Consider the following 72,089-nt stretch of genomic DNA (forward strand, 5'->3'; position numbering starts at 1 on the left):
GATTGGAATCCCCTTATTCCTTGAGCTGTGGGCACGCAGAGGAAAACATCACAAGATGGGATCAGCTGCAATTCTGACACTAAAATTCTTTTAAAATAATAAAATTAATATGTAGAGAAAATTCATTTAAATTGGATTTTTACAGCTGGATTTTGTGTTGTCACAAAAAAAAAAAAAAATGCAGAGAAAATTCCTTTAAATTGGATTTTTACAGCTGGATTATGTGCTATTACCACAAAAATAAATAATTAAAAAAAATTAAAATGCAGAGAAAATTCTTAATTGGCTCTTTTTTTCTTTTTTTTTTTTTTCCCCAAAACCAGACTTTGGCAGTTGTCATTCTTTCTGAGCACCAACTGATCCCACGACACACCCATCAGCCATCCAGAGGGTTGGGATGCCGCTTATCAAGGATAGGGAACAGCTCCTTGGCCTCAGGAATTCTGTCACTGTCACTACAAAGTAAAATTTTCCCTTGGTGTATCCCAAAATTGACTTTTCCATGATTTCTCGCAGAAAACAGATTTCAACCATGAACAAATAATGATTTCTGTGATTCCTGAGAAATTTTCTGGGAGTTTCTCCATGGGGATTCTCCAATCTGACAAATCCCAGCGTGTCTTTTCCCAAAGTCCCCATTCCAGGCAGGATCCATTTCAGATAAAACCAACGTTAAACAGGAAAGATCTCATTAAAGCTCTGCTTTCTCCTGGAGGCTGCTCCCTTAACCTTCTGACAGGGAATTACCCAGGAAAATTAAAGGAATCTGACAGGGATATTGTTGAAAACCAATTGTATCTGAATCTGGAGCCAACTCCAACAGGCTCCTTTTATCCTGGGGAAAAAACCGAGGTGTTGATGGCTCTGGATTTGATCCACCTGGAAAACCTGCACCTTCCAGGAATCTTTCAATAATATTATAAAAAATGCCCTTGGATGTAAAGGGACAAACAAGAAAGAGGGAGAAACACTTGGAACGTTCCCCCAGAGAGGCAAAGGCTCCAGGGAGAGCTCAGAGCCCCTGCCAGGGCCTAAAGGGGCTGCAGGAGAGCTGGAGAGGGACTGGGGACAAGGGATGGAGGGACAGGACACAGGGAATGGCTTCCCACTGCCAGAGGGCACGGACAGATGGGATATTGGGGATTCCTGGCTGGGAGGGTGGTGAAGGGCTGTGCTGGAATTCCCAGATTTGCTGTGGCTGCCCCTGGATCCCTGGCAGGGCCCAAGGCCAGCTTGGACATTGCGGCTTGGAGCAGCCTGGGACAGTGGGAGGTGTCCCTGCCCATGGCAGGGGCTGGAGTGGGATGGGATTTAAGGTCCCTTCTATTCCAAACCATTCCAGGATTCTGTAATCCCTTGGTGAAATATCAAGAGTGAACTATATATATACATATTAAAACAAAAGCAAAACCAAAAACAAACAAACAAAGAAACAAACAAACAAACTAGTAAATCCAGTAAATTTTCCCTGAACTTCACCAGGAAGTTGCTGCTCCCTGAATTAATCAGCTCCTTGTTGGTAGAACTTCCAGAGAATATCCTGGAGATGGAAAGGGACCCACAAGGACCATTCAAGGTGGGATAGCTCAGGCTGGAGAAGTACCCAAAATCAGAGATTCTTTGGGATGGCAGTGAGGGAAACAAGAATTTCCTGGACAAGCTCCTTCCCCCAAGGCTCTGCTTTCCATCTGCTGCTCTGGATCCCAGAGACAATGGAATGCACATTCCCCTTGGAAAAGCGCTGGTGCGTTGAGGGCATCCATCGAGTTTTGCTTCATCCTGACATGTTTTAGGACAAAACCCTTCCAATTGCAGTGCCCAGCAGGGTCCAGGTCACAGAATATTTTTAATGCATTTTTACGGATGTACCTGAAATCCAGCTCCAAATAGGAATCCATAACTGCTGCATCCTCAAGGACCAGGAGCTCCTGAGCTTCCTCAAATCCATTTTTTCCACAAACACCTTAATCCCTAAAATAATATTAAGAGCCTTTTATATTTTATTCTGAGTTGTAGTGTTCCATTTCCTTCAGATCAAATATCTGGATTTTTTTTTCCCTGACATCCATGTTTGGATCCAGAAAACCCTGGCCAAGCACTCAAGACATAGCCAAGACATCACTGATGTCCAGATGGGAATTTTTGGCTGCTGCTCCTGGCATTTTCGTTTCCAATACAATTTGATGGACTAGACCATGGATAAGGCTGGAATTTATTTTTTTTTAAGGCAAATTATTCAGCAGTTAAAATTCCATCAGGGAATATCAGGCAGAACTCACACAATTACAGGAGAATTCCTGTCAGAAATCCTGCCAAATTATGCCAAACAGATTTTACGCTGCTTAAAGAATTAATTAGGAATTGTTGCTTAATTTTTAATATTTGTGATGGTTATATTCATTAATGCAACTAAAATAAATAACATAAAATGCCCAGATTCTGCAAAAAAATCAAGGATTGGGCAAATTGCAAGGAAAAAAATGGGAAAAAGTGGGTGAATCTTTAAACACAATTCCGAATGTTTCTCCTACAAGGACCTTGCAAGGACTCTGATCCATTTGTCCCAAATTTTACCTCTGGAATGCCAAACGGGATTGGTCACCTTAGCTTATGTGGGATATGGGAACAGATGATGGGGAGGGATATCTCCTCAAAGAAAAACCTGTTTCAGTGTTTCCTGTGGCTCTTCCTTCTTTTTTTTTCACGGAGTTTGGGAGGCAGGAAAGTGGGAATGGACTTTGGAATGTCCTTCTGGAGTACCAAGGTTTGCAGCCTGTGGGGTTTGGAAAGGACTTTCTGAGGATCTTACTGGATGAGATATGAGATATGAGATGCCCGCTCCCAGCTCACCTGAAAGCACCAGAGAAAAAATTCCATGGCCTTGAGTGTCCTTTCCCAATTCCTGCCACAGGCGGTGCCTGAATCTGTTGTGGAACTTGCAAATGGAAAGGAGCTGCAAAAAAACATCCCATGGATCCAAGCTGTACTTGAGGAATATCAACTAAGAAATTTAAGGTTTTTATTAACCTCATTTCTTTAAAATTACTGTCTTTCCTAAACCTTGTCTTCCCTTGATGTGGGAATTATGGAGAGATTGGCTTAAAAGGACCTGGAAGGGGCTGGAAAGACCTGGAAAAAAGGAGCCAAATTTGTCCTCTTGGTTTTCCCCCCTCTGCTTTTCTTCCTGCGTCACTCCCAAGGCTCCAAATGTGCTCCAGGCAGCAGGAGCTGACCTTGGGAATTATTCATTTCTTCTTAATTTAATTAAAACGGAGATATCTTTGCATGTCCCACTCTTTCATGGTGGCACTTACTGGCAAAATCCAAATTTTCTGTGCCATTTTCATCCCTTTTTCCTGTAAACCATTTGCAACTCAGGGGTCACCATTTCCTCTCAAAGGAGAGAAAAAAAAAAAAAAAAAAGAGAGAGAGAGAGAATTAAAGAGAAAATACAAAAAAAGAAAGGACATTCACATAGGGGAAGACATACCTTGTAAATTTATTAAAGATCTTCCCCTCTGTAGCTCGTTCAACATCTCTCTGTTGTCCTTCGTCACCTCAGATTTTTCCACTAGGAGAAAGTTCTTTGGAAGCTGTGGATAAAGAAGTCTTGGACTACCTGCAAATCAGCTTTATTGATCCACACGTCCTGAAAACTTAAAATAATTGGGAAAAAACCCAAACCTAGAGTTCAAATGGAGGTGAAAAATCTTTGTTTTCTTCATCACCTGCACTGGAAAATCTTCTCCTGAAAGGTAAAGCTTTGAATTCAGCATTTTTCCAGGAAATTTGCCATGATTAAATATCCGTATGACCCCATCCTGAGCAGCAATATAAATTGGTATATAAAGAGCATCAGGATAATTTTAGTAAATGAATTAAATTCCTTATTTGTGGTGTAATTCAGAGAATCACAGAATAATTAAGGTTGAAAAAGACCTTAAAGATCAAGTCCAACCCAGTCCCACGGCCAATTCCAAATTTCCTTGGAATTAAAATCTGTGTCCAGCTGCAAACATTTTAGACAAATATTAAAAGCCACTTTTTTCATCAAAATGAGCTAAAAGAAATCAAATTTATTTTCAAATAAATTTTTATAATATTTAATTTCTTCATCTCTTTGTTCTTGCCCTGTGCAGGAATAATTTCTCTACTTGTTAGCACCACAACAGGATGAAGAAAAAAATGGGGCTAAAACTGATTCCATGGAGAGAAAATTTTCTCTTTTTTAGAAGAGCTGCTGATGAGGAAATGTAGGGGTTTGAGGATATAATGATAAAATCTATCAATAAAATGAATCCAAAATTTAATAAATTAATAAGCAAGAAGTTGATATCAAACTATGATTACACCTGAACCTTCCCTCCATGCTTTGTCCCTCAAGCTGCGCAATCAAATTAAATTAACATTAAATTCGTATTTTCTGAGTCCTCCTGCTCACCTGTGAACTGAATAATCCTGTGAAATATTCCAGATTCCTGACATGATTTCAACACCAAAATATGACACCACAAATCCTGGATTTGTAACAGAGGTCCTCACATCCCAGGGATAATTCCCATCCACTGGGGATCCACCTCAATTATCCCAAGGATAATTTGCAGCCAGGAGCTGGGAAATTCCAAGACTGGAACAGAGCCCAGCTCCTTGGAGAAGTTTTAGGAGAGAGGAACTCCCTGGAGAAGGGAGGAGGTGAAACAGCACAAAGAGGTGAAATAATCTTCTCCTGACAATGAGTTTCCAGCTAATCCTGAAAGGTGGAGATTGGTTTTAGTGCCATGAAAGGGGATTCCCTTTCACCCTTTAATTAGGGGAACTGGGATTATTTTAATTAGCCAGCACTGGGTAACACTGATCCTGGCTTTAGCTGCATTTTGGGTCCACAGGCTGAGGATGAACTGCAGAAAAGGGATTACTGGGGTTTTTTTTTTCCCTCTCAGCACTTCTTGCCTCTCATTCCCATGGAATTTCCTTGCTTGGACACTAGGGATGGATACTGTGGAAACTCTCCCCTTGCACCTTGTGGGAAAACAAAAGTTCTTTTTCCAGCTGCTCTTCCCACCAGAACTTTGCTTTTCTCAACCTTTCCCATTTTCCTGCTCTTCCCACCCCTCTCTGCTTGGGCAAGATGCTTTTAACAGCCACCTCCCAGGGCTCCCAGTGAAGCTGCAGCTTTGATTTCAAATATTTGAGAGTTTGACCCTCAAGGTTTCTCTCCCAGCCCTTTCCTAACTCACTTCCTTTGATTTTTTAACCAACTCCATTAAATTGTCCTGATACCAAACCAGGAAAACCCTAAAATCCCACAGATTTTTCCAGCTTTGCTGAATTTCAAGCCTCACTTCCCACAAGTTGTCCCAGAGTCCTTGGATCCCTTCTCTGTCCCACCAGTCTTTAGTCAACATGTCCTGAAAAAGAAGCCAAACCCACTTTGGTCCCTTTACTTTTTCTCTTTCCAATTATTATTATTATTATTATTACTATTACTATTACTATTATTATTCATTAACACTTTCCTTGGTGTTTTGGGGGAGGATTTCCAGGAAATGGATTCTAACACAAATCCCTTTGGATAGAACATTGCAGCTCCTCTGGAATCCTTCGGCCTTGTCCTTCTCATCCTTTTTTTCTGTCCCTGGCTGGGATATTCCTGAGAAGTCAAAGCAAACTGGAGCCAGAATCTCGTTGTGCCCTCACTCTGTTCCCATTCCCTTTCCTCTCTGGGAAAAGGTCTGGGAAAGCTCCTCGGTGCTGTGTGTCCTCTTCAGCTTAAATTACCTTTATTTTTGGAGGAAAGGACAGATCTTGTCTCACTACTGCAGCAGGAATAGCGCTGGAAAAACAGGAATTGAAAGCGGTGGAGAGTCACATTTATTTCCCTTAATTTTTTTCAAATGATTTATCATTAAGTCATGGAATGGCTGAGGCTGGAAAAGACCTTCAAGACCAAGTCTTACCATTAAATCATGTCCTTAAGTGTCATATCCACCTTTCCAGGGATGGGGACTCCTTCTAGCCCTGGTGGCCTTTTCCAGGGCTGGACAGCCTTTCCCATGAAGGAATTTTTCCTAATGTCCAATGTAAACCTCCTCTGGCCCAGGCTGAGGCCATTTCCTCTTGTCCTGAGTAGACAGAGGAAAATCCCCTCCTCCTGAGGCTTCTTTGGTTTGCAGAGTTTCCAAGGTGAATTCCATTAAGGATTGCTGCAAATTCCAAAGCCGGAAGTTTTTGAACACAAAAGAGATGGTGGGGGGAAAGAATTAATTTGGAGATTCCAGTTTAATCCAAGCTTGGACATGGATCAGAGCAACCTGGAATGGTGCAAGGTGTCCCTGCCCATGGGATGGGGTGGAATGGGATGATCTCCACAATCTTTTCCAACCCAAACCATTCCACGATGATTTTATTCCATGATTATACGTTCGGACCATGTTTCTGACATTTCTCAGCAAATCATTGGGAATTTTGGAGGAACAACATCTTCTCTCTCCCCACAATACTGTCTTGAGACTAATTATTTCCTCCTATTAACATCAAGAAATCTTTTATTTTAATTAACAAAGGCCCATCGCTCAGATCAGCCCCTTTTAAACAAGACTAATTTTCCAACTTTTTTTTAAAGGAATTCTATCCCTCTGATTTAAACTTGCCATTTCCTAATGCAAGGCTCTCAGATATTCACTCCTTAATGGCAGACTCAGCTCTCTTCATCTCTTCAAAACCAATATCATCATCTTCCCTTTTTTTTTTTTTTTTCGGGCATCATGGAAAAGAATTCCAATGCTCCATGATAAAAAACTTCAGAAGGTTTGAAATACGGGCAGACAATAATTGCAGCTTAATATGCTAATAGGGACTGGGAAGAATAGGATTAAATTGCCCAAATATTCCTAAATTCTCCGTGGCAGGGTAATATGGGAGCACGGACATCACTTATTAACTGGAAACTTTTACCAGAATTTATTTTACATGGCCACTAAATGGAAACATTGCTTAGGGATGGGCACAAAGGGGTTTATTTGCTCGAATCCTTCCTTCAAAACGACTTCAAGTGCTCAAAAGTGCACCTGAAAATGCTGTCAGTTAGAAGTGCATAATTTATTGGGCACCTTGAATCTTCTAAGGTGGGAGAGATGGAAATTAACCTCAAAACATCCCTAAAAAACTGCTGAGATCCCCTGAACATCCCCAGACAAGAGGGAGATGTCTTTCCTGAGGATTTCATCTCTCCCTAAATTATTCTGTTCATCCATCACCCGGTGCCTGATCCCTCCACAAGCTTCTCAGTTTATGAAGTGGTGCTGCTTTAATTTCAGGGGTTTTAATTTTTAAACCAGTTTCCCTAAGCTTGCACAAGACTCCCCAGGGATAATCCCCTATTAGCTCATCCCAAATGTTTTATTTAGCTCCTGCTGCTTGGGAAGAGCTTTAAGTCCAAGGAAAGTGGCCACTTTTAGCTGGGATAAATCTTCCTGCTGAAAGGTGAGGGAGGTGGTTTGGCCAAACTGATGGGATTTTCCATGGGAATGAGCAAATCTCAGCTTGGGAGCTGCTGCTGCTGGCTGAGTTTGTCCTCAAAACTCATCCACTTGTTAATTGGGCATCAGGAACATGGAGCAGGATGCTTTCCCTGGAATGTGATCCAGGAGCTTGGACAACGCCCCGTTTGGAAAGGTGGTGGGATGAGAGGGGCAGCATGAGCTGGATTTGGTGTGGAATTGGGGTAAAACCAGTCTGGCTCAGCAACCCCAAAGTTAAAAACCCTGACTAGTGGAGGGTTTGTCATATTCCTTCCTGGGATGTGTAGGCAATTGTCCTTTGGGAAGGGGGACACTCTCCAAGGATCCTCCTCAATGTTAAGAGAAAAAGCCCTGCCCAGGAATTTTGGTACTGGGAGAGTTTTATCAATCTCGACTTAATAATTGTTTCTTTTATGCTGCCTTCAATAAAATCACTTGAATGGAATTGTTTTATTATATTGCACTGAAGAGGATTGCACACTCAATAATTCCAATTAAGATCTTTCCTCTAATCATTTGTCGCGATAAATAATTCATGTTTATATAAATGGATCTGATTTTCCATCCTTAAAACCCGTGGGATGAAGAGGCAAAACTTAAACCCTTGGCTGGGGTTGGATCCAGCCAAGCTAGGTGACCCCAAGGAGTTTAGGAAGCAAAAGGATCCTCTCTGCACCTCCTGGCTGGATGGGAGCTTCTCCAAAAACCTCTGGATCTCCCTCTCCACCCATGACAGGACCAGAGAGATTTCCCCCTAGTCTTGCCCAACTCTAAATCCATCATCCCTTATTCCCACGGAGCGTTGTCCCAAATCCATAGAATCACAGAATCCAATCATAGAATTATTAAGGCTGGAAAAGCCCTCTAAGATGGAGTCAAACTATTCCCAGCACTGCCAAGGCCACCACAGATCCCTATACCCAAGTGCCACATCCAGATGGCTTTGAAATCCCTCCAGGCATAGGGGCACTTCCAGGGATGAGGATATTCCTCAAGTTTATGTTTGTGCTGGAGCAGGGAATTAGGGTCAGGTGTCCCCTGAGGTCCTTTCCAGCCTGACCCATCCTGGGATTCAGTTTTGGGTAATAATCCCAGGAGTCCACAGACAGGAGAAAATCCCGTTCTTCCCTCTGCTCCCTCACTTTGAGATTCCCTGTCAAGCGAATCCTCATCAGCTCTGGGTCAGGACCTGGAAAAAATCAACACCCTCAACAGCCTTTATTCTATACCAGGATAACCCTAAATAAATTCCCAGTACTGGGAGAGAACTGAAAGAATAGGATTCAAACAATGGGATATGGAACAGCCAATTCCATCAGCAAATCCAAACTTGTTGGAATTTTTTGGAAGCAAATCCATGGGATTTTTCCTTTGAGCAACATCCAATCAGAGCTTGGTTTGAAAAGTCTGCCTTGGGTGGTTTTTTTTCCAAGTCATCATTCCCTTTAAGCCCAGGAATTGCAGAGAATCACTGGCTGGATGTGGGATCAATCAACTCAGTGCTGATCCAGCACAAATGTCTGGGAAAGAAGCCCAAAACGAGAGCTTGGGAATGCAGCCTTCAGGGAGACGCCCTCTCTGGGCAGAGGGCAGGAGGGAGCTGAAGGAACAGTGGGATTGAGGCTCTTCATTTTTCCCAGCTTTATTTTCCCTAAGTTTCCTTAATTCTGGTCCTTCCAAGTGTATCACTGTTGGGACATTTTCTACAGTTCTGCTCCTCATGGAATGGGAGGACAACTGAACTTCCAACACCACAAGTTGATCATTCCCAATAATTTTTCCCACACAAAAAACAAAAAGATAGAAAAATCCAATAATCCAAAAGTATTTCTGACATCCTCCTACCTGGACAAAGTTGGGATTCGTATGTGGAATTATAGAAATGTTCCCCTGTGTGACAATTAAATTTAAAATATTATGAGTGGCTTTGGGGTTTTCCTGCTCCCGCAAAACCAGAAGAATTTAAGTGAAAGGTACATTTCTTAATCTTTATTCCATTTTGCACCTAAATTTAGGATTTTAATTCCTATTGAGGGAATAATTTCAGAGTATTTTAGGGCATCTCAGCTCCTCCAGGAATTAAGAATACATCTCTGAGAGCCCAGATTTCCCGGAGAAACCGTGGATATCCCGTCCCTGGATAATTCAGTGCCAGGTTGGAGAGAGCTCAGAGCACCCTGGAAAGTGGAAAGTGTCCTTTCCCTTCTCCAGGAAAGAATTCCTGTAGGAAACCCATGTCTGAAATTCCAGGATTTCCCAGATATTCCTGAAGTATAGAGCAAAATTAACCCCAGTGACAGGAACTTCTCCTCCCTTCCTTCCCAAAATGGACCAAAAAGGAGGAGTCCTCTGAACTGTGAGGAGGTAAAGAGGGAAAAAAACAAGATATAAAGGAAAAAGCTCCCTCTGTACTCATGGGAAGGTTTGGATTTGGGATTTTTTTACCCTGTTTTTAAATTAAAGCTGGATTTTCTCCCCTCTGCAAGTGAGAATTATTTCCAGGTAATCACATCTAGGTTTGTCCTAATGCACAGGAACCACAACAAACACAATCTGCATTCTTCCCACTGCCCAAGGATGCTGGATAATTCCCTAAATTACAGCTCTGGAAATTTGTATGGCTTTCTTATACCTTTCAGGGAGATTTTCTTTACAATCCATGCACAAAACAAGAATGGCATTCCCAAAATTACAGACACTCTGCAGGAACCATGAGAAAGGATGAAATCCAGGACTGGCTCAGGAAAAAAAAAAAAATTAATTTGGAGCAAGGCTGGGAGAGCTGGGAATGTTCCCCTGGAGAGGAGAAGGCTCCAGGGAGAGCTCAGAGCCCCTGCCAGGGCCTAAAGGGGCTCCAGGAGAGCTGGAGAGGGACTGGGGACAAGGGATGGAGGGACAGGACACAGGAAATGGCTTTAGGCTGGAAAAGGATGAATTTAGTTGGGATATTGGGAAGGAATCCCTGGCTGAGATGGAATTCCCAGAGCAGCTGTGGCTGCCCCTGGAACCCTGGCAGTGCCCAAGGCCAGGTTGGACATTGGGGCTTGGAGCAGCCTGGGACAGTGGGAGGTGTCCCTGCCATGGCAGGGGTGGGATGCAATTTAAGGTCCTATCCAACCCAAATTATCCTGGAATACTTAAACCGGAACAAGGACCTTGGAAGGGTCATCAACTCATATTTTAACCCAAACCCAAATTTTCCAGCACCTTTTCACCGTCAGCCAAGATAAGCCCCCCTGAGGCCACTCCCTTTGTAAAAATGATGAGCTTTGTGTCTCCAAAACAATTCTTCTTTCATCATCCCAGGAGAGGCAGAACGAGCTGATCAAGCCACTTCTTTTCAAAGAGATTTTATTTTTCCCTTTGCTTTTGTGGTGGTGCTACCCTGAAAATCTCCAAGTTTCACTCAACGAGAGGCAAGAAAAGCAAAAGCAGCTGAATTTGCTTACGGAGACACTCCGAGCAGCAGAGTCAGCAAGTTCTTGGCAGCAAAGATGGCTTGACCGCCGTGTGTTTGAAGACAGGTAAAAAAAAAAAAAAGAGAGAGAGAGAGAGAATATTTTGAGTTGTTCTAAATGCATGTGGAAAAAAAAATCTCTTCATGTTTAATCTTCTCACAGGAGAAAAGAATTAGAAGGTGGAAAGGAACAAAAAGTGGGAAAGGTTTTATGCTATAAGCTCTGAATTGCTTATCTTATCCCTGGGACAATGATGGAACTATGGAAAATGAAGGGTGAGCAGGGAGTTAAAAGGATTTTAAATCCATATGCAGCGCTTGTGGGAAGGTGGGAGCTGGAATTTGCTCCCAGGGAACAGGGACAGGAGAGAGGGAACAGCCTCAGGCCATGCCAGGGGAGGCTCAGGGTGGATTTTGGGAAAATTCCTTCATGGAAAGGGGTGCCCAGAATGTCCACAACCTTTCAATGCTAGAGAGATTTTTAAATTGTGTGGATGTGGTCTTGGCAGTGCTGGGAATTATTGGACTCAAAGATCTTAAAAGTCTTTTCCTGCTTTAGCACCTCTCTGGCAAATAGAGAAGACAAAACACGTGTTCTAGATAAAATGAACACTTGGACACTTCCAGGGATCCAGGGCAGCCACAGTGTCTCTGGGAATTCTATTTTGAGGCCTTCCCACCCTCACAGCCAAGAATTCCTTCCCAATATCTAATTTAAATGTATTTTCTAATTCCCATTGATTCCTCTCTCAGCACTTTCTGTCCATGTAAAAAATCGTTCCCCCTCTTTTATGAGCTCATTTGAAGGAGTAGAAAGCTGCAAATGAGTGTTTGGATTTGCTGTGGGAACCTCCTGCAGCTTCCTGGGAATGTTTGCAGAGCAGGGATGAGATTGGGGCTGATCTCAGGCACGTGGAGTCATCCCACAAGGAATGTTTGCACACTGAGTCTCCAGACCTGAGCTCGGAATTAGCCAAATTTTGGGGAATTTCCACCACTCTGAGATGGCCTGGCTGAGAACAGGGAATATTATTTTGGGAACAATGCCATGGAAACCAGGCAGTGCTGCTGGAAAAATCCCTCCCAGCTCTACCTGGTGTCTCACAGATTTGTGCTTTGGGGCTTGTGCAGAGGCTGAGGCTCCAAACAAATAATTTCCCTCATCCCTCCTTTCCAGATTTGCTGCCTAAAATTACTCTTCCTTAACTTCTTGCTCTCGTGGGACTCTATTTGCAAAAAAGCTGGATTTTTTACCAGCCTCTGCAGCAGCTTTTTGATATCCCCCTGCTTTTTCCACTGTTTCATCTTCAGACGAAGGCTGGTTGGGCTTTAGGACTCCATAATTCTGGGACCCCCCTGAATTCTTTTTTTCCATAGTGAGTCTTCCATCTTTTATTTTCCATAGCCCTTTATCTTCCATTTTCCAGACTCCTCTGCATTTCATTTTCCAGAATCCTTCATGGCATGGCTATAATATGAAAAAAAGGTGGATCAGGCATTATGTTCCTGTTTAAATAGCTGCTGTTCTCCGAGGAAAACCCATATTGTTCTCCAACCAATCCATTCCTATGGATTTCCTATCTATTGGAAAGCTGGTGGTATCCAAGGACCCTTTATGGATTTCTGCTGTCACTGGTGGTTCCTTAATGTCAATTGTGACTCTTCATGTTTGCTTAGCAACGTTTTTTTCTTCCAGCAAAAGAAAAGATGGAAAAATTGGAATATTTCAGTTGGAAGGGACCTACAGTGATCATTTAGTCAAACTTCTTGAGCACATTAAGGCTGATAAAGGGTTAAAAAAAACATTTTAAGGCCATTTTCCAACAGATTTGAGAGAGGCCTCTCTGGAGAGCCTATTCCAGAGTTTTTTCATCCTGTCCATAAAGGAATATTTCCCCATCCCAGGCATAACAGTGGAAGACACATTTTCCTACAGCAGGCTTTGATTTTGAAGACGATTATCTGGGATTCCAACCAAAATAATTCAATTGTACCCCAACAAAAGGAATGGTTGGTTGTCCAGCATGGACCAGGCTGTATCCCAGATCCTGGCAGCCAGCAAGAAGGAGAAAATAAGAGGATTTGAGAAGTACCAGAGCCATAAATTCACCTTCACCTTGTGCTGTGGTGGCAACTGAGTGACTGTCTTGGTTTGGAAAGTCAGGCGTCAGCTAAGGAAGGCAGGAGCCTCCCTTGGAATGGAGAATGTAAACTCCCTCCCTCCAAATTATTATTATTTGGAAATTAAAAGGGCTCTTCAGCAAAGATATGGGAATAGGAATAACAGTTCTTTACTAGGAATATTAAAAGAATAAAAATGCAGTAGTACAAAAAAAAAAAGCAAACAAGCAAAAAAAGCAAACCCTACCAGAGTAAGAACACAGGCTGACTCCCTGTTGGTCAGGGTGTTGGTGTCAGCCCAATCCAGTCCTCCTGCAGTGACAGATGTGGTTTTGTTGGAGCAGAGATGATCCTGGAGAAGGGTCCAGTGGGGCTGAGATGGGTCCAGTCTCCCTCTGGGAATCCAGTGCAAACAGGCTGTGCTGGTGTTCTGAATGCCAGGTTTGATCCAGGCAGGAATGCTGGGCTCCTCCCCCTGGCTGGAGCCTCTCCCAATGGGATGCTGGAATTGTATCAGTCATGCAGTGAGCCTGGATGGCCCATGAACAGCAGATATCCCCTGGAGGGAGGGTGGGTCCTGGAAGGGATAAAGAACATGGCCCCACCTGGTTTAACAGCTGCTGACAGAACACACACTGCTGGGGACAGCCTGCACTGAGAGCCAAGACAGTGACAGATCATTGCTGCCATCCCAAGCTGCCCGGAGAATTATTCATCCATAAATAAACCAGTAAATCAGTCAAGTAAATCAGGGCAGTTCATCTACAGTCTTCGGAATTTGGGAAGCTGGAGGTGACACTCAGAGGTTTCTGACACTCGCTGGCTGCTGCAGGCACTGAGCATTTTCTCCGTGTCCTTCCAATCCCAGGACATTCCCCCTCTCCGGTACTTTTCCAGACACACCTGCTTGCTCATTCCATGGGATTGATGCATTTTCCAACAGCCCATGACAGCTGCACCCTTTGGATCCTGATTGGTTGGGAAAGGTGAGGAGTTCCAGGGAAATGCAGTTGGAAAGTCAGACCTGTGGCCTGGGGTTTAACCTTCAGAGTGCTGGGAGCAGGAAAACAGGATTTTAGGCCCTGAACACCCTCACAAAGCTCTCAAGGAGAGGGATCTGTGTATGCCAGGGTTGGAGCTGGAGGCAGAGTGCTGGATCCAAGTGGTTCCAAGGTTCCAGATATGCTGGGAATGCTGCAGATTTGCCCAGGGTGTTTCACACCTTGGATTTGCAGGTGGAAATGTTCAGACTTGGTTTTCAATCTTTTTTGAAGGATTTCCTCCCTCAGCATGGCTTTGAGGTGATTAAAGTTTGCTTTTCCATATTATCTCCCCCCATCCAGTTTTGGCCAGTTTGAAAGATGCCCACCACTAGGAGCAGGACAAGGAAATGCCAGCAGGAGAATTTCCAGGCAGGAAAAGTCAGGGGGTTTGGAACAAATGTGTCACTGAACTGAAATAGTGCACAGAAAACACACCAAGTGTTTTTCCATGAGGTTTCCGTGTGGGAACTGCTGAAGGAAGCAGAAATTCCCCTGGTTTTCCACACGAGCAGCTTCACAGAATGCTTGGAAAATCCCTCCAGGATCATGAAGTCAAAGCTGTGCCCGATGCCCACTCTGTCTCCCGCCCAGAGCTCTGAGTGCCACCTCCAGGAATTCCTTGGACGCCTCCAGGGATGGGCACTCCAAACTTCCCTGCACACTTCCAAGCCTCATCACCCTTTCCATGAGGAAATTCCTGCTGCTGTCCACCCTGAGCCTCCCCTGGCCCAGCCTGAGGCCGTTCCCTCTCCTCCTGTCCCTGTTCCCTAGGAGCAGAGCCCGACCCCCCCGGCTGTCCCCTCCTGTCAGGGACTTGTGCAGAGCCACGAGGTCCCCCCTGAGCCTCCTTTTCTCCAGGCTCAGCCCCTTTCCCAGCTCCCTCAGGAATTCTCCAGACCCTTCCCCGCTCCCTGTTCCCTTCCCCGGACATGCTCCAACCCCTGATTTTTCTGTTTTTGAACGATCTGAAGAGAAACGATGAAGCTGTGCCACAAAAACAACAAACAGAAAATCCAGACTCAGCACAGGCAGAGCTGTGGCTCCAGCCCTGGGAAAAAAAGATTCCCTCTTCCAAATCTGTGGGAAAGCAAAGATTTAGGAGGAGGGAAATGCAGACAGCAAAGGGAAGACCTCCAGGGAGCACCTGAGAGCTCAGCCAGGGGACGCAGCAAACCTGCGAATGCTATGAGGATGGAGCTGGGACCACTAGCACCAGGCACATCCCACCAAACCAGGGCCAGGGGGAAAGCACAGCCAGAAAATCCCATGGTTTATCCTGTCTGCCCCATGCCAGGTCCCAGCAGGTCCCTGCAGAATTCCAGGAGCAACCAAGGTTCCCTGTGCCAGAACCAACACCAACGTCTTCTCCCTGGGAAGGTGTGCAGGGAAGGCCCCAGGTGCCAAAAAAATTGGTGCCAGCACAGCGTGAAGAAGCCAGGATTTGGACTTCCTGATGTTTGTGACCCTTCCCACTCAGGATATTCCAGGAAAGATTCATTTTCCAGGATCTCAGGTTGGATCTCAGCAACATCTGCCCCACCCAGTTGCTGGCACTTCCAGAAAAAATTCCAAGCTCCTGCTCCAATCTGGGAGACAAGAATTAAATTTTTTGAGGGCTTTGATGGGATCTGAGAGTGTCCCAGACGTGATCCATCAGCTCCCTGCAGGAGCTGTCCAGGTGCCTCAGCTCAGGCCAGAACTGTGCAAGCTAAAGGTGTTTAATCCATGTTTTCCCATTGTGGGGCAGGGAAAGATGAATTCCCAATGTTTCCCACAGCTTGGGGCACAGACAAGAGCTGGAGGTGTCAGATTTGGCTAAACTGCCAAATCTGACACTTCCATCCTGTTTCAGATCCTACCAGATAATGGAAAAGGCTGCAGGTAAATAAAAGTGCTCTCTCTGCTGAAAATAAACCCCTTGAAGGATTCCCACAGGACCCAAATTCTGCAGAAATAAAAAAGAGAAATCCTTCCTCCAGGACCTCAAAATAGTCAAGCATTCCCTTAGAAAACACAGAGGGCCTGCGAAAACGAGAATGATCAGGAATGCCCAGACTCAGGGAGTCAAAGAGCAATGTAAAAACAGGATTATTCTGCTAAATTCTGGGCATCACTGGCACTGTATGGAGGTGAAATGTGTTTGACATAAATATCTGCAAAATCCTGGCTCCGGGTGTCGGAGCCACTGTATTCCTGCAGAATTTGGGGGAGATCAGCTCGAATTCACTCCCTGTGCTGTGCAAGCTCTTGCCTGGTCCCTGGGGTGTGAGAGCTGAGTCAGGAGTTTTCCTCCTGAGCTCAGGATTAAAAGCTTTAACTTCAGGAGTCAACAAAAAAGGCCAAGGAAGAAGCTGTGAGCCAATTTCAATCCTAGCAGGAGGGAAAACCAGGAATCCACAAGTCATTCCTCGTGCCAGGTCCTGACTCAGGTTAGAGATGCAATAATTGCATTTCTGTTCTCCTGCCAGTCCCCAAGCTGAATTCCCCCAATAAATTACACCATCCAGAAAGATTGTTTGCATCCCACGGTCTTTCCAAAGGATGTCCATGGATACCAGGACAGCAAAACCTTCAGGAGTCATCCCAATCCCATCATCCTGTCCGTGAATTTGAAAATATCAAGGAATTCACAGGCCAAGTATTTAAATGTTTTTTTATCCTGAGGAATTGAGCTGCCAAGATCATTCCGGTCGTTAACACAGAGACAAAACAAGGGTACACAAAAGTCACGCCTGGATCCATGGCTGCCCCTGGTTGGCAGATCAAAAGGAACGACTCAGCCTTTGAAAAGCCAGCACGGGTTTGGCCTTTTGAAATCCATCACCTTGGCAACACAAGGCACGGGGAACAGGGAATTATAATGGACAAACCTTGGGATCGGACGTGGCTGGAGTTTGCTGGACCACCCAGCATCAAAGGCAAGGAATGTGGTCATTCCCTGCCAGGGCAGCCCTCAGGACACACTCACCTGCACAGACACACCCTCAGGAGCCAAATTTCAGGAATGGGGTGGACTAGAAGATGAGCTGTGCCTGGATTCCCAATTCCTTCTGCAGTGCTGCCAAAGGAAGTGCTCCTGCATGAATTCTCAGGTCTGTGCTTGTGTTTTCCAGGTTCTCAGAGCACAGAACTGCAGAATCCCAGAATCCCAGGGTGGTTTGCCTTGGACAAGGCTTGGAGCACCCTGGGATAGTGGAACGTATCCTTGCCCATGGCAGAGATAGGATTTAAGAACCCTTCCCAAATATTCTGGGATTCCATACACCAAGGTAATTTGAATGTGTCAGGGCAGCAAAACACAGCTTTACCTCAGGAATTTGGGATTTATTGGAGCAACTTAATAAGTTTCCTGGCATTTATTAAAGGGGGTTTTTTTCAATGGCAGTGGGGTGAACTCCAGTCTTATCCCTGCTTTTTATCCCTGGAATGCCGATGATACTTTAGTGCGGAGTTAAATTGATCATTCTTTCTGTCATTAATTTGTATTGGACTCCAAGCCCATTCCTGGTATTTTAATCCAGGAACAGCCATCCCATCTCTTCTTACAAAGCCACCCTCAAAATCAGAAGCATCTTGGATTTTTCCCTACTGTTTTTCTTCCCTCCATTCAAAAGCTGAAGCTTTCCAGAGAATTATTTTGCTTCCCTTTTAAGGGAATATTTATTAAACCTTGTGTCAGCCCACTCCAAAAATCACAGGCTGAGATAAGAGGAAATAACAGCATCCCTTTTCCTTGTGCCCCATCCATCCTGCCAAGGGATGAGGAGAATAAACAGACGGATCCTCTCCCTGAGAGCCGAGTATCGACCTCGTGGAAGAAAAATGAAACCTTCTCCCGAGATTTATTTGGGATGTACTCTCAGATCTCGGGGAGAGGAGTGTATAAAAGGTGCTGCTCACCCCCGGTGGCTCCCTGTGATTATGTGAAGGATACAGAGCTTCCCCACAGAAGCAGCACGGCCATGGATTTATTAAATCTGATTTTCCATGAAGGATTAGGTGTCAGACATCCCAGGAGGCAATGGCAGCATCCCAGGCCTAGGCTCCTGGAAAAAAAAAGGCTCAGGGAGTTCAAGGTTGGAGTTTTAGATGTCAGCGTGATGATGAAATGGGGCCTCCGCTGACTCATCCATATTCCTGGCGCAATTCCCCCTTGGAAAGGGGAGGCCGTGTAATCCTTCCTGCCTGAGGGGCTGTGTCAGAGCCATGAAACAGCTGTGGAAGCATCATCAGGAATTCTTATTAAACCATCAGAGTTCCTGGAGCTGGAGTCAAACTCTGATATTCCATGGGAGATTTCCCAGAGTAAGCAGGGCCCTTGTGGGGAGGACAAACCTCTGCTGCCACAGCTCCCAGTCCATATAGGAATTCCTGCTAGGGTTTTGTGGGAATTGCTCCTCCATCCTCCTCGAACCTTGACTAAGTTTGGAAAGACAGCTGTCTGCCAGGGAAAAGACGAAGCTTCCCTTGGAATGGAGAATGTAAACTCCCTCCCTCCAGATTATTATTATTTGGAAATTAAAAGGGCTCTTCAGCAAATATATGGGAATAGGAATAACAGTTCTTTACTAGGAATATTAAAAGAATAAAAATGCAGTAGTACAAAAAAAAAAAAAAAAGGCAAACAAGCAAAAAAAGCAAACCCTACCAGAGTAAGAACACAGCCTGACCCCGTGTTGGTCAGGGTGTTGGTGTCAGCCCAATCCAGTCCTCCTGCAGTGACAGATGTGGTTCTGTTGGAGCAGAGATGATCCTGGAGAAGGGTCCAGTGGTGCTGAGATGGGTCCGGTCTCCCTCTGGGAATCCAGTGCAAACAGGCTGTGCTGGTGTTCTGAATGCCAGGTTTGATCCAGGCAGGAATGCTGGGCTCCTCCCCCTGGCTGGAGCCTCTCCCAATGGGATGCTGGAATTGTATGAGCCATGGAGTGAGCCTGGATGGCCCATGAACAGCAGATATCCCCTGGAGGGAGGATGGGTCCTGGAAGGGATAAAGAACCCGGCCCCACCTGGTTTAACAGCTGCCATTAACAGAGGATCCCCCCAGAGTTACGAGGGATGGGTCCTGGGAGAGATAAAGAAAAAAACACCTCTCCAGCCAGTTCCAACAATGGGAATAGGACACATCTTGCACTGAACCCAAGACAATCCTTCATGGCTAAAGAGGCAGGCAAGGAGAAGTAGCTGGATCAGCTGGACTGACCTGGATGAGCTGGATTCTGCCCCTCTCCTTTGCTGCCATGAGATCCTACCTAGAATGTCATGGACAGTTTTGGTGTGCCCAAAAAAGGGAGGATATGGAATTGTTGAAGCACATCCAGAGGAGGCCACAAGGTTGCTGAAGGGATTGGAGGACCTTCCCTATGGAGAAAGGCTGGAAGAGCTGGGAATGTTCAGCCTGGAGAGGAGGAGATTGTGTGGAGACCTCACGGCACCATCCAGGATCTGAAGTGGCGACAGGGAACCAGAGAGGGACAATTCTTCAGGAACTGGAGTGACAGGACATGGGGGATATTTAGGTGAGATTTGGGAAGGAATTCCTGGCTGTGATAGTGATGAGGGGCTGGAATAGAATTCCCAGAGAAGTTGTGGCTGCCCCTGGATCCCTGACAGTCTCCAAGGCCAGGTTGGACATTGGGGCTTGGAACACCCTGGGACAGTGGAAGGTGGTGGCAAGGGTGGGAATGTTTCTCCTGTAAACCGGGATTAATCCCTTCTTTTGCACCCATCCCAATTCCAATGACAAATTCCTCTATTTTTTCTGTCCCTTAGTCATCCCCACATCACCCTGCATACCCCCAGCAGGCAAAGCAGGCTTTTGTCTCCTGGCCAAAAAATTTGGAGCTGGAAAAATGCAGGAAAACTGAAATAGGGAGCAACATTCCCGCATTTGATGGAATAGCTTCCAAGCAGGAAGATGGGAGAACTCTCCTGCTCTCCCAGGCTGGTGAGAGACTGATTTTTCCAAAATACAGGTCTGTTTTAATCTGAATTTTTTGAGCTCCATGCAGCCAGAGTTGCTAAGAGCTGATGTAAATAGTGGATGTTGGGTTAGATATCCACAGCATGAAACATTATCCTGCTTTTTATTGCAGTCTGGGAATATTTGTATGGTTTAAGATGCTGCCTTCATCAAATTTTTTTTTTTTTTTTTTTTTTTTTTTTTTTTTTTTTTTTTTTTTGTCTTATCATGGCATTTTAAGAGAGAAATACTCCAGTCCTGGAAGTGGGTTTGGTTTCAGTAAAAGCACAGCTCATGGTCCTGGGAATTTTTCTTCCAGAGGACAATTCAAGCAGTTCAGGCAGAAGATTGCAACTGGAACATCTTTAAGGTCTCACCCAACCCAAACCATCCCATGATTCTCTGATTCATTTTCCTTGACTTGATTGTGGCCCAAAATCCCTTCAAATTTAACAAAAAATGCAAAAAAAAAAATCCTCTTAAATTTTAAAGTTATTCTGAAATCTGGCACAAATAAATTCAAACTATAAATCAGATACTCACTGTTACTAATGAAGGCAAATCAATCAATCAATAAATCAATTTATATCTATTGATTCATTTTCTTGCAGGTCTGCTCTAACATATCTCCAAATGCTGAAATCCTTCAGGATTGCCAAGCCTTGGGGATGCCAGCCTGGCAAATCCCTGGAAAAAGAGGTTCTCTGCTAAAGATGAACTGTTCTGAGTGACAGGACAAAAGGAAATGGCCTCAAGAGACACCAAGGCAAGGTTGGATGCGAGGAAAAATTTCTCCATGGAACAGCAGTGATGGAATCCCCATCCCTGGAAGTGTCCAAAAAATGTCTGGATGTGGCACTTGAGGATTTGGTTTAGTGCTGATGCTGGTTGATGATCCTGAAGGTTTTATTCCAACCTTAACAACTCCATGATTTTTTGAAGTCCTTAACAGGAGTGAATTCATTTCCTGTTTCCCATTTCCCATTTTCCCATTTCCAGCATCTCCAGTGGTATCCAGGATCCCATTCAAGCCAATCAATGCACAGATCTGCAACGGCCATCCCAAAAATACCCAGGAATGGCAGGAATTAATGGGAGAAAACACTTTTCTTGTCCAAAGCCACCCTCTGGTTACAACCAAAGGCAGGAAAGGTTTTTCCTGTCACCATAGAATCTGTAGGAAAAGCTCTTTTTTCTTCAGGTTTTCTGGACAACAGCTTTTAAAAATGCCAAATTGATAATTCCCTCCCAGGCAAAATCGTGGAATTATTAAGGTTGGAAAGATCATCAATCCAAGATCATCAATCCAACTTTTGAACAAGTCCTGCTAATCCCTATCCCAAAGTGCCACATCCACTGGGTTTTGGGCACTTATAGGTGAATCAGACAAGAGATCCCAAAATTCTCTTCAAATCCATAAATGGAGTGAAAAATGAGATTTTAGAGGGGGTGTTGGACTGAATGACCTTTAGAAGTTCCTTCCAAACCATCCTAGGCTTCGTGACATCTGAAATACCTGGATTAACAAATTCCTTTTGCTGGGAAGAAGGCAACACTTCCCGAATTTTCCAGAGGGGATTTGTTTGGTAACCCTTCATCCTTGCAAGCATGGAAAAAATAAAGGGTTTTTCTGTAATTCCTCCCCAAAAAGGTGTAAATTAATGATGATCTAACCACCTTGTATTGATCCTTCTGATGATCCACATCAGAAATGTCTGGATTAACAAATTCCTTCTGTGGGGAAGAAAGCAACACTTCCCGAATTTTCCAGAGGAGATTGGTTTGGTGATCGGTTTGGTGATCCTCCACCCTTGCAAGTGTGGAAAAAAAATAGAGTGTTTTTCCGTAGTTCCTCCAAAGAAAAGGTGTAAATTAATGCTGATCCAGTGAACCAGCCCAGGGAGAGCAGCACCACCAGAGAATCCCTGGGAACATGAAGTCTGCAATTCCGAAGAAAGGCTAGGATGTTCTTTATTCCCATATTTCCTCGTGCTCAGTGTGGGATAAATCAAAGAGATTTTTATTCCACTGTTTGCTTATCTCCAGTTACCAGCTGCTGGGCTTGGATTTTTTTTTTTATACCAGCAGCAAACTCTGTGAACCACCTGTCCAGGAGCCGTTTTGTAGGGAAATATCGGGAGCTCTATTGGAATATCAGAAATTTTAAAAGGAAAATACTTTTCCACGCTCCCCACAGGTTGGATCTCCACAATGAATATTTGATTTAACACCACCAATGGCACTTGAGGACACGGAGGACGGTGGCCTTGGCAGTGCTGGGATAATGGGATCTCATCCCTGGCTCTGCTCCAGGCACCAGAGGAATGGGCAGGGATTGATCCCAGGAATTCTGCTTAAACAGGAGCAGAACTTCTGCTCTGGGCACTGAACAGATCCCAGAGAGGGATCCCTGAGGATATTCCAGAGGTGTCTGGGCACAATCCTGTGCTGGAGCAGGGAATGCAGCAGAGAATGTCCCACTGTGGTCCCTTCCAGCCTGACCACCCTGGAATTCTGGGATTATTTCCATCTCTGGTGAATCCAATGTTCCATCATTGTCTCCTCTGCCTGCTGAGCTCCCTCTGGAATCTCCTTTACTTCCCATCCTCCACGCTCACCATTTAAGCTCTTTATATTCCAGTTTAATTGCACACCTTAATTTCCAACCAGAATTTAGGCAGAGCTCTGAGCCCAAGGTGGGGCTGGGGCTGCACTCACAGAGCAGAAAACATCCCTTTTCCAGGACCACATTCCCAGTATTTAGGAGGGGTTTGGGGGTTAAAACCTTCCCCCTGTGTTGGAGCACCTGGAGCTGCTCCAGATTTGAAACTTCCAGGGAAATAAGAATCATTTATCCCTTAGAAAAACGGACAGGAGCTGCAGGCAGACATCGATCAGAGTGGAAAAGGGAATTTAATGCTGATTAAAGGGCTGCTGAACCTCCCCAGGTGAGCAGCGCTTACCTGTCACTGTGCACCTCCAATTCACCCAGCAACATCCCGAGCCACGGGAATTATTAAAAAAACACTGGTGAGAAGGAAGCCTGACAGCCAAACGGGCAATTCTGTTTGATAAACATGATTAATTAGTACAGGAAACTCGTTAAGTGCTGCCAGCAAGGCTGTGGCATGGCACAGCCAGACTGCAGTGATTGATGGTGGGTGGTCCCACTTGGTGGAAGCACAACTGATCCAAATTCTCCTGTCAGGACATGACCAGAACAGCTGCCCTTATCCTGATGTCTTAATTTTTACCTCCCATGTATTCCAGGTTCTGTGCTGCCCAGGGCTGCAGCTCAGAGCTCACAGTCAGTGTCACTCAGCTCTGCACACAGCAGGGACACAAAACAAATCCTTCTCCTGCTGCACACCAAGGACAACTGGGACAAGTTTTCAGGCTCTCTGGCAATGGGAAGCCATTCCCTGTGTCCTGTCCCTCCATCCCTTGTCCCCAGTCCCTCTCCAGCTCTCCTGGAGCCTCTTTAGACCCTGCAAGGAGCTCTGAACTCTCTCTGGAGCCTTCTCCTCTCCAGGTGAACATTCCCAGCTCTCTCAGCCTGGCTCCAGAGCAGCTCCAACCCTTGGAGCAGAATTCCTCTGGATTCCCTCCTGCAGCTCCACATCTCTCACCAGCAGCTCCCCTGCTTTCATTCCTGTCATCAGTTGTGCAGCTGAAGTTGTTGCCTCACTCAAACCCACAAAGAGCCTCCAAATCCTCTCCCATGGCCTCACATCATTTTAATCCATGGAATTCTCCCTGCTGGAATCAGCCCTGTGATGCAGGGCAGAGAATTCTGTTGTGCCCTCTCTCTCAGGTGGCAGGTAGGAATTCAACACTCCGTGGTTATTCCCTGCAGCACCTCCGTGATGTCTCCACTTTCCAGCTGGAGGGAAATCCGAGCCCTTCTTCCCATGTTTTCTGTGGTCTGCCATTCCTGGATGCACACAGGGATGCAGGAGCTGTGTGAGCAAACAAAACATCAAACCCAGAGCTGGATTTCAGAATTCAGGAGGCCCCCAACACCCAACCACAACAACAATTCCTCTTCTCCACTCCGATTTCTCCACTTTTATTCCATTTATTACCATGGAATAAACCCAGCTGGATGCACTGGCAGCAGGAGAAAACCAAACTGAAGTTTCTTGTCATGTCACTCATTTCCAGAGGAATTAAGAGCTGAACATGGGCCTTTATGAGGAGGGGAAAAAATCCTCAGGGGCTCGAGTTATTTCCAGCTTTTGTTTTTCATTAATGAGGCTCTGGAGTGGGATCCAAGCCAGCAGTTTTCTGGAATGATTCAGCTTTTCCCTCCCAGGGAGGTGGTGCTTGGCAGCCTCTGGGCAAGTGCAGCGTTTTGGGGATCTTTTCCACATCTTCAGAAGCAAACCAAAGATTTTGCTGCTCTAAAGCAAAGCCAGCCAGGAAGAGCTGCAGGGTCAGGCAGGTTGGAGGGGAGGCACCTATTGAGAGTGTTTAATTACTAATTAATTAATAAATCCCACTCCAAACCAGATCTGAACTGGGGCTGCATGAGGGTTTGGGCTAATTTTAGGCTCATACATCTAGGAGAATGCAGAAATCATTTCTTCAGTGAGAAAATAATCCTGGAGTCATCGTGGCTTAGGAGAGTCATGGAATGGCTTGGGATGGAAGGGACTTTAAAGATCAAATTTTCCCTTGGGCAGGGACAAGTTCCACTATCCCAGGTGGCTCCATGTCTCATCCAGCCTGGCCTTGGACACTTCCAGGGATCCAGAGCTTCTCTGGGAATTCTATTCCAAGGCCTCCCCATCCTCCCAGCCAGGAATTCCCCTCCAATATCCCATCTAACTCTCCCATCTTTTAGTTACAAATGTTCCCCTTTGTCCCATCAGTATCTGCCCCTGGAGTTTCCTCCCTGCTGGCACTGGATGTTCCCTGAGCCCATGCTCTGTTTCTAGAGCAGAAATGAGGTCTGTGACTGATTTTTGAGCCTCTTGGGGTTATTTTTTGTGGATTTTCTCAACTCTGTTCTTATCCTTCCCTCCCAAAATCTATGGAGTCCATCAGTCCAGCCACCACAGCAGTGAGAGCTCAAGACTCCCAGCCAGACACTGCAGATGCTGCTGGATTTGTTCTGGGAGCTTAAACCTCCAGGTTGGAAATCCAGGGAGTTTTTTGTCTCCAGTCTGTCTGATCCCTGACCCAGCATCACAAATCCCAGGCCCTTCCCAACTCCTCGTTGTCACCACAGAGAAGCCCCAGATTTTGGCCGTGGGAGCAGTGCAGAGCAATGATTCAGATCCTACAGGTGTTCCAGGGAATTCTGCATCCCTGAACCTCCCATCCTCCAAAAATACCTCATTTAGTCTTAAAACCCTGCAGTTTCCAAATTGTTTTTTTTTTTTTGTTCATCCAGTTCCCACCCCCTGCCATGGCAGGGAGAGCTTCCACCATCCCAAGCTACTCCAAGCCCCATCCAGCCTAGCCTTGGACACTTCCAGGGATCCACACCTTCTCTGGGAATTCTATTCCAGGGCTTCCCCACCCTCCCAGCCAGAAATTCTTTCCCAATATCCCACCTAAATTTCTCGTTTTTCAGTTTGAACCGATTCCCTCTGTCCTCCTGAGGAACATTCCCTCTCCAGTTCCCTGGAATGTGCTGGGAGGTCTCCACACAACGTTCTCCTCTCCAGGCTAAGCATTCTCAGCTCTTCCAGCCCAGCTCCGTAGGGAAAGTGCTCCACTCCCTTCAGTGACTCCATGGCCTCCCCTGGACTTGCTCCAACAATTCCATGTCCCTCTTTTTTTGGGGACACCACACCTGTCCACAACATTCCAGGTGGGATCTCACAAGAGCAGAGAAGAGAGGGAGAATCCCTTCCCTCCCTGCTGCTGAGATTCCTTTTTCCCAAAGCCCCAGATATTCACCAGTTTGGAAAAAGAACTTCCAGCCCACGTTCAGTTTTTGGACAACTCCTCTCCCTGTGCCTGAACCCCAGTCTGCTGCCAAAATCCATGGAATTAGCCCAGCTCCCTCTCTGCATCACCTAAATCTCTGGGAATTGGAATAAAAGAAAAAAGTGAGGAAACTGTAGCTCTGGATCCATGCTTGAGGTGTTTTTGTTTTCTGAAATTCCTTCCCCAGGGAATTTTCTGTAAACAAGAAAAGTGTTTTTGTAACTGTAACTTTGTCACTCATTCCTTTTCCTAGGAGGGATTTCTTCTGGATGTCCCTCTGGTCTGACCAATGTGAGTGAATAGGTTTTGCCTTTGTGTCACCAATCAAATTGGTCTGTGTAAAATGGTATAAAAGGGAGACACATCCCAAAAACAGAGGAGTCATTTTCAGCCTTCTGATGTCAAAGTCTGTGTCATTGTGGTGTAACATAGCGTCAGGAAACGCTGATTCCATTCGGGAAAATCCATTTTGAACATGCAGGTCCTGCCAAAGCAGGGAGTTGGTGGCTGTTATCCAGAGGAACAAACAGCCCCACCTAATGCCTTTATTCCTGTAAACATCTCCAAATCCACATTTCCCATGCTTTTATTCCTGTAAACATCCCCAAATCTACATTTCCATTATTCATTCATTCATTCATCCACATATTCCATTATTCACGAGGCGACCAAGCCACTAATGCCACACAAAGTAGGACATGGAGCAGGGAATTATTTAAATAATTTCAGTATTTCAGGGACGTGATGCTTTTCCAGAGAATCCAACTGAGCCAGGGGTTTTCCAAGGGCAGCTGTGGATCCTCAAAGGCATCCTTGGGAAGGGGACAACCCGCAGCATTAATCCTGGAGACGTTCAATTGTTTTATTCATTTATTACCCTTGACAAAAAATTATTTTAATGGCCCTCACTATCTTATTCATTTGGAGCTTGTGGGGGAGCACGGGGGAAGAGCTGAGACAGAAATAGCTGCCGGTGTTTTTATGGTGCAGGAAGGGAAGGAATTGCCTCGTCCAGACACTTCTCCCTTTTCCTCGGATTTCAGAAGGAAAGGAATCATCTCCTGGGGCTCTGGAGGCCAAGGCCCTGCTGCTGATTTCCTTCTCTTCCTCCTCATGAGCTTTGAGCCAGGGACTGTCCTCAGGGGTGGGATAGAAACACAGGGAGCTGATCCTGTTCTCAAAATTGAGGAGTTGGAGAAATGTCCATCCCTAAACTCGCCCCCCTCCCCCCCCCCCAGGCATCCTGCTGGAATTCAGGAAAAACTCAAAACAGAATTCCAGAATTTTGGGGTTGGCAGGGAATTTAGATCCCATCCAATGCCAGTCCCTGGGTAGGGACACCTTCCATTATCCCAGGTTTGCTCCAAATCCCAATGTCCAACCTGTGCTTGGACACTTCCAGGGATCCAGGGAGAAACTCAGGAGTTTCTGCCAGAAAGGAGCTGGTTCATTCAGGGAGTAAAAACTTTCTGGTGAAATTCATGGAAAATTCAGTGGAGGTTTTGCTTTGATTTGCTGTTGATATCTGACCAAGGGATTCCGGAATCATGGAATGGTTTGAGATGGAAAGGACCTTAAATCCCACCTCATTCCACAATTTTCCATGGGCTGGGACACCTTCCATGGTCCCAGGCTGTGGGACAGCCTGACCTTGGACACTTCCAGGGATCCAGGGGCAACCATAGCTTCTCTGGGAATTCCACCCAGCCACTCCCCACCCTCCCAGCCAGGAATTCCTTCCCAATATCCTATCTAACCCTACCCTCTTTCCATTTAAGATCATTCTCCCTTCTCCTATAACTCCACACCCCTGTAAAAATTCCTTCCCTGGGAGCCAGGATTTACCATCCAACTCCATTTCCCAATGAAAACACGGCTTTTGAAATAAACAACATCCCAAGGAAAATTCTCTAAACTGCCCTCATTCCCTACACCAAAAATGTGCCAAAATCCAAATCCAACCCCACCACAGCAGAAGAGAAATTTCTCTATTTCGGATCCGCTTTTCTTTGAAATCTCATTTTCAACACAAGCAGCAAACTGGGCTTTGTTTTCTCTCACGGTGAAAACTCCTCAGTTTAGCTACAGGAAAATAACAATAATCTGATTTTCACCTCCCACAGGGACACTCACACAGCTCGGGCCTGCAGAGAACACAGAGAAAAACTGAAGCTCTCGTTTTGTTTAAACCGAGCTGGGTCAGAAACGCAGAGATTCTGACTTCATCCTTTTGTTGGAATTGTCACAAAACAGGAAATTTTACCAGAGAACAAAAGCTTTCAAGGTTTTCTGTGGGAGAAAACAGGACTGAAACAAAAAAAAGGCATTTTTTAGGCCGTTCTGATTGCAGGTTATCCCTGCTCCCGCTGTGCAGGAGGGAATTTGTGGAAATATTTTTTGAATGGGCTGCAGTGGAATTCAGGCCTGGATGAAATCAGCTCAGGATCAAACATTCCAGGAGCAAACAGCAAAGGGAGCTGGATGAGACCTTCAATTCCCACTCGGACATCAATAACTCCCTCAGAATTCCAGGATGGGACAAGCTCGGGGTGGAGATGTCCAATACTGGATCCAACATTTACTACTCAGGGAAATCTCTGTTCCCTGATGGATGCTGAGAGTTGACTCCTGATGTTTTCCATGTTTTCAACATCCAGGAGATTCCTCAGCTCCAGCTGATGAAGAATCACACATAGAGAGAAAGAGAATTCAAAAATCAGGAATTCACATGGGATACTAATGGGAACAGCCAATTTCCATAATCCCCTTTAATTTTATGCCAAGGTGAGATGTAAAAATGGGGGGAAAAAGCAACCATTAGGGCCAAGTCTTTGAGAAAAACACAGATGAATCCTTGGGATGCGAATGATTCTGTGCTCTCTGCCCAAAAATGAGATTTCACCCAAACTAATGAAAGGTTTTAATCTAAAATATTCCAACCTGCTTCTTTCCTTTGGTTTGGAATTCTGGGCTAAAAACTTCAGGAATGCATTTCTCTCTTCTCACTGGAATCCTTCGGGAAGCACAGAGCTGTTATGGAGGTTGGATGAGTTTAAATGGCACCGTGATGGCTGGAGCAGGAGATGGGAATCAGCTCATTCCAAAGGCTCCTTATTCCATTCCAAAGGTTCCTGGAACCAGGAGAAAGATGGGAATGAATTATTCAGCCTGCCCAGAGCATTATTGGATAACTGATTTCCTGTTATTGAGTGGGGCAAAAAGTAGGGACTGCAATAATTGTAATTTCTCTTTGGGGAGAAGCTGAGTCCTCGGGTTTGGGAACATTAAATCAGCTTGTTTAGAAATAATCTTGGCTTGGTTGGAGGTTTTGGGGGAATTTACTTTGAAATTCACAAGCAGGATTCTTAAGCTTGTTGGACCCCTGGGCACTGAGAATTCCAGACTTTCTGTGCTGGCAGGCACTGACTCCCAAGCAAACACTGCATTGGACCTGAGGCCGTGGAAAAGGATCCCAGAATTGAGTGACAGCACTGGGATTGTGGGTGTGGAGTTTGGATAGAAGTGTGTGATATCACAGGGGGGAAAACCTGGAGTTTAAGGGTTTAGAATACAGTAATATCTATAAAGCAAGATGGAGGATTTGGGGCAGAGGCTGAGTCCTTCTTTTTCACCTTCTTCTCCATGGGTCTGGGTGGGATTTTGTAATTGGGTAGAAAAATCTGCATTATGGGCCACAGGTGGTTGGTTATTGGGTTAAAATAAAAAATAATTTAGGTGTTATTTCTTAATTGGACAATTTGTGCTTAAAAGGCCTCGTAAAGAGTTAGAGACAGAGCCATTTTTCACTTTGTTAGCTGGAACTCACAGCTTGTGAGACTGTAACATAGATAAGAATTAATAAACATCTGAGTCTGAGCACGAAAACTGCATCTCCCCAGCATTTAATCCCAGCTCTAGCAGAAGAAAAGAAGATAAAAAAGCCACATAAGATTTTCTAAGATTTTCCTTTGTACCATTTGTTGGGATGACCACTGATGGAATCCTCATTCCTGGAGGGGTTCAAAATCCCTCTGGATGTGGCACTTAGGGACACAGGGCAGCAGTGCCCTTGGAATGCTGCGGAGTGGTTGGGACTCAGAAGCCTTTCCAACCTTAATCGTTCCATGGTTTATATTTTTGAAGTCCTAATATTGAAAAGAAAAAAAAAAAAAAAGGAAAGGCTTTGAAATAATTTTATTTTAAAGTCAAATTATAAAAATGGGAGCTTAATAATAATTCAAAACTTGTGGGTTTTATGACATGGACTTATTTATTTTTAAATATTGTATGATAAAACTGAAGAAGCAATTCCTCATATTTCATGTATCAGAATGAACACACAGGTTCTATACCTGTTTCCATTTTAAATACAAATAATTTTAAATTTTAAAAAAAATAGAAATCAGACTTTTTTCATAAACCCTGATTTTTAAGGACTGGTAAAGATATTAAAGGCAATCATTGGGGTTGTCCCACATGTTTTTAAGTAGAAAAAGCCTAAATAATTGGTACTGGTATCTTTCAATCCTCTCAGTTTGCTACTTTTTGGGATTCTTCTGCAGCTCTTTGGTTTTCCAGGGCTGCAAATCCCAGCTTCCCACGCGATTTGCCACAGACAAGTCTCCCAAATTCTCTGCCAGGCACTGCCAGAAAACCAGCACAGCTCCTCCTTCCAGGCACCTGAAGTAATTTTTCCTCTTCCCTATTTTTGGTAATCCCCATTTTTTGGCATACTCATCCCGTCCTCATCCTCTCTTCCAGGACAAACATGACATCAAGTCTGAATTTCCAAGCCTTCTTTCTTCCTCCAGTATTTTCCAGGAAAATACTCCTGGAAAAGGCCTAAATTTTACAGATCATTTCACAAAAAAAAAAAATCTCTGTAGAAGAGGAAATGTGAGACCTCCATACAGATGATAAAACCCTCAGCGCATGGACACAGAGCACATTCTGTGGGATGAATTTGGGAAGAGCACAGATGACATCATTGTCTCATTCCACATCCTTTCATCCTTTCTTTTCCATGGGAGCTGAATTTGGGCAGATTTTTGATGGCTCCTGTTTGATCTCCATCTCATCCAAACAGGGGTCAAATCCAGGCTCTTTATTTCCCACATTTGATTCCATCTCATTAAAAAGATGGAAAGAGAGGGAGCATCCCACCCCCATCCTGCATCCAGCTCCACATTCCGGAACTGGAGACTGGAAAAATCCTCTTGCAGAATCTCCTTCTCCCAATCTGACCTGGGATGACTCCACACAGAGCAATTCTGAGCACCACAGACTAAAACTTGGCACTGCCATGTTGTTATTCCTTCCCTGAAGGAATATGCCTTGTTTTCCAGATGAGAACATCCAACCTTGTTTTTTCCTGAGCTGCAGGTAGGGCTGCTGGAACCACCCCTTGTTCCACTGCTGAGTTATCCCACAATCCATCTAAAAGGTTCCAAGGGCAGCCGGCAGCAAAATTCAAAAGTTGGGAATAAGAGGGATTCTACTTCATCATTTCTATATGGAATTTGGTCCAATGAACACCAGGAATTCTTTCTGCAGGAATCACGGTGATGTCAGCACAGGAGCCACAACACTAAAGGTTTGGAGCTGTGATAGCCAGGAAGGAAAAAAGCTGGAAGGACTAGGGACAAGAGATGGAGGGACAGGATACAGGGATTGGGTTTAAATTGGAAAAGGGGAAATTTAAGTGGGATATTGGTAAGGAATTCCTGGCTGGGAGGGTGGAGAGGGCCTGAGCTGGAATTCCCAGAGTAGCTGTGGCTGCCTCTGGATCCCTGGCAGTGTCCAAGGCCAGGTTGGACATTGGGGTTGGAGCCACTTGGGATAGTGGGAGGTGTCCCAGCCCATTCCACGGAATCTAGAAAATAATTACGGGTAGGATTTTGCCAACCAGGCCCTATTTCCTGGCACCAGAAAAGCCACAATCACCTTGACCTTCAGAATAATTCCCATAAACCCATGTCGTTATGCCCTTATATCCAAGCATTCCATGGGCTTGATCCCACTTTATGTGGGAATAAAATACAAATCTGGATGAAAAGAGTAAACAAAATACAGAAAATTGACAAAAAGTGCTTCCACCTGCCGCCTCAGCAGGTGTGAAATGGGAATAAAGAGATGAATTTCCTTCTCTTTAAAAACAGAGCAGGAGACTCACCCAGCAAAAAAGGTTCCCATTTCTCATTCTCAGCAAAAGATCTTTAAAAATCACAGGAACTGAAGGAGCTGCCTGCAAATCTTCCCATGGTCTGAGCCTTACAAAGCCTCCCATTTTTCCTGATGAAAGGTAACAAAAAGGCTTTCACCCAATCTCTGTAAATAAGTCCGTAAAAATGGATGCATCCATTACCACATTTTACTTTTATTGCCCCAAAGGCACAGATTTGCCTGCGTTTGAGGGGGTTTTAAAAGATGTTGACAGTTCCTTTATGCGCGGGAAACTTCCAGATAAAACATGGAAAAATCCCCTTCACTTGCAATATTCTCTCAAATTGATCTCGATCCTAATAAAAGACTCACGAGACTCTTTCTGCTCCTACCATCAAACGAGCCTCGAGTGTCCCAAAAAGATGATTTTGCAGCCAATAAAAATCTCAATGTGTTTATCCAGCCTCTAAAAAAAAACAGCTTTTAGCACTTCTGAGTGGCTTCAATTTCCTGAATTATTCCTTTTTTATGCCCTCGATGCTCCAAAACATGCCCAGGAAAGTGTTGCTTGTTCAAATAAGGATTTTTTTAAAATGTCCTTTTTTCATAAAAACCTTCCACAAACATAGTGGGAGTGGTAAACTGGGAAATTAAGGTAGTTTGAGTCATTCCATAAGAATGAACGTCAGCCTCACAGCAGAGAATCTGTTGCAGGAGGAGTTCAAGTTAAGCTTGGTCCTAAAAAAATCACAGATCAACAAAAAATTACCAAGAAAACAACCCGAAAACCCCAAAAAAAGTCTCTTTAAACACCTGTGATTTTTAAAGAACTTTCTGCTTTAGCATAATAGGAGGAAGAGTTGCCCAAATCTTTAGGAAAAACCAGGAAAAACCAGGCTCAGCTGGGCTAAAAAAGTTGTATTCCACATTTTTTTATGGCAAACCCCTAAGGAAAAGAAAGGTTGAGTGGTGTCTGAAAATCAGGGAATCCTGGGATGGTTTGGGTTGGAAGGGACCTTAAATCCCATTCAATTCCACACCTTCCACCATTCCAGGCTGCTCCAAGCCCAAATTTCCAACCTGGCCTTGGACACTTCCAGGGATCCAAGGGCAGGCCCAGCTTCTCTGGGAATCTTTGCCTGAGCCTTCTCAGCTTCTTGGTGAAGAAATCCACAAAAATTCCACAATTCCTCCTTTTCCTCACAGATATTCCATGCCAGGATCACATCTCCTGGGCTTCAACTTTTCCCCAAGCCCAACAGCACCAGGGAATAATTCCACAACTATTTTCCCCCCCTCCCTTGGTGAATTCAATCCCTCTGTGGACGATTCCAAAGGAATTGTCATCCAGAGCTTCTCCTTCAAGAATTTCCAGGCTGTGATTCCTTTAAAAAAAACAGAATAAAGACACAAAACCCAGGACTGAACTGGGGGGGGAACCCACCCAAAAAAAACCCCCACATATATGAGCAGATGGCTTTTTGTGGCTTTTCCAGAGGGGTCAGGGATGCATTTCAGATCCTGACAAATGGCCAGGAATGATTTCTTTGTGCCCAGAATCCAAGTGCTGCCCTTTGAGGCTGAACAGTCTTTTTGTTAGACAATTCCTTCAAAAATAGAGAGAGAAAATAAAATCAAAGGAATGCAGAGCTATGTAAAAAAAAAAAATCAGTAAAGGAGAAAAAATGGAATATTTTATAAAAGGGAATTTTTCTTCACAACACTGGGCCATCCCTAATTCCTACCCAGTTGTTTTGGCTCCGTGCATTCCCTGGGGGAATTCTGCTCCTGGTCCTAGCATGGTTTGGTTTTGGGTTGAAAAATCCTTTTCCAGCATAAACACTCCCAAAATTCCTTTAAACTAAAAGACTAGAGGTTTTGGTTGGATATTGGGATGGAATTCCTGGCTGGGCTGGAATTCCCAGAGCAGCTGTGGCTGCTCCTGTATCCCTGGAAGTGTCTGAGGCCAGGTTGGAGCAATCAGGGATAGTGGAATTGTCTCTTTTATGACCTTTGGGTGGAAGTTTATGACCTTTCTGTCCCTTCCATCCCAAAACATTCCACAATTCCATGATTAAGCCACATCTCAGACATGGACACCAACTCCTTGGGCCTCCACTGAAAGCTCTTTTATTTATAAATCAATTTAAGGGTGGTTTAATTATTTCAAGGAGTGAGGAAGGGGAATATTTGTGTCCTGTGATGCTATGAATCCAGAAAAAAAACCTCTGGAGTCTGGAATAGCTGAGCAAAATAAAACTGGAAGCAACAACCAAAAGCAGCTGGCAGGACCCTACTTCCGTTTACCCCTGAAAATTCAGGGAATAACTGCTGTCAGCACAGTTCTGCCAGCTGGGAAATCGAGTGGAAAATTCACTCTGGTAAGTTCTGGAATTCTTCTGCAGCTCAACAAATGGAGCAAGGACCACACAGCAGTGCCAGGGAACATCATTGCTTTGAAAAGGGAGGAGGAAAAAAATCCTGAAATTTGCTTTGTACCCTCTCATTGCCTGCTCTAGGACTGGATTCACTTCCAGGTTTGATAAAGGACTGAAAATTAGAATTATAATCATATTTACATCTGGATTTCCTGGCTGTGCAGTCAGGAAATGTAAATATTTTATGTCTCCCGGATAAACAATTCCTTAGGGACGTAAATCTGGAAAATTTTTGGAAACACAGAAGTGAAAATCTTATTTAATAGTTTTGATTTCAAGGACTGAGGTGACACTTCTTCATCTTCTGCAGACAAAGGCACATTTTTAAAAGTTCCATTTGTGCTAAATTCCAACTTGATGGGAATTGATCCCTGATTTTACAGTTCTGACTCCAGGCCCAAGACACATTCAAGACAGAGAAAAGCTGAGCTCACAGCTTGTCCCAGCAAGAACTCCGAGGGCAAGACACAAGGAAAACTCATCCCTGAAGTTTCCCTGGGAAGAGCTGCAGCACCAGTCCAACCATAGGAGGACACCTTGGAAATATCAAGCTGTTTATTCCAGATTTTAAAGAATTCTCTGGGAATTCAGATCATTTAAGAGATCTCTGCCTTTAAGAGAGCCCCCACAAGCTCTGTCATTTTTTTGGCTCGGTGTGAATTCTTCTCCCCAAAACTAACCATTTTCTTTGCATTAAATTTTTTTTTTTTTTTTTTAAATCAGTTTTGTTAAAAACAGGGACATGATGACTACAGCTGAAATTTTTGCTTTTTTTTTTTTGTCTTTACCACCAGCCTGAGGTGGATCTGAGGGAATCCAGAATCTCCTGAGCTGTGTGGGCCAAGAATCTTCTGTTACACTGCAGGATCACCAGACTAGCTGGGCCAGGCCTAAGCAAGCCAGACCCTCCTGGGACAGGGCACAATTCCATAGGGACACCAAAAACAGGGAAGAAGGGAGTCATTGTCCTCCTCCTCCTGGTGTTAACACAAGACTGGGCTCAGATGTCCCCATGGACCAGCTCAGAGGGGACACTTTGGACTCTTCCTGCCCTGGAGATTCGGGATTTTCCTCAAAAATCCCCCCAAAAATTAGGGAAAAGCAGACATCAGGCTACAAAACATCCCTTTTACCAATAAACATGTGGAATCTGGCTGTTCCCTGGAATTCCAGAGGAAAACCCTCCTCACCCTCTGCCATGGCGGAGCCTGTCCATGTCATGCTGGCTCCAATGGAATGAGTCATTCCCTGCAGGCCTCTTGGAAGACTTGGATCCATCCATAAAAAGGTTTTTTTCTATAAAAAGGGGATGAGTCAGAGCCTGGCTGTGCCCCCAAGGACACCCAGATCTGCTCCATGGCTGAGGTCAGCTGGGAGCAGTGACGGCAGCAGGGCTTGGATCAGCCCAGCAGCGGGAACACGGATTGGGATGGGAGCATGGAGCTGGATTTTAGGGTCAGAGCTGCAAAGGGGAGCACAAATTGTCCCAGGTCTGATGCTTTAATTCTTACCTTCCATGTATTCCAGGTTCTGTGCTGCCCAGGGCTGCAGCTCTGAGCTCACAGTCAGTGTCACTCAGCTCTGCACACAGCAGGGACACAAAACAAATCCTTCTCCTGCTGCACACCAAGGACAACTGGGACAAGTTTTCAGGCCCCAAAGCACCAACAAGGGTGGGCTGAAGGGAGAAAACAAGAAGGATGGGACTGCATCACCTGCAGGTGGAATTGGACAATTCAACCCCAAAATGCAAATGGACCCAAACTTCAAAAAGTGTGAGACCTTGTGACAGGGTGTCCATTTTGTGACTATTTCGTCACCATTTTGTGACCACTTTGTGTGTAGCCCTGGCCAGGCTCTTGCCCTGCCAAAGATGTGTCCTTAAAGGCCTTTTAATAAATATCTACTTTATTTTCTTAGCTCTGTCCAGTCTCTGTTCCAGGTCAGCTTTCCCAAGGCATCACCTGGTCCGGGGGGGAAGCAGAGTCACCCGTGAGGGGAAAAAAGCCCTGGTGGGTTGGGACAACCCTCCCTGTAGATGTGGAATTTAAGGATGGACACTCCACAAGCCATTGGTTGACATTTCTGGTGGAAATGTCAAATTTCTGGTGGAAATGTTCCAGTTGGAACAGCAGGAGCTGTGCCTGGGGAGGGTTAGGTTGGATTCCAGGGAAAGTTTCCAGTATTCCAGTGGGTGATTGGCACTTACCAGGGAATGGGCACATTCCCGAAGTTCCAGGAATCTTGGACAGCGCTGCCAGAGATGCACAGGGTGGGGTTGTTGGGGACTCTGTGCAGAGCCAGGAGCTGGGATGATCCTTGTGGATCTCTTCCAGCTTAGGATATTCCATGATTCCACCATCTCCATTCCCAGCCAGCAGTGAGGAGCTTCCCATCCTGGCCTGGGTTTAACCCCAGAGGTTGAGTAATCCTAAAAAAGAGCAGGGAATTTCCATCCCTCATAATCCTCCTCTGCTGTAGCCAGCATGGGCCTCTGCTCCAGCTGATCAGCAGGAAAAAAAGAGGAAAAACATCTCTGGAAGCTTTGTTCAGCTGAGTGGAGGCTTCACCAGTGATTCACTGGTGCACACATTTGAAACAAACCAGGCAGGGAAAGAAAAGAAGGAGGAGGGAAAAGAAGGATCCATGGTTTCAGCATTTAAATGATGATTTGTGTTCCTGGATATGAGGGAGAAGCACCAGCCCATATCCAGGATGGCAACGTCCATGTCACTGTGGCAACTCTTTTGTAGAATCATGGAATTGTTTGGGGCCTTAAATCCCATCCCATTCCCACCCCTGCCATGGCAGGGACACTTCCCACTGTCCCAGGATGCTCCAATCCCAATGTCCCACCTGGCCTTGTGTTGGAACCTTAGAGGCTGAAAATTTCAGGCTTTCTGTTCTAAAGGACACTGACCCTCAGGCAGGAACCTCATTTGACCTGAAGCCGTGGAACAGGTTTCCAAAACTGAGTGACAGCACTGGGGTTGTGGGTGTGGAATTAGACGTGTGTGATCTCACAGGGCGAAAAATCTGGATTTAAGATTTTAGTACATAGCAATAGCTGTGGGGCAAAATGGAGGACTTTGGGCATTGTCTAAGTCCTTCTTCTTCACCTTCTTTTCCAAGGGTTTGGGAGATTTTCTGTAACTGGGTGAAAAAGGTCTCCATTGCCGGCCTTGGGTGGTCATTATTGGGTCAGAAATATAAATAATACAGGTGTCACCTCGGTATTGGGGGATTATCACTTAAATAACCTTGGAAAGAGTTAGAGGTGCTCCATTTTACCTCGCTTCTCTGACTTGCTAGTTAGAGCTCCCAGTTCGTGAGATTATAATATAAATAAAAACCAATAAACACCGAGTCCAAATACAAAACTGTGACTCCTGTCTATTAATCCCGACCTTGACAGAAAAAAAAAAGCCAGAACCATCACAGCCTTGGACACTTCCTGGGATCCAGGAGCACCACAGCTTCTCCGAGAATTCCATCCCAGCCCCTCCCCACCCTCTAAGCCACGAATTCCTTTAAAATACTCGCTGTGCCTCAGCCCCCTTGCTGAGTTACCCCAGTCCAGCCCTGCCTGGTTGCACCAAATGATTTCCAGGTGTTTTCCAGCCTGTTTCCCTGAGCACTCGTGGGGATGCTGCGAGAAAAAAATCACCTGCAATTCCCAGAATTCCTAACATGGGGCCACACGACCATTCCCTTTTCCATCCACAAACTGATCCTACAGCAGCAAGGTCTGTGCTCCAGTCTTTAGAATGCAGGAAATCCTGGGAATCCAGGGAGAATGAGCAGCTCATTTCTCTGCCAAAAGGGAGGAATCAAAGAAAGCCCAGACAGGCTGGGGTGTCACTGCTCCTGGAGACATCAGGAGCAGGTCCAGATCCATCCAGAGGGATCCAGAGGGATGGAATCCAGATCCAGAATCCCTTCCACCTCATTCCCAAGCACCTGCATGTTTGTGGAAGCAGAAGAACCCAGTACAGAGGGATCTGGATTCCCCAGATCCCATCAATAGATCGTGGAATGGTTTGGGTTGGAAGGACCATCTCATCCTGCTCTCCTTTCTATAGGAGGCCATTTCTCCTGATTCCTGGGAGAAAGGACTGGCCCTCACCAGTCCCCAGCCTCCTTCCAGGCGGTCAGAGAGAGCAGGAAGGTGGGAGGGGATCCATAATTAAGGATTCAGGAATCTTTTGTGTTCAGGCCACTTCCAGCTGCCTCGCAGGCAGTGCCTTCCCATCGCATCTGGACAATCCCTGACTCAAAATAATCCCTAACTCATGGAAACACATGGGATTTACCCACAAAACATTCCCAAAACACTCATTCTTCCCAAATCGAATTCTACCTGCACCAGAGCAGTCCAACAACACAGAAATCCCTGTTCCTCCAAGGAGGAGTTTCCCATTCCTTTCCTCCCAGATTTTCCTTCCTCTGCCCAGACAGCTGCAGGCCTGCCCAGCCCCTCCCATCTCACTAATTAGGGATCTCACATTAATTACATCCCTGTAGTTTCCTTCTGCATAATCAACTCCCACCAGCATCTGAATTTTCATGCCTGAATCTCTTGTTTAATTTTTTTTAATTATCCCTCCTCTCCTGATGAATAAGAGTTAAAGTGGAACTTCAACACTCTAACAGGAGTTTAAGTGGAAATTCCTTCCCTAACTCCATTTCTTACCCTTCCCCAACACTCCCAAACAGGAGGTTGCAGCTCTTCACCCCTCACGAGCTGGAATTTCATTCCACTCTTTCGTGAATCCAGGTTTTTTCTCAAACCCTGCCAGCTTTGCCACCCCAGAGGATCAACCTCATCCAAACATTTGGGAAATATTTGGAGAGCAGGTGACCATAGAGGTGACCACAGGTCAAGGTCTGTCTGTGACCCCCTCTTGCAGGGGCTGCTCTGTGCCAGCGGCTACATCAAGAGATTCCCAGTGGAAAAAGAAACACTGGAATTCACTGCTCCCCCTCCTTATGTAACATCCCCCTCTCTTGCCAAATTAACTGTGCCTGCGCATTTGCTTGTCCTGACATTGTCTTCTTAACAAGCTTCAAGTTTTAATCAGGACAGGAGTTTTTTGGTTTTTTTCCCAGTCCTTATTTTCCCTTCCCAATTGTTCCGGGCTTTCCCCCTCCAGCTCCCTGGGAAGTTAAATCCAGGCATTCATGCAGTAAACAACCCCCTAACCAGGTCAATGCACATTATCCATTAATTATTCCACAGCTCTGCTGCAGTCGGATTGATTCACTTCTCCTCCCAATTTCTGGCTCCCTTATTCCCATTTCTAGGAAAGAGCTCCCACCCCACCAATGGCCTCCAGCAAAACCCAGGAGCTCTGCCTTGGAGCCTGAGCTCCATTCCTGCCCTCCTTCCCTAAGAAATTCCAAGCTGCCTCATCCCAAGGGATCCATCAGGACAGACCAGCAGCAATTTCCTGCTTATCCCAGCGGTTTCCTGATGGAAAACCCGGTATAGTGGAAGATGTCCCTGTCCATGGATGAAGGAATGAGATGGATTGAACCAACCCAAACCATCCTGGATCCCTGGAAGTGTCCAAGGCCAGGTTGGGATAGTGAAAGGTGTGAATTCCAGGGGTGCAACTGGATGATCAACGTTTTTTTCCATCCCAAACTATTTTTAAGGTTATTTTTTATTATTTTCCTCAGGATTAGCAGGAGATACCTTATCCTGCATTTTTCCAGACCTCCATCTCCCGTTCCAGACCTTTAAACCCTTCTGTGATTTGAAAGAGCAGCTCCTTGGAAGAAAAGGCTGGAGGAGTAAAAGGTGAGGGATGTGGCAAATCAGGCTTGTCATTGACTTCCAGGGAAAACCAGGAATTGAATATTCCTCTGCAAACACTTCCCTGCTCAGTGCAAATTCCATTCTCTGAGACACCAAAACCTCCCAGCTTTCAACTGGTTCTTGGGAGCTTCATGAGTCTCCAGAGAATTCCAGATCTGTCCCACACATGAGTCTCCCAGGGAATTCCACCTGGGAGACAAAATTACCTTCCAAGGCTTTTCCAAGAGTCATCTCCTGTAACTTGGCATTTCAGCAAGAAATTTCAGGAGAACATATGCTCCCATCCTTCTCCCTCTGCCTCCCACTTTTCCCAGCTCTGGGATCTCCATTGGTTCTCATCCTTGTTTTCTGCTCCATCCTGATCACACCTCACTCTCCCAAATCCCTCCAGGAAAAAGGAATGGAGTGAGAGAGAAAAATCAGCTAAGAAATCACCAAAATCCTTGCCAGGACACTGCCTCTCCTGGATTTCCATGTTTTAGGCAGGAATTGTTTTCCTGACCCACCCCAGGAGCAGCACACGGCTCAGTCATGAGCTGAAAGCACAAAAACTTGTAAATCCAGGGCTAAAACCAAAAGCAAACCACACTTAATTAGCCTCAGATACTCAGTTTTTCCTTGTTTTTATTTTTTTATTTTTCCTTGTGCATTTTAATGCACGTTGATCCACTGGTAAATTGGAAATGTTAACCCTGGGTCAAAAAAGCCCTGGAGTTCTGTGAAAATCATAAATAACAAACTTTATGTGAAGTGCATAAACAGCTCCCTGCAGGTGAGGACACACCAGGGGCTGCCACTATTTACTTTGGAAACAACAGCTCCCATTTCTCTTGGAAACCTTTGGCCACCTCCCCATAATCCAATCCCTTTTTTTTTTTTTTTTTCCCCGAAAAGCAGGAAAAAACAGAAAAAAAAAAAAAGAGAGAGAGAGAGAGAGAGAGAGAGAGAGAGAGAGAGAGAGAAAGAAAGAAGAAAGAAAGAAAGAAAGAAAGAAAGAAAGAAAGAAAGAAAGAAAGAAAGAAAGAAAGAAAGAAAGAAGAAAGAAAGAAAGAAAGGAAGAAAGGAAGAAAGGAAGAAAGGAAGAAAGGAAGAAAGGAAGAAAGGAAGAAAGGAAGAAAGGAAGAAAGGAAGAAAGGAAGAAAGGAAGAAAGGAAGAAAGGAGAAAGGAAGAAAGGAAGAAAGGAAGAAAGAAAGAAAGAAAGAAAGAAAGAAAGAAAGAAAGAAAGAAAGAAAGAAAGAAAGAAAGAAAGAAGAAAGAAAGAAAGGAAGAAAGGAAGAAAGAGGCAGCAAATCTTTCACACAGGTCTCTTCATTTAGCAGCAAACCTGAACAGGCAGTTGCAGATCCACAAAAAAAAAAAAATAATTGGCATTTCCATTCTGAATCATTCATCACTGGCACAGCCTGCAATCAGGAAAAATTTGGGAGAGATTTCCTGAGCTAGATATTCCCTTTAAAAATGTTCAAACCCTCTGGAATCGTGATTGCAGGGAATAAAAAGTGAATCAGTAATTGCTGGCCATTTGTTTTAATGTCTTTCCCTCTCATATTTCTTTCCCCCACTTTTCGCCCTCCTTCGGAAAACCACTTAAATGTTCATTTTTTAAGGATTGAGGGATGATTTTTTTTCTTTTTTTTTTTTTAAGGAGTGAACAGTGTCTCTTTTGTTGCACCATCCAGTCACACTGATAGTTATCAAATGGAATTGGAACAATACAAAAGAGCTTCCCCCTGGGAAAGAATCCAAGCAAAATCCTTCCCCAAGGATCAAACCCCCATTTTGGGGCACAGTTGAGATCCACAGGTGGCAAATCCAGCTTCTGACTTGATTCCAAATGGGATAAAAAACCTACGTTGGCTCCCAGAGAAGATTCCTGGTGTTCAAGTGGCCTGGCAGAATTCCAAGCTGTCCTCGAGAATTTATTGGGTATTTTTAGCACAGCTTAACACTCCAGGGTGGTTCAAGGGTCTGGAATGGTGGATGGAGCTCTGGGAAAATGCAGGATGAGGTGTTTCCTGCTAGTCCTAAGGAAAATAATAAAAAATTACCTTAAAAATAGTTCAGGATGGAAAAAAATGTGGATCATCCAGTTGCACCCCTGGAATCCTTCCACTATCCCAACCTAGCCTTTGACACTTCCAGGGATCCAAGGGCAGGCATATCTTCTCTGAGAATTTTGTTCCAGGACTTCCCTACCTTCCCAGCCAGGAATTCCCTCCCAATATCCCATCTAAACTAATTCTTTTTCCATTCTGAATCATTCCCCCACGTCTTGTCCCCTGTCAGGGACCACAGGAGGTCACTCAGCCCACCAGCCCAGGGCTCAGAATTCCATGAAATTCTGGTTGGGCTCCAATGCCACCAGTCTTGGACCTCCCTTTCCTCAAGGGCCTCATTAAAAACCTCATTTCTCTCCTCAAAATTCCACTCTGGATCTGCTCTGAACTCGTTCTCCAAAAAGGAAATCTCTCCCATTAATTTTTTTACCTCAACAAACAATAAAAAAGTAAAAATAAAAACAAAAGGGCATTGCTTGGTGAAGTTTCAGTTCCCACAAATCTGCTTTTCCTGGCAGTCTGACACTGCTGGGAATGCGAGAGCCTTATCCACTACATTCCTGGGATAAGCTTGAATGGGCCCAAGTGCCTCCCCTCATCTCCAAGCACATCTTTTCAGAGATATTTCCTCCTAAAAATCCCATTTTTTCCCCTTTTTCTAGCACATCCCAAGTCCCCAGGGTATTCAACTGCAAAGCCAAGAACCTGTCTCCATAATTTATTTTTTTGCAGAACAGAGTGATGAAATAATGGAATGTTTGCAGTTGGAAAAAACAAAATAAAGTTTTAAAGTCCCAGGAATTTTAACAATGGCTGTGAAAAGCAGCTGCCTTTGGGAACAGCCCCTGTTCCAGGGTAAAAGCTGAGGGGATTTCCATGAGCTCACTTTGGAATAAGGCTCAGCTCTCACCCGGATCCCAAAATTCACCCTCAAAAGTGCTCAAAATTCCAATTTTTTAAAATTTATTTCACTGGAATGCCCAATGCTAAGGAAAGGGTTGTAGGGCAGGTCACAACCCTGGGGTTAAAAAACATAAGGGAAATTTCAGGATGGAAAAAAAGCAGAATTCTACAGAATCATGGAATTGCTGAAGCTGGAAAAACCCTCCAAGATCAGATTCCAGCATTGCCAAGGCCACCACTGCCCCAGGTCCCCAAGTGCCACATCCACAGGGATTTAAATCCCTCCTGGGATGGGAATTTCCACCTTTTCCAATGCCTGATGACCCATCCAGGGAAGAAACCTGGAAATTACTGGGAAGGAATGTCAGATGATTTGAAAATTGGAGCTCACAACACCAGAGGAGGTTTGGGTTGGATATTGGAAAAAATTTTTCCCTGGAATGGTTGTCCAGGCCTGGAACAAGTAAGGGACAGGACACAGGGAATGGTTTCCCACTGCCAGAGGGCAGGGATGGATGGGAGATTGGGAAGAAATTCCTGGTTGGGATAGTGGGGAGAGGCTGGGCTGGAATTCCCAGAGCAGCTGTGGCTGCCCCTGGATCCCTGGCAGTGCCCAAGGCCAGGTTGGATGTTGAAGTCCTAGAAACTTAGAATTTTGGGGTTTAGTGCATCGCAATGCATATGAGCCAAGGTGGAGAACTTTGGGTGTGGATGAGTTGTCTCTTTTGCACCTTCTTCTTCCTTCTTCCTCACAAATCTGGGTGGTTTTCTGTGGTTGGGTGAAAGAGGTTCGCATTGCAGGTTTCGGGCGATCATAATTGGATTGGAAACATAAATAATAGATGTCAGCTGTTTACTGAATAGTTGAGACTTAAATAGCCTTTAACAGGCCCCATTTCGGCTCAGTTTCTCCACTTGTTAGAGAGAGCTCACACCTCGTGAGTTTGTAACAGATAAAGATAATAAATTTCAGAGCATGGCTCCAAAAACCACATCTCCTGAGTTTTATTCGCCCTGACCCTTGAGCAGGAAAAAGAGCCAGGAATTCCAACAGTTGGATACCGGGGATTGGAACAGCCTGGGATATTGGAAGGTGTCTCCTGCCCATGGAATGGGTCGAATGGGTGGGATTTAAGGCCCCTTCCATCCCAAACAATTCCATGATTCCCTTGGTCAGATATCAACAGCAAATCAAGGCAAAACCCCAAAACCTCCACTAAATATTCCATGAATTTCACCAGGAAGTTTTTACTCCCTGAATGAACCGGCTCCAAATTCAGTGCCCACGCCTCTCCACGTCCGGATAATTTGACTTTGTTTTGCCAGTCAGAGGATTTACGGGAAGGCAGATTGGGGCCGTACTTCCCAATCCTGTTGTGAATTAAGATCCGGAATTAGTGGCCTCTAATTCTATTTTAATTACTTAAAATCATAATTATTGAAGTCAAAGGCCTCTAACCCTTACCAAGGAGAAGATTTCAGTTCAGGAAGCAGAAGAGTGATGGAATTAATAAATCGTTTGTCAAGGCCACCTTGGGTTTTAACAATTTCATGACTAAAAGCAGCTTTTTGGTACAGAATAATATTTTTTAATGTGTTTATTATTCTTTACTGCATAAAAAAAAGTTAAAAAATGAAGCAGGTTGGAGTTCCTGGGAACAGCCTCATTCCTGGAAATTTTGGGGCGTGTTCATATTAGAATCCCAAATAAACCAAATTGCCCAGCTCCAGTTTTAAGATAAATTTAAATTATTCCAGGCTGGAAAAAAACACTGGAAAAAAGACCAAAAGTGCTGCACAAAGTGGGGTTTATTACTGGAGTCTCATTCTTTTAATGAGAATTTTGCCTGCAGATAGAATTTTTCCCATATCCGCCAAGAATTTTTTTTTCCCATGTCTTTTTGTTCCCTGAGTTAATAGCTTTGCTTTCAGGTTAATGAAGGAAGTCAGGGGGACAGAAGTGTGACATTAATAAATTTATAAAATTTATCATAAAATCTATTGTATGATCTAAATATCTATTAACTGTTAAAAATGTTAAAATGAAAATATAAACAGTCATTCCTAAATATTTATTCCTAAATATTTCTAAAATCTGTTTGGTCTCATCTGATAAACACAAATTAAAATGATGCAGGCTAAATTCCAATAAAATCGCTGCTGGCTGAATTTCAGTGACTAAAACAACACAGAGCACCAGGAAGAAATTTTAGAAACAGAGGGAATCATGTGGGAATCTAGGAATAATATCCCTCAAAGTATTACAAATTCCTCCTAAAAGAGTGGGATAATGAGCCCTCAAAAATTATCTGTTCCCCAACAGAGCAGCTCTGACTCCTGATCCCACATTCCATTGGTTCCCCATTTCTGTGGATTTCAATTTTTCCTGCAGATCCCACTGCAGGATTTCCAGCTAGAATATCCTGAAAACAAACCTTTACAAACCTTGGCAAATCCACTTTGTTCTCAACAAAAAGTGGGAGATTAGCAAGCATCAATCAACATCACAACTTCCTAAAAAATTTGAAAATTACTTCTCAAGTAGATATTTACTCATTTTAGAAATTAAAGTCAAAATTAACTCAATTTAGGATTTTTCCAAGGGATACTTTCATTTCGTGCCCCCAGAAATAGAATAGTGATGATATCTGATTCCCTTTTGGGATTTCTCCTGCCTGGAAAACATCTAAGGTGGGATTTTGTGGTTTTAAACTAACTGGAAAAGCTGCAGAATTCCCAAACCTGTCCCTGTGCAATCCCCCAAAGTGAATTTTCGTAAAGGTGAGGAAGAGGCACTAAGTGTAAAGTTTATTATTTGGATGGAAAAAATTAATTCCAGAAGGAAAAAAAAAATCAGGCATTTGGATTTGTTGGAATTAGCACCCAAATTAACAGCAGGCAGTTCCTGGGATGAAAAATAAAATCCCCAAATTTCTTTGATGTGAACTGGAGACGGCCTGAAAATTTCACATGCAGAGCTCTGAGGCTGAAAAGGGATTTTCAGGAGAGGTTTATGTCAACCAGGAAAGAAAAAAAAACCCTGGAATAAAACCTGCCTTTCACTCAGTCTTAGGCTGCTAATCCCAGCCTACATTTAGACATCTCCTCCAAATAAAGCTCCAGCCCAAAAATCCGCTGAATTCCGGTGTCGAAACCATCATTTTTTTGGAGCAGACAAATGGCTCAGTTTCTTTTTCAGCAGCTGAGAGCAAAAGAAGATTAAAAAAGGCAGAAAAAGGAGTTTCTGTTCATCTTTGAGGTTTCGTATTTAAACTCAGACTCTGCGTGTCAAGGTTTGGATATTCGGGTTGGGGGTGGAGGGGGTGGTTGGATGAAGTTGGAATCTGTGGACTTAGATTTGTATCAACTGAAAAGTCACAATTTGAAAAATCTGTAGGAATTGTCCTGAACTACTAAAGTGTCAATCTTTGAAAATCCAGAAAAACTGGGAGTGGATTTCTGTGCTGGGAGTTTGGGGGTGCGCAAGGAGCAGAAATCCTCTGGAAAGCCAAGTGCCAAATTTCAGGGAGTGAGCCAGAGGAATCTAGGATAATTGGAGGTGTCCTTGCCTATGGCAGGACTGAAATGGGATGAGATTTAAGATCCTTCCCACCCAATCCATTCTGGAATTCTATATTATCCTGATTTATTCCCCCAAATGCCAAGCTGCCTCCTTGCACCCACACAAAAACCTGGATTCAACCAAAAGTTCCAGATTGCAGCATCCTAACAAAAACCATAAAACTGAAATCACAAAAAAAAAAAAAAAAATCAATTTTAAACAGAAATATCTTGGAATAACAACTCCAGACCTTGCTGAAATGCAGGATTTTTCCCAGAATAAGCCTTGATTATTCCTGCAAAATGTAGAATTCCAGCAGATTTGAGAGCTCCTTTCCTTTAATTTTTTAGGAAGGTAAACAGGGCAAATTTTGTGTTTCAGCTCAAACACTGTCCTCCAGCCGTGCAAAGACCCCGAGGTGTTCCCATCAATATTTTCAGTTTAAATAAACTCAGAGCTCAGCCTAAAGTCTATGCTCAGTATTAACTTAAAGATCAACCTCACACGAGTCACAAATCCAAACATTTTTATCTTTCTGAGGAGTTCTGGGGTGTTTTTTATGCAACATCCAATTCCAGCCCGCCTAAATCCTCCTTTTACCAAGTTCTGAGCATTTCTGCAGTTCCTCCTGATGGTTATTGGTGTTTAATTAATTTATAAAACACAGGGATAGTTACAAAATGCCCGGGATTAATTGGAGCAGCTCGTTAACTCAGAGCATAATAGGGTTTTGATTAGGGAGATGATTAAAATGCCATTTGTTCCCTGATTGCAACAGCATCTCCTCAGGTGTTGGGTTGTTGGGCCATCCTCATACCAGGAAAAAGGTGGAAAAGGAATCCTGGAGCACCAGGTTGATTATTGGGGAACAACTCTGCCATTTTGTATTTTAATTTTGGCATTGGTTAAAATCCCAGCCAGGCCCATGTTCCACTTAAATCCAAATTTCCTCATTGTTTCCTAATGCTTTTCTAGACTGAATCCCAGAATTAAGGTTGGAAAAGCTCCAAGATGGGAGTCCAACCATTCCCCACCACTGCCCCATGTCCCCAACCTAAATGAAGAATAATCCATTTAATATGGAAATATTTGAGGATTTGAGTGGATGGCAGCTCCTTGAGCCCAGTAATTTATCAGTTCCCTCTGCATATTTTAATTAACACCAAATATTAAAACAATTTTCCATCCTAAATGAAATTTTTAAGCTCCACGATTTGAGGATGATACAGAAATTTAAGTTGGATTTTCCATGGCAGCACAATCCCACCACCTCCAATTTTATTTTGAATTATAAAATCGGCTTGGCTTTCATCAGATTCAAATTCTGGAAGCCTTTTGGGACTTTTAAGAAGTGTTCATGGAATTTAACAATGCTTTCCCGTCTAAAGGTGGACAAGTTCAGGGCTCTTTGTCTCTCTCCTTTTCCTCACTAGAAAAGAAACCCAAAAAAAAAAAAAATCAACTTTCAGCCTCCAAAACGATTCCGAGTCCATTGGATGCATTTCCTATGTGTCTCCACCTTGGAATCTTTAAAAAATCCATTCAATCTCCCAGCGTTTTACCCTTTCTGCTGCTTTTTTTTCCCCAGAAAGAGTGGATTTTTGTACATGCAGCAGCCACCAGGACTGATTTGAAAGCTTTGATCTCTCTTGGATCAGGTCCAGGCACAACCTTGGATGAAACAGGAACATTCAAAAGGTGAAAATCCAGAGCTCCACAGTCCAATTTAACAGGTTGGACTTTACATCCAATAAAATTCCCAGTTCCCTCCGTTCCCAAGCTCCTCAATATTTTTGAGCTTCACTGGGAGTAAATACTTATCATTTTTATCACCATGAACCATAACTCCTGCCTCTTCCCAAAGTCTTCTTCAACAACAACAAAAAAACACCACAACAAACTTTTAAAACTCCAGTTCTCCAATATTTGGGAATTATCTCCCAGCACTGCTTTCCTGCCCTTTATCCATTTGGAGATCCCAAATCTGGGACCCAAAGGATTCATCCCCAGCAACCATTCCCTGTCCCAAGAATTCCTCATTTTCAGCAGTTGTGGGAGATGGAATTTCCCCACATTTCCCACCAAAGGCTCATCTCCTTGAGCTCCTCGATCACAGATTTTCCCCAAGTTCTACAAATTCCTTAGGATAAATCCAACCCTTTAAATGCTTTTTTAGGGTCAGGAAGTCGTGAGTCTATTCCTGGCCAGGGTTTGTGTGTGACCAATGCAAAAATTTTTCACTTATTTGTACATTTCTACCAAAAATTTTGAAAGTTTATTGGCTCTAAATTACATCATTCTCTTTAATCAATATTCCACCCTCTACCAATTATTGATTCCTTGGTTTTCCTGCTAATTGATCCATATTTTTTCCTAGATTCCCAGATCCAGATTTCCTGCTAAATAATCAATATTCCAGCATTACAAATCGCACTTTCATGTAGACACCAATCACGTTCAGTTGGAGAAATAATGAGAACAAGCAGCAGAATTTTCCATTTCTTGATACTTAAATAAAACGGACCCTTGTGTATAAAACTGCTTGGATTTAGGAAAGGCAAACGAAAGATCCAAACATTCCAAGCTTTGTTTCCTCAGGAAAAGGGAACACAAAGTTTTCTTTTTTGCCCCAAATTCCTCTTCGGCTCCTTATTGTTCTGAAGAAACCCCCTGAATTAAGATAAGAATGAAACTGTGAATTAAGATAATAATTAAAGAAATTAAAATGGCTGCAAAATTCCGTCATGTTGATGCAGCCCTGGGAAAACTGAAAATCCATGAAGGATTTCAAATCTCTTTGCAATTATCCCAAGAATTAAGAGGGTCAGGCTGGATTTATTTATTCCAGAAGATCTAAAAGCTCTAAAATCCCTTTCCTAGAAAACAAGGAGCAAATTTTTAACTTTAAAAAACAACCCAAAAATGCTGGCAGGATTCTCCCATATTATCCAACAAAGCAGACATGGATATTTAGAGATACTTTTTTTTCCCACTTAAATTAAGATTTTAACACTAAAAATGGAACTTGGGACAATTCTAGGCATTTATTGCCTGAAATCAAGCCCAAATTTCACACACCAGGTGTCATCTTGACCCCAAAGCCTGAAAATACAGGGGTTTCTCCTCCCACCAGACCTCTAGCACCACAAAAAAAAAAAAAAACAGGCAAAATTCCCATTTTTCCCATTCAGATCCTAAATGTGAACTGGCAGCAACAGATTTGAGGGCGTGAAGTGCTCAAGGTTTCTTATTCCTGAGTTAATTCCCAAGAGGAGACTCCAGAGCTGTGCCCACACACCAGGCCAACAATTCCAACAGAGGGTTCCCATGTCTCAGCAGAAAATTCCTTTTTTTATATTGGAATATTGTCCTTCTGTGCCACAGAAGTTTCATAAATAGGACAAAATATGGGATTTAGGAGTATCCAGGTGGATTCCTTCAATTTCCTTTTTCCAGCAGCATAGAAATCATAAAATAAGTGACCCACCAGGGTTTAGATGTCACCAATTTGCCCTGGAAATCCCGGGATTTGGGCAGGTTCTCCGAATTTTGGTGGACACCAACATAAAAGCAGCCAATGTGAATTTTTAAGGAGTAGGAATTTTGAAGTGTGAAGTTTGGGAGACAACTCCAATCCAACCAGCAGGGCAGGAAATGCATGGGAAGAGTTTCTTTGGAAGGTTTCCCAGGAAATAATAATTAAGGAGTTTAATTCTTCCTATTTTCTGTTCTCACCTCTGGTGCCTGGAAGAAGCAACAACTCCAGAACAACTAGAAATTCAAAAAATTCCCCGATGGGACAAGCTGGAAGGGACCATTAAATTCCCGTTTCTAGTGTCCCAAAATCTCTTGTTCAGCACTCAGAATCCTTTCTGTAAGTGGAAACAGCAATTTTCCTGGGAAAAACAAATCCAGATTCCCAAAATCTGTGCTGTGCTGGGAGAGGAGGGGCTGTCTCTGCATCCCCTGCAGTGGGAGCTGCAATCCCTCTGCATAATTCATTAATTATCAACTAATAATTACATATTTCATTAATCCTTCTTATTAATTACAGCTCCTCAATCCAATGGGTCATGGCTCCAGCTCTCATGATTTCAGGATGAGCCAGGATTTCCTCCTGGACACAGCACCATGAAGAAATCACTAAATTTGAAATCATTCCGATCATACTTTGAATATTCCACATTCAATTACCTGGAATTCTTTGATTTAGGAAAATCTTAGCTGGAAAATAAAAATCTTTCAACACCTCCCACAGGAGCAGCCAATGGAAAACCCCTGTATCCAGCCAGGATCTTCCCTCTCCTGTGAAAATTCAGCGTTTTTGCCACTAAAATCCTGCCAGAGGCCTCTCTGCTGAGGATCTTACTGATGAAACACACACAAATTCTTAACAGGAGAAATAAAAAATCCCACAAATCTCGTTTCCCAGCAATGTTTGAACCTCTTGGCCGAGGCAGCTGCAGCAATGTCTGAGCACTGCCCCCCATCCCTGGCACTTGGACATAAAATTTTTAAAAATCAAATTATTATTTAAAAAAAATAAATCAGATTTTTCTCCTATAACTCCAGCAAACCCCTGACAGAAATTTGTAAGGAGCTCCTGTCCTGCTCCTCACAAAGCCAAACACAAAAAAACCCAAACAAACGGGGTTGGTTTGGAATTGTTCCTTGCTCTCATTAGCTGGGAATATCAGCCAGGAACAATTGTATTTTCTAGGAGCAATTACAGGCAGTTCCATAAGAGAGAAATTAAATTCCAGCTCTGCTGCTCTGGCTGGAGAACTTCAGAACTTCCGGATCACACCAAGGGAGAAAAAAATAAAGGAAAAAAAGGGGAAAAAAAAACCAAACACAAAGTACAGAGAGAGTCTGTGTTCATTCCCTGTGCCAGCACCAGAGAAGGGCTTGCAAAAAGAAACTTTTCCATCAGATTAATGACTGAAAATCTGGGAAAAATTAGCTCCCAGGGAGGTTTGTCTGGATCTGGGCTGAACCCTGATCACTCTCATCAAGCCCCTTTCTCGCTGTGTTTTTAGGCTTTTATTGTTCCTTGATTTGCTGATTTAATTCTGAGGTCTCCTGGAGCAGCTAAATCCTGTATCTTGAATAAAGATGCAGATTCCGGTCTGGGATCCAATTTCTCCCAGAACTGTAATTCCAAAGCTGTTCTTCACCACATTTGGCCGCCAGTCATCAGAATTTTAACGATTTTGTGGACCCTGGGGCGTGTTGTGAGATGGGACCATGAAACCACAGAAAAAAGGAGAGAAGTTGGAGCTTGAGGTTTCTTCCCAAGCCCATACTGGCAAAAATTTCTGAAAAAAATACCTGCAGGAAACAGATTTTTAATGGGCACAATCCCAGATATGTTCATGTGGAGAAGAGCAGGATTCAGGGAGAGCTCAGAGCCCCCGGCAGGGCCCAAAGGGGCTCCAGGAGAGCTGGAGAGAGACTGGGGACAAGGGATTGAGCGACAGGACATAGGGAATGGCTTCAAATTGGAAAAAGGGGAGATTTGGGTAGGAGATTGGGAAGGAATTCCTGGCTGGGCTGAAATTCCCAAAGCAGCTGTGGCTGCCCCTGGATCCCTGGCAGTGTCCAAGGCCAGGTTGGACATTGGGGTTGGAGCAGCCTGGGACAGTGGGAGGTGTCCCTGCCATGGCAGGGGGTGGAATGGGATGGGATTTAAGGTCCTTTCCCACCCAAACCATTCCAGGTATTCTCCAATTCTACTAAAACTCATTTTTGTTGTCCAACAAATCCAAATCAAATCCCAGTCAATTCCTGAGTGTAATTCCAGCCAAGAAGCACTGCAAACATCATAACGAAACCAGGAGGCAGAAATTCCCCTTCCATTTCCTCTTTGCTTTCCTTGGAGCTGAGGAAGTCCAGTGGTAAATCCATTCCTGACTTTTCCATCAAATCTGTCTCTAAGGAATGCGATTTCACAAGGAAAGCAACCAGGAAAATATAGGAAGAGTTCCTGTTTCCAAAGCATTATTGGATTTATTGGAAGCTCTAAATCCCAAGGAAAACTTTGTCTCTTGAGCATTATTTATAACACTAGCACTGCATCGCAAAGTTTCCCAAAATATTGGATTAGTTCCTGGCACAGAGCTCAAAATTTGTTGGGAATTTGGATGGATGTGGTTTTTGTCCAGATTTCAGAACATAATCATTGTCTTAACCCAAAAAAACACCCAAATCAGATTAACTATATAAATTTTATAATTCATTATATAAATTAATATTGTTTAAATTAATAAGTTATATGTAATTCATTACATAAATTTTATAAATTCATTAATTATTTGCTCAAAGCAAAAAATCCAGGGATGTTATTCCTGGATCATTCCAGCAATCCCTCACAAGCAGGAAGGATGGGTAGATTTTCCTTCTGGAAATTTTCCAGCACCATCCCACCCTCAGATGCACAATTCTTTCAGGAGAGTAGGTCAGAGCCCATCCCTGCTGGAATTTGCATCCCTAAAATCACCCAGGCTGACTCCAGAAGCTGGAAAAATCTAGGGAATTGGGATCAGGGCCTTGAGTTCAGTGTTGGCTGCACATCAGCAGCTGTTTGACTGTTTGGGTGGGCTCCAAAAATCAACAGTTGAACTGAAACTGCCAAAATTCTGAGAAAAAGGTTCCCCAGAATCCAGGGAATGTTGTCCCATAGTCCAGGAATTAAAGACTTATGGAAAAATACAGCATTTCTGGAGATCTTTTGGCCGGAATATCCAGGGAATGGAGATTTTAGGGATAAAAGCAGTTCCTTGGAGTGGTTTCCTGCTATGACAAAATTAAACCCCAATCCTGCTTCACCCTAAACCCAGCCTGGAGATGCCAAATTTCTCCCTGCTCCCCATGGCCCAAAGCTTCTGACTTCCCAAAGGATTGCTTGGATCAAGGAATAATCCAGTGGCCAAGATTTCAGAGTTAAAACACGCTGGGGTTTGACTTTGATCTGATTCCCTTTGGAATACGGGAATCACATCCCAATTTCCTGCCTATTGAGTGAGGAGCTTCCTGATCTGATGTGGAGCTGCCTGGAAGAGTTGATTTCATTTCATCTCAATTCTCTCCCTCATTTTCCCAGCAGTCCCCATGGATTTCCTCATTCCTGCATTAACATCGCCTTTGCCAGGTGGGATTGAAGGAATAATTCCATCCAAGCTGGGATCCAGGAAGGTCCCGGGATCCAGTGGGCAAAATCCATTTCCCAAATGGATTTCCTGACCTGCACTAGGAGAGGTTAATTGGTGGATCTTGTTTCCCACCTGGAAAAGTTCTCCCCATGTTCCAGGATATTTGTTGATTTTCTGAGCTCAGTTTTGAAGGGAAAAGGCAGAAGAGGAATAGATTTTTCTTATGGCCATGGAAGGGGAAGTGGGGACAGAAAGAAAAAAAATCAACTCTTCCCACAGAATATTTTGGGAGAATACAGCTTGGATTATGTAGGATGCCTTACCTGGAATACTCCAGGAGAAATTCCAGGGAAAAACTTCCCAGGGGGAGCCGGGCTGAGGCAGTTTTGTGCTTTAAACTCAGCTTCACCTCCGAAAAAAGCACAAAATTCTCCTACTCCCCAAATACCTGAGCATTTGTTTCCCCAGAGTTTTCCAGGGTTTTTTTGGAGGCTCAGCTGAAATTATCTTTATTCATGACAGGGCTCAGCAAAGATGAGCGTGGGCAGCTGAAGGGGACTTTCCCTTTGAACATCCTGCATGTAAATATAGAAATCCCATACATTCCATGGATTAATTTCCCAAACCGTTGGATAAACTGGCAGATATTGTTCGCCAGCTAAGCTTGAGTGACGCCGTTTCCATTCACCACGTCCTCAAAAATGGCTTTTATCGGAGGAGAGACAGATTCTGCCACTTCAGCTGGAATTTTTTAGTGTTCAGAGTAAAAGCTCTGGGTTTTTAACAGCTTTAATTCTGCTGCAAAATGTATTTGGTATGAGGAAGGAGAAATAGAGCTGATTTTGAGGAGTGAAATAATGGAATCATGGAATGGTTTGGGTTGGAAGGGAGTTTAAACTCTTCCCATGGTCAGGGACACCTTCCACTATCCCAGGTTGCTTCGAGCCTCATCCAACCTGGCCTTGGATATTTCCAGGGATTCAGGGGCAGCCACACCTTCTCTGGGCAACTTTATTTTCATTAAAAGATGAAAAAAAAAAACCCAACCAATCCAAGTAAAAAAATGGCTTCAGGAATGTCTGTGTTTGATTTTGCTTCTTGCGTGACTTGTCCAGCTGCCTTGGCTTAAACTTTTTCCTGGATATTTACATTCCAAGAATGGATCAATATCTCCATTATCATTTTATGTTTTTATCCCATCTTCAATCAAAGTGATCTTTCCCATTGGGATTTCATATTTTATTCGGATTTATCCACTCCCAGATGAGGAGGTCAAGACCTGCTGCCCTGCAGAGATCCAGAGATCCAGAGATTCAGTTCAAAATAGTTTAAACAATTTCAGGTCACTTGGTTGTCATAGCAAAAAAAAAATTAAAAAAACCACCACAATAAACTTTGTTTTCCAGACCTCCTGCCTTTTGGAGCAATCCATGGCAGATCCAGGAGGTGCAAAATTATCGGGGGAAAAATTCAATTGGAATTAAGGGAACAAGAGGAAATGCCAGTGGTTACTTTGGTGTCTGAATAATTTTTCTTTTCAGTGCTGATCAAGCCCTAAATTAATTTTCCTTTTGAAAAATGAACCACAGGTTCCAAGCACCTGTCAGTGTGGTCCTGTGTTAGATCCCATTTTTATTTCCAATTAATTTTCCCTGCAGTAGCATCATTAATTTGTTTATAAACCATTCTCTGCGCTTGTTTCCTATCAGCACTCCCATAAATGTCAAGCCTTTCGTTGAAAATGTCGTGAGTTACAGATAAACACAACTCCACCTTCTGAGACTGGGGAAACAATGAAAAATGAGTGGTTTATGGGCTGGAAACCTTGTCAACACCAGCATGGGTTTACTGCTGGAATGTTTGGGGGAAGGGAGAACCGAGTCAGGGCAATCTTTAATTTAAGGAGTATTTTTATGGCATTTTTTTTCTGGTAATTCCTAAAGCTGTTTGCAGAATATAAAAATATAGTTCTTGTCGAAAAATCTTTATGGCATGGTGATAAAATATTCTCGTGTGGGCTTTGAATCCATTGGATGTAGCAAAGTTTGGTCCTTACGAGCAGAGTAATTACAATCATTATGGAATTAAAATGTAAATTTCTCCTGTTTAATGAACAGCAAAGTATTCCAAAGCCAAGAATTTCCTTGGAAAATACCAAAGCTCAAACAGCACCAACAGCCTCAGAAGCTGGAGATGTCCTGCTTTCCAGAGGAGTGTCCTAAACTCCAAGCCGGAGCTGGAGTTTCTCTCCAGGAGCAGGAATGGGCTCCTCATCCCTTGGAGAATTTGGAATATCCACGGGCTCCTCACCCCTTGGAGAACCTGGAATATCCATGGTGAGGTTGTACCACAGCTCTTTCTCTCTCTACAGTGTTGGGTCTGGTTTTCCTTGGTTTCTTTGAGAGCCAAGGCTTGGACTCATGGAATCTCTGGAATCAAAATAGAAATCCAGGATTTCCAGGGAAATCTGTGAGCAACAGAAAAGGAAAAAAAGCAGGACCTGCTCTCCTTAATTCCCCTTTTCATCTTTCCAGGGAAAAAAAAGAAGGGAAAAAGCAGAAAATGTGATGGAAAGGAGGAATTATTGCCTGTGTCCTTTCCCTGCTCTTTCCCTGAGAGGGATAAGGGAAATTTTTAACATCTTCCTTTTGTTCTGGTGCCAAAATCCAGCCTGGAGCAAGCAGGACAAGGAAAAAAAGGAGCAAAAAGCAAAAAAAACAGGCCAGAAACATCATCTTTGCAAAGAGAAAAAATGAAAAAGAGATGGGAGGTCATTCCCATTATTTCTGACATTCCCATTCTCCACTTCTCAACAGAGATCAAAACAAGCCCAACATTGACTGTTTTGCTCAACAGGGTCTGAAAAATAAAAATTTTCAAGGATTTCTGAGGATTTGGGAGTTTAAGAAAAGCTGACGTGAAAAATCCGTTGGAATTTACTAAATAAGCTCAATAGGGAGGTTTATTCCTGTTTAATAATAAACTAAATCGAGGTTTATTCCTATATTCCAGCTGAGGACAGCTCCGGAATCTCATCCTGGAATTCGGATCAAGGCAGCAATGCAAATGGAAAGGAGATAGAGAAGCAAAGCTGCTGGGAAAAAAAAGGAATTTTGAGGGATGTGCTGTCATTATGCACAAAGCAGAGTCAATACGGAGAACTCAAGGAATTTTTTTTCTCATTTGTGGGGTCAGGTGGCTGAACTTGGGAGGTTTGGACACGCACAGAGATCCTGGGGTTGGATAATTCTGGGATGGAACTGCCAGGGAGGAAATTTCCAGTAGGAACTAAAGCTTTGTGCAAAAAAAAAGGGACCCCAAAATCAGCTTTTTCTCCCCACAATTTGTGTATCTGCCCTCACCTAAAACACAGCAGGCAGTGAGGATTCACAGGATTCCTTGATATATTATAAAAAAAGCAGCAGCTTTAATTAAAAATGTGCTCTAAGCGTGTTATTTTAACAGATTGGCTCGAGGTGTGGTGGGGGTTGCTGAGAAATACGAGCTCCTCTTCCACTGGCAGGGAATAAATGGGTTTTATTTGTTCTCCTCTTAAACAAAACATAATTAAAGAGCTGCAATGTTCCCAGTCAAGGCAACAACCCCAACATTCAATTAAAACCCGATCTCCTTTATTCCATTACAATCCAATTTCAGGTTTTCTGTGGCTTGATGCTGACAGTTCTCATCGGGGAGATTTGAAAGGTGCTTTGCTTCTGTAAATTCAGATTTTTTTCCTCTCTGAGCCATAATTTTATCACTTCATCCATTGCGTGGTGTAACCTCCAGCAGCAATTAATGACCTGAGCCCATCAGGAGCTCCACCTTGGGATGACACTTCCATTCTGGAAAGCAACACAAATATTTCCCATGGACCTTTTCCATTTGCTGAGAGTTGGGTTTTTTTCATCAAATTCAGTCTGAAGAGCAGCCAGGCATTGGGGACATTAATGGGGTTGTTTTTTGCCTGTTAATGTATAAATGATTCTGTGCATCTCAGGAAGTGCCACAGATGGGTTTTGTACACTGAGGGATTTTTTTCCCCTGGATGAGAGTTTCCAGGGATGAGGGATGTTCTGATGATGATAAAAGTGATATGGATTTATTTAATTTACTGCCTCCTGAGGGCAAGGCACACACACACCCCCTGACTCTGCTGTGTCCAGAGCCTGGGTGAGCTTTGAAACCAAAATCATGGAATTGTGGAATTGGTTTGGGTTGGAAGGAGATTAAATTCCATGAATATGGAATTCATGGAATCAAGGAATCATGGAATTGTTTGGAAGGGTCCTTAAATCCCACCCAGTGCCACCCCTGCCATGGGCAGGGGCACCTCCCACTCTCCCAGGTTGCTCCAAGTCCCATCCAGCCTGGAAAAAAATAAAGAATTCCTTCCTCCAACCCTTAAAAGCTCTTGCAAAGCACCCAAAAATGAACCCAGTGCTGCCCAGGGGCTGTGGGAAGGCCCCCAAAAAGTTGGGAAATGGGAGAATGCCCGGAGAGAGCAGTAAATGCAACTTTCACTTCTGCAGGAATAACTCATCTGAAAGAAAAGAGGCAGAGCTCATCCTGTGGAGGGGTGGGAGTCACGCTGGGACAACACAGGAAAACTCTCCAAACTGTCCCAGGGAGAGAAGTGGTTCTGAATGATGCCAACAGGCCAAAACTAAGGAAAAGAGCAGGAATAAAATATGGAAAATTTAGGGAATGGAGGGGGGGGAAAGATCTTCTTCCTGACAGGGGTTTATTTGATTAAGGAACAGAGAAGGATCAGGATCCTTTCTGCTATCCCAGGTTGCTCCAAGCCCTGTCCAACCTGGCCTTGGATAACTCCAGGGATGAGGGAGCCACAATCTCCTGAGCAGAAGCTGAGTCTGCCCGGATTTCCACAGCTGTCCCTATAGAAAAGGAAAATGGAAATTCACAGGCTGTTTTCTCTAGACCTGCTGCCTCACCACAGCCAGAGCCCTCCTGAAATTCCCAAATTTCCCCAAATTTGCTGCTCCAATCTCTGGGACACAAGTGATGGATTTATCTCCGGACTCCCTGCACACTTGAACTCAAAATCCAGGTCCTGGACTCACTGCATCTAGAGAGAGGAGAATTCCTGGCATCCAAGATCCATCCCAACATCAGCCATTCCTCCCATTTCATTTTCTCCTCTGTGGGCTGAGAGAATCCTGTTGTAAATTGAATTAATTCCTGGTTTGCCTTTGAAACAGCAAAGCCAAATGAATCATTTAGTCCAGGCAGCATGGAGGGAAAAAAAAAAAAAAAAAAAAAAAAAAAAAAAACAGGATAAGAGGGAGAAATTGGAGTCAGCTCTAATATTTCTTCCAAAAAGGGGCATTCTCTTCAGCTGCCAACTGTGAAAATGTTTCCCGGGTTTAATCCCAAGGAAATTAAAACTTTTGTCCCCAGTCAAAACGTTGTGTTAAAGATATAAAAAAAGTTGATGCTGTTCAGGCAATGTCCCATTCATCCTTCAGCCCCAGGATTTGGGAAGACAGGAATATTGCTGTGCACTGGGCTGGAGAGAACCAGAATTAGCTCAGTCAATTAAGTCATGATTAATTTATGTTAGATCTCGTTCTCCTGAGCCCAGGAAAACAAAGGCTTGACTTAACTGGCAGCATTTTGTTTAATAAAAAAGTAAAGGCTTTAAAGATGACTTCGGGAGGGGTGGGAAAACCCCACTGACAAAATCAATAGGCAGCAAATTCCTGCTGGAAATTCCTGTTTAATTTGTGCCAGTCCCTGTTAAAATAACTGTGGAGGCTGAAACCAAGGGGATGCTCCTTCCACATGGAGGACCAGATCCTTGATTAGTGCTGCTAATTTGGGACAAATCCCAAATGTGGGAAGCTCTGGTGCTTCCTTCCTTTTTAACCTGTCACAATTTTCCTGTTGTCCTGATTTGGGCAGGGAATTTGGGACAAATCCCAAATGCAGGAAGCTCTGGTGTTTCCTTCTATTTTTCCTGTCACAACTTTCCCATTTTCCTGATTTGGGCAGGGAAAGATGAGGCTTAGGATAAGAATAAATGAAGAACAGCACAGGGAGAAATCTTGCCTGTGGGATGAATGCCTTGGGAAAAGGGCTGGGAAGAGAAGGGATTCACAGAAAATTCTGGAAGAGGAGACAACGCAGGAGAGAAAAATTGATTTAGAGAAAGCAGAAATAAATTCAGTTTTTCAGAGAAGCAAAAATCCATCCCAACACCTCATCAAATGGAGCCCACAAATTAAACGGCTTCTTCCCACCCCTCCCTGTAGGTGCATCCAGGTCTTAATATTCCCAGAATGTTCCCAATTGCCAGGGAATTTTCCCCCTCTGGTGTAATTAGGTGCACGATCATGATCCAGAGCTCTGGCTCTGTCTGGGATGGAAGCACCGGGATGATATTCCTCTGATTATCCCGAATTCCCATGACAATCATTTGCAGAGAGGGGAAGGCCAAAATAGGAAGAAATTGCTCAAAATTGAGCTTTGGCTGCAATTGACAAAACCATGGGGCTGAAATTCCATCTCCTGAGGGCAGAAAAGTCCAACAATTCCGCTGGAACTTTCCATCCCAATTGGGATAATAAACCTGGACCCCAATTTTTAGGGAGATTAAATGCTTGGAGCACGGCTTGGGGTATTCCTAAAGCCTCTTGATGAGGGCAGAGCATTTCCTGCAGGCCAGCGTTTTTCAAGGCTCATTTTCGTTCTGCTCCCGGACCTGGCTTCATCATTTTGACTTTTCCATCATGCCCTGCATCCCTGAAGAGTTCAAATAACAAAGCTGAAGTGAGAGCTCCTGATGATGCCCCGAGGCACTGGAATTTAAAGAGAAAAAAAACAGCCTGGGAAAAGCTTCCAGCAGGAACTGCCAGCCCAGCCCTGCTCCAGGAATATTCACTGGGCTCCATTCCACCCAGGGCTGATGTTCCCCGTAGAACGGGGTTTGAAAATTCAGTTTTTCATTCACTGCACAATGCAACCTAGAGGAATCATCAGCATGAGTGCAACTGTTCTGGCTTCTTTTTCCACACCAGGATTGGGATTAATACACAGGAGTCAAAGTTTGTGTTCAAACTTGGATGTTTGTTATTTCTTATCTATTTACACGCTCACGAGCTGTGAGCTCTAACTAGCAAATTAGAGAAATGAGGTAAAATGGAGAGCTTCTAACTCCTTCCAAGGTTATTTGAGTGCTAATCACCCAATAACGAGGTGGCACCTATATTATTTATATTTCTGACCCAATAATGACCACCCAAGGCCCACAATGCTGACCTTTTTCACCCAATTACAGAAAATCACCCAAACCCATGAAGAAGAAGGGAGAAGAAGGACTCAGACAATGCCCAAAGTCCTCCATTTTGCCCCACATACATTACTATATACTAAAACCTTAAATCCAAGCTTTCACCCTGTGAGATCACACACTTCTATTCAAACTCCATACCCACAACCCCAGTGCCATCACTCAGTTTTGGAACCTTCTTCCAAAGGCTTCGAGTTAAATGTGGTGGCTGCCTGAGGGTCAGCACCTTTTAGCACAGAAAGCCTGAAATTTTCTGCCTCCAGGGTTCCAACACACGAGGAGCAGGTCTAAAAGAAAACAAATAATTTTGGCTGTTGTAATTAATAACAGAGACGTCAACACTGCACTAACGAGCTCTTGGGTTGGTGCAAGAAATGAACAATAGTGGGGAACTGAGGTTTACGCGGGAAACGAGAAACCTGCATGAAAATTTACGTGATTAAGGCAGGAAAAGCAAAATCTGGCAGTGTTCTTCTGATTTAAAGTTAGAAATCCTCATCTACTGTATCCCCTGGGCCGTGGTTGAATCCCAGGTGGAAGCTCAGCCCCATCCAGCCGCTCACTGACTCCTTCCTGGTGGGATTTGGGAAGGGGAAAAGTGGACAAAATCGTGGGTTGAGGTAAAGAGGCTTTAACAAGGAAAGGAAAAGCCAGATGAGGATTTCATTCCTCTTTTCCCAGGGCAGGCAGGAGCTCAGCCGTTTCCTGGGTGCTGTAGGTGAAAAGTGGGAAACAAATTTCCTTCCAAATTCCTCCCAAATCCTCCTTTTTCCTCATCCCTGTGCTGAGCACAATGCCCTGGTCTTATAAATTCATATTATAAAGTTGGCTTTTTGCAAATATTAAAATAAATGCTATATGTATAATATTAAAATCACTTTGCTGTATGAATATAGTTTTTATTTTTGCTGCTAACAAAACTCAGAAATAGTAGTATAATAAATACATATCTTGAGCCACAGCATAACATTAAAATAAAACCCATATAATGTTAAAATGGTTTTATTCATATAACTAACTCAGAAAATTGTAAACATAATTAAGTAATTCCTTACATTTGCAGATTATCCAACCTAAATAAAGATAACAATAACAAAAACTAGAACCCCTCCAAAAATTTATTAACTCTCCATTATCAAAAAGTGTAAAAACAACAAGATAAAACCAAAACATAAAAGTCAAAGTTAAATTAACAAGTCAAAAGTTAAAACCAAGCAAAAAAAATCTAAACTCAAAAAATTGTTTGAATAATGCATAATACTCTATAAATATGCAACAAGCTAACTCAATAAAAAAGTATTTAAAAAGTGCTTCCAAAATCATAAGTGTGCTTTTAGTAAATGCCAAGCACCCAGACATCTTTTTTTTTTTTTAACCCTTTGCTTTATTTCTGTCTCCTATTATTTTTTTACTAAACTTTTAAAAATTTAAAAAAAAAAAAAAAAAAAAAAAAACCAAAAAAAAAAAAAAAAACCTCATTTTTCACACCTGGAATCTGGGATATCCCTTGAGATCAGCTCTCCCCACCCAATTCCTCATATCCCTTCCTGCTGGGATGAGGAGCAGGGATGAGGCCCTGTGCAAGCTCAGTGACACCAAAACATCTCAGAGTTCTCAACCCTGTTCCCAGAACAAATCCCAGTACAGCCCTAGAGTAGCTCCAGGAAGAAAATTTGCTTTATCCCAGCCTAACAGAGCTCGTTCTGGGGAAAATGAAACACCGTGATCCCTATTTTCCATCTGGGAAAGTGAGGCTGGAGCAAGGAAATAGCCAGAAGTTAGCAGGTCAGAGGGCACAGAATTTTTCCTGAACCCAAAGTCAGCACAATTCCTAGTAGGAATTGTCCCAAACTTAAAGGGAAGTTTGCCCCTAGAAGAGGGCAAATAAATAGAAGTTCAAATAAAAAATCTACAGGTGACTCCTGGGCATTTCCTTGCTCTCCTCCCTCTTCCTTTGAAAATTTCATTCTGCAGGAATCATAAAACTTAAAAATATTCCCCTTTTTTCTCCTTTTCCTCTTTTTTCCCCTTTTCCTCCTACTCCTTTCTCCAAGCGTCTGGAATAGAGTCACATCACAAGAGCTTTTTTTGAGCAAAATGCTGGTGAAGCGAGGGATAATACAGAGGGAAAATGTGGGAATCAGTCTGTATTTTGTGCTTTAATATCCCACTGCACAACTGCATTTCCATTCCCACTGTCCCCAAGGCTCCCTCAGGAGGTGCACACAGAATGAGATGATTTTGAAGGTCCTTTTCAAGTGTCTTGGATTACAGTGCAGGATGCAACCAGCAGTGTGTGTTTTATTATTGTCTGTTTACACCAGGTGGGGAGGTTTCTTTCTTTATCTCTTCCAGGACCCATCCCTCATAACTCTGGGGGGATCCTCTGTCAATGGGCAGCTGTTAAACCAGCTGGGGCCGGGTTCTTTATCTCTTCCAGGACCCACCCTCCCTCCAGGAGATATCTGCTGTTCATGGCCCATCCAGGCTCACTCCATGGCTGATACAATTCCAGCATCCCACTGGGAGAGGCTCCAGCCAGGGGGAGGAGCCCAGCATTCCTACCTGGATCAAACCTGGGATTCAGAACACCAGCACAGCCTGTTTGCACTGGATTCCCAGAGGGAGACCGGACCCATCTCAGCACCACTGGACCCTTCTCCAGGATCATCTCTGCTCCAACAGAACCACATCTGTCACTGCAGGAGGACTGGATTGGGCTGACACCAACACCCTGACCAACAGGGGGTCAGCTCGTGCTCTGACTCTGGCAGGGTTTTTTTTTGTACTACTACTTTTTTATTTTTATTTTTCCTAGTAAAGAACTGTTATTCCTATTCCCAAATCTTTGACTGAGTGCCCCTAATTGCAAAACTATAATAATTCAGAGGGAGAGATTTACATTGTCCACTCCAAGGGGAGCTCCATCTTTCATTGGCAGACCCCTGTCTTTCCAAACCAAGACACCAAACCATTCCCTGTTTCCCCGCTTCCATCCCATTCCCAGACTGTCGCCTGCCCTGAAGCTCTGAGGACGTCACCGTGGGAAGGAGATGCAGAAGTCAGAGTTATTTTGGGACTTGCCAGGAGGTCAGGGAGAAGCCTGCAGTCTCCAGAAGGGGATTTGTACAAACTGGGGAACTTCCCTGATCCAAAATAATTTAGGGGAGGGTTGTACCATTCCAAGGAGTGGATCTTGGAGCAGAGGTGCATTCCACAGGGAATACGATTGACCCCATTGGTGGCTCCTGACTCTTTATATCCAGAAATCACTTCAGCCACTCCAAGCTCTCTTTTCTTCTGGAAGAAAAAAAGCTGGAATCCCATGAAAACACCAGGCACAGATGTTCCATTTAAAGCATTTAACACAAAATGCTTGGGACCCTCAAGCACCATCCTGGTTTTCCTTCCCAGCCATTTCTCTCCATTTCTCCTGCTGCTCCATTCCAGAGTCTTGGAATGAAGGAGGAGGTTTCCTTTAGGGCTGGAATAAATCGGGAGCCGTGCATTAAGGAAGCAGGAGCACAAAATCCCATTTATCTGATTCCAAGTTGGTTTAGTAGGAAGATTTTTTTCTCAGGAAAAGACTCAGCTGTTCCATTCCTTCCTGTGGGCAAACTCCAGACAGACTGCCAGGGTGAGCACAGAGAGCTGCTGATAGGATAAATATGGATTTTGGACAAAAAATAGAGAAATAAGCAGAATTAGGGATGGCTCTGCAGGCTGGCTCAGTCATCCAAGTGGAAACAAGCTGGGAATGCTGCATCAAACCTCTCCAGGCACCAAAAAATGGGGAGAACAAATGGGTTTGCAGTTGGAAAAGCTTTGGGATGCAGCAGGATTTTACAGGCACACCCTGTCCATGTGGGATGGGATCAAACGCAGACAAAAGCTGGGATAAAACTTCCTCTGGAGCTTCCCTGAGCACAGGGAAAGGCAAGGGAGGCTCTGCCTGTGCCAGAACTACGCCCAGGAGAGGAAAATGAGAATGTTATTCCCACTTTAGGGAGTTGTGTGGCCCCAGGGTTGGGGGTTTTAGGCAGGAATTGGATGAGATCAGATCCAAAGGACTCCTCTGTCCTTGGATCAGCCCTGCTGGCACCTGGGCTGGAGGCAGCCCCACATTCCCAACATTCCAGCTCACCCCATTCTCCTTCCCGAGTTTCCTCAAGGCCTGGGAATTTTTTCCCAGCCCATCTGGTTGGAAATAGTCCCTTGCTCCTTTTCTGCACAAATACTGGGATTTATTTTGGTTTCCTGGGGCCTTTTTTCCTTTCTTTGCCCCTTTTCTTCTTTTTCCCTCCTTCTTCCCCTGTTCTATTCTTGGGTTTTTTCCTGTTTTCTTCTCCTATTCTTTCTCCTTTTCCCCCCAGGAAGAGGCAGCTCAGGGCACCTGGAAGTCCCTTCAGGCTCCAGGAGAGGCTGGAAGGAAAATCCTCCCAGACCCAGGCAGCTCCTGACTGTGGATCTAGGATTGGACAACAGGGCTGAAAGATGTAGATTGAGGGGAAATCAGGGAAGTTTATGGAAAATCCCTGCATGGGGCTTGGACAGCTCCCAGGGGTTTGGAGAGCTCCAGTGGAAAGAGCTCCTAAGGATCTGATTAAACCTGAACCTGGACAGGAAATAACTGGGATAACTCCAGGGAGGGAATGAGGGGAGGGAAGGGGGCAAAATCATGGAGATGCTCCAAGAGCTGGAGCCAGGCTGGGAGAGCTGGGAATGTTCACCTGGAGAGAAGGCCCCAGGGAGAGCTCAGAGCCCCTGCCAGGGCCTAAAGGGGCTCCAGGAGAGCTGGAGAGGGACTGGGGACAAGGGATGGAGGGACAGGACATAGGGAATGGCTTCAAACTGGGAAAGGGGAGATTTGGGTGGGAGATTGGGAAGGAATTCCTGGCTGGGCTGGAATTCCCAGGGCAGCTGTGGCTGCCCCTGGATCCCTGGACCCCTGGAAGTGTCCAAGACCAAGGTGGACATTGAGCAGCCTGGGACAGTGGGACAAGATGAGTTTTAAGGTCCCTTCCAACCCAAACCATGCCATGGTTCCATGATAAATCCATGGAAGCCTTCCCAGTGCCTCACTCCAACATTCCTTGCTCCCCGTTTCCCATCAATTCCTGCCTCACTGCTCCCACAGAGCCTCCTGTAGAATCCCTGCCCTCTTCCAGCTCTCCTGGCCCCTGGAGCTGGGTTCTGTCCCTTCCAAGGGAGCTCCAGCTCATTCCATGGTAATCCAGACATTTCATGGAGAACGGGAATCATCCCAGCAGCTCTTCCAAATCCCAGCCCCGGAGTTCGGCTGTTTCCAGCAGGTTTCCCTGGGAAAATCCTTTGATTTTGCTGCAGGCTGTGAGTCCCTGGTGCAACTCCTGGAATTCTCTCCCGGGGCTGGGAATGAGGCCAGAATTGCTGGGATCAGGAGGAGCAATTTGCAACCCAAAGGTAGCACCGGCTCCAAGGCCAAGGATCTTCCCGGCAAGTTAAATGAGGAAGTGGCTGGAGCAGGTGAGTAAAGGAATTTCCATTTCCAAGCAATGCAGACCTTCAGAATCTGCAGTCAGGGATGTCCAGAGATGGATTTCTGAGGAATCCGGGATCCAACTAAGAGGTAGCACAATGGAAAATAAGCTTTGAGCCACAATTAGGTGATTTGGGATAAATCCCCAAAAACTAGCTGTGAAAAAAACCCCGAGGATTTGTTTTCCTGCTATCCCTGAGAATTCCAGAGTGGCATCGCCACGAACTGCGAGGAAACATTTTCTCATTCGTAAGAAATCCTTGCTATCATCATTGGTAAATTGCATTTCTCTGTACAAACCTTCAGATTTACTGCCTGAGCTCCAGCACTGCATACTGCTCATCCAGGTTTTTATTCCCTCCGAATTCCTGGTTTCTGGTGCTCGGGAAGCAGCCGGGAATTCTCACTCAGGGCTTAAAGCTGAGCTTTAAACTCATAAATTCAGAAGTGTGAGTGCAGTGGGGCTGGGAAAAATAATGTCAATTATGTGATGGCAAAGCAGCCCCGTTCTTCCTTTTTTCTCCTCTTTTCCTTTTCCCGCCCCCTCCCCTTTTTTCTCCTCCCCCTCTTTTTTCTCCATTTTCCTTCCTTTATTCTCCTTTTTGCTCCTTTTTCCTTCCTTTATTCTCCTTTTTTACTCATTTTTTCCTCCTTTTTACTCATTTTTACTAATTTTCCTTCTTTTTCCTACTTTTCCCTCCCTTTACTTTTCTTTTTTAAACCTTTTCCTTCCTTTTATTCTTCTCTATGCTTTTTCCCTCCTTTTTTTTCCTCATTTCTTTCATTTATTCTCCCTTTTACTCCTTTTACTTCCTTTTCTTTCCTCTTTGCTCCTTATTCCCTCCTTTTTCCTCCATTTTTCCTCCTTTTACTTCCTTTTCCCTCATTTTTTCTTTCTATTTCTTCCATTTTCTTCCTTCTTTTCCCTCATTTTCTGATTTTCTCTTCCTTTGTCCCACTGCTCCTTGGAATAAAACCATTTTTTTCCCTCCTTGGATCAGGCGTTATTTTATTAAACCTTTGTGTAAATGCACTTTTCCAGCTTCACAGGGGGAGGTTTTCTCTCCTCTCCCTAAATTAAAAAAAAAAAAAAAAAATCTGTGATGACAAACAAGGAGAAACAAACTGAAAATTCTCCCTTCCCATTCTGTTCATCAGGGTCAGAATTCCAGCCCGGGAAAGGTGCAGGTGGGATGAGGGCACCAAAGGTTAATTAAAACCCCAAGCAGCAGAACCCTCTGGATAATTCTTCAGCTGCCTTTTGCCTAGAGAAACTCCGATTTTACCCAGCCAAAAAAATTACATTTTAGCGTTTATTTCACACAGGGTTTGCTGCATCGCTGCCTCCTTTCCCATCCACTTTTCCCTGCTTTTTCTATGAATTCCTTGTGCTGCCTTTTGGGGTTTCCCCCCGTTTTGTTTTTTTTTTTGGATGGAGTTTTTGGAGCTGGAGCACTGCAGGGCCCTTATGGCCTTTCAGTGAAAATCCTCAGATTTTGGATTTTTGGGATTTTGGGAGCTCCTCTTGCCAAAGCCCTTCCCAGCTGTCAGCTCCACATTTCCCTGCTCCAAATTCTCATTTTCCTCACCTCTGGACACATCAAATCCCAGCCAATCTGGCTGGGAATTGTCTCTCACTACTCTGCACAAATATTTGGGTATATTTCAGTTTACTGTTTTTTCCTTTTTTAATTTTTCCCTTTTCTTCCTTTTCCCTCCTTTTTCCCTCATTTCCCTCCCTTTTTTCTCCTTTTTTCTCCTTTTTTCTCCCTTTCTCCTTTTTTCTCCTTTTCTCTCCTTTTTTCCTTTCCTCCTTTTTCTCATTTTTCCTCCTTTTCTCTTTTTTTTCTCCTCTTTCACCTTTTCATTATCTTTTGGTTCCACTTCTTTCTGCTTTTTTCTCCTTTTCCTTCTCTTATTCTCCATTTTGCTCCTTTCCCGTCTTTTTTTCTCCCTTTTGCTCCTTTTTCCTCCTTTTTTTCTCATTTTTCCACCTTTTTTTTTCCTTTTCTCTTGTTCTTTTCTCCTTTCATCCTTCCACTAAAAGCAGCTCTGGCATCTTTTAAATTAACTGAAGTTAATTTAAAAGTTTTCATTAAGAGCTCAGTCTCATCCACAGATATCAAAACCTCCTTCATGCTCCGTTATCGTCAGGATCATTTGTTTCATCCCCAAGAAAATTTCCATAACGGGCAAGATTCCCATAAATTTTAGTGGATCCCAGTTACAACTGGGCACAAATTAACAGATTTCTGTCCACAAAACCTCGATTCACCCTGAAGTTTAATTATAACAATTTATTGGGTATTTTCAGGGCTTTTTCCTCAAGAAACGCCCCCAAGAAAAGAAGGGATGATCCTAAAAATCCACACCTGGCTCCTGGAGGTGAGTAGCACAAAGGTTATTGATCAGCTAATAGGGGATCTCACCTTTGGAATTATCATGCAAATCCCTCCTCATTACGGAGCTTTAATTCACATTCCTCATTTCTTTTCCTTTCAGCCAATTCCAGATGCGGGAATCCTCTCTCCTCACAATCATTTACGTCTGATATATCCCTTTTTGGAGGCAACATTGCCAAGAAAACACTGGATCGCTTGTGATATGAAGGATTGAGGGCTCTGCGATCCTTTCCTCTGATTCCAAAGCCTTTCCTTGGTGGTTCCTTGATGGTTCCTTGATCCCATTTCTTGTATTTTGTTTTCAAGAACCCCTTAATTAGGGGATTGGGGTTTTTTTCTTACAAAGTCTTGTACTAGGGTTTAAAAGATGAACGGAACTTGCAGTTTCAATCTTAAAAGATGTTTATTCATTTTCTTATCTCAAGGTCTGTGCACCGCCTGACACCAAGCTTGACACCGAGTTTAAAACACCTCTGCCAAAAAATCTCCCCAGGCTTAGTGCTCAAGGTCTTTTAAAATTTTCCAATCTAATTAACTCTTTGAAAGTACTAAAAAATGTTTACAGTTTTGTGCCAATAATCACTATCAATTCTAGACACAGATTTTTTACATCACCTACTTTCTACCAATGTCTCTGTGCCACCATCACAGCAGAATATGGAGTTGAAGAAGAAGAACTTAAGGCACCACCTAAAATTCTCCATTTGGCTCTGATCTACTTCCATTTTAAAAACTCAAAACTACAAATTTTCACCCTGTGACAAGCTAAGCTACTATCTATTTTAAATCTTTGTTGTTTTCAATTCACCCATAAGTGTTGGAAGTTTTCCCATGGGCTAAAGTCAAAGGCAGTGCTTTCCTGGGGTCCCAGCAGGGGTCTTGGAGCCCCCAGGGTGTTTCGAGGGGTTTTCCTTGTGCTCTGGACTCCAACACTCTCATGTTTGGTTCTCTTTGCTCACTCAAGATTCAGGTGGTGGTTGGAGAGAGTCTTTTGCCTCTGAAGGCTCTGAGCCAAATGCCAGAATGAAACAGAGTCTTCAAGGTCTTGGTTTTTTTTTGATTTCTCACATTGTTTATTAATTGTTATCTTACAATTCTCTCTGTGCCTGGCCGAGGTGTTCTGCTGCTCGGAGACAGGACAACTCCCCTCCCGATGGGAGGTCACAGCCTCTTTATAGAGATAATTACTTGTGTCTTATTTACAGTTATGTGCCAACACCTCTCACCTGTACTAACAGGGTCATCTCCACTCTGACCCAATCCCCTTAGACTACTTTGTGCCACCGTCACAGCAGGAGATGGAGGCCAGGGGAGAAGAAGAAGAAACCAGGGCACCGCCCTAATTCCTCCATCTTGTCCCCCCTGTACCTATATTCTTAAATCCAAAACTACAAAATTTTCATCCTATGCTAAGTTAAACTACTGTTTTCACACCTTTGTGACCTGTAATTCTTCTCTCAGTGTTAGAAGCTTTTTTCCACGAACTGAGATCAAAGCCTGTGTCCTCCTGGGCTCTGTGCCAGGCAGCCCCCTGGACTGGCTCCACACCCCCCGGCCAGGATTCAAACCCTCTTGTTCGGGTCCCAGTCCCCTCTACCGAGGTCTGCGACCTTCCAGGGCATCCAGAGGAATGCCCTGGACTCCAACACAACACCACTTAACTGTGGCACTTCCAAAGACATCAATAATTCCTTTCTATCCCTGTATGCAGGCCCTGGGCTCTGCTCCAGGCCCAGCAGTGGCACCAGAGGAAGGGTCAGGGGCTGATCCCAGGAATTCTCTGGCACAGGAGGCAGAACTTCTGCCCTGGGCAGTGCCAAGCACTGAGCAGAGCCCAGAGAGCGGCTGGAGTCTTCTCCCTGGGGATATTCCACATGGGATTTAGGAGATCCAGTACTTTGGAAAATCCCAGCCTCTCTTTGTGCCTCAGATAATGCCCTGAATGAGGGGGTTGTGATGCCACAGCAGGAACACGGAGAGGCCTTTTCCAGGATTCTAAAGCTCTAAGATCATTTTCCAAAGGGAAAAAAAAAAAGTGGGATAGAAGAGGAAATCACTGCTAAGGTCACAGTAGTTTAAACACTGTTAAAAAATATAAAATACATTTTATTTGTTGATCTTGGAGACCTTTTCTAGCCTTAATAATTCCATAATCTCTGTACACCCGCACCTCCCCATTCCTGATTTCCCAGTGGAGCCATTAAACCCCGCAGTACCAGAAATGCAAAGCCATTCCCATTTTTTGTTGTGTGTGGTGGTGTCCAGAACAAGGGTCACAGACAGTGAGTTTTTAAGTATATTTTTATTTTTGAGTATTGAGTTTGATTATTGAACATATTTATATTTATACATGTATTAAAATTATATTAAACTAATATATTTATACATTTATATATTTGTATATTTTTATTTAGTTTTACTTATATTAATTTTTATTCTTGTATTTTATTGTTTATATTTTTTATTTATCTATAATTATTTATTTATTTATATTTATACATTAATTTTTATTTATATAAAAATAATCTTTTAGTTACTACTGGTAACTCATTTTAAGTTGAATTTTTCCTCACTCAAGGACCAATACAAGTGTTCCTGGATCCCTGGAAGTATCCAATGCTGGGTGAGATGGGCCTTGGAGAAAATTTGGATCATGGAAGTTGTTCCTGCGCACGACAAGGATGAAACAGAGATGATTTTTAGGTCCCTTTCAACCCGAACC

This window comes from Sylvia atricapilla, chromosome 6, assembly GCF_009819655.1.
Source record: "Sylvia atricapilla isolate bSylAtr1 chromosome 6, bSylAtr1.pri, whole genome shotgun sequence".
NCBI lineage: Eukaryota > Metazoa > Chordata > Aves > Passeriformes > Sylviidae > Sylvia > Sylvia atricapilla.